General features: G+C 43.9%; 2 pseudogenes; one reads left to right on the top strand and one right to left on the bottom strand.

The window, feature by feature from the left end:
• Positions 1 to 31,296: 31,296 nt before the first annotated feature.
• LOC134759464 (uncharacterized) lies at positions 31,297 to 42,064 on the top strand (annotated as a pseudogene).
• Positions 42,065 to 51,972: 9,908 nt separating this feature from the next.
• On the bottom strand, positions 51,973 to 53,932 carry LOC100457622 (heat shock cognate 71 kDa protein-like; annotated as a pseudogene).
• Positions 53,933 to 72,089: the final 18,157 nt, after the last annotated feature.

Here is a 72,089-nt window from a genome sequence, read left to right as displayed (position 1 = left end):
AAAGGGCTCTTACCTAAGCAAAAGCCAAGTTGAGGGCTTTTCCCTTTCTGTTGAAGGTTAGAATTCTACTCCTGCTACTTTAGCTCTCCTTGCTAGGAAAAATTCCATATGAACCAACCCAACTTTCACTTTATAACCACTTAATTTCCCTATTTGTTAGCTGTGGATGAGTTCTTATAGGAACATGTGTTGTAGAAGAATAGATGGTAGACTAGAACATAGTATATGCTCAGTAAATATTTGTATAGGAAAAGAGGAAAGGAAGGAAAAAGGAGAAAGAGAAAGAAGAGAGGGAAGGAGGGAGGAAGGAAGGAAGAAGAGAAGGAAGAAAGGAAAGAAAGAAAGAGGATAGGAGGGAAAGACTAAGAATAATTTTCTTTTTTTTGGGACGGAGTTTCACTCTTGTTGCCCAGGCTGGAGTGCAGTGGCGCGATCTCTGCTCACTGCAACCTCCGCCTCCCGGGTTCAAGTGATTCTCCTGCCTCAGCCTCCTGAGTAGCTGAGATTATTGGTGTGCGCCACCATGCCCAGCTAATTTTTTGTATTTTTAGTAGAGACGGGGTTTCACCATGTTGGTCAGGCTGGTCTTGAACTCCTGACCTCAGGTGATCCACCCGCCCCCACCTCCCAAAGTGCTAGGATTACAGGCGTGGGCCATTGTGCCTGGCCAAGAGTAAGAATAATTTAAGAAAATAGACAATTGGTTAAGAGTGCCTACTTGACATCTTCAAGTTCAGTCACTCCCAAATGAGAGGCCATGATAGACCTCTGAAGGCTCTCAATGACATATTTGCTGGTCTGAGAAAAAATAAAGACTATGCATGTGGGTGGAAAATGTTTGTTGAAGGATATCTTTATTCTGAGATTATAGTTTGCTTTTTGTTATGAAAATGTCCTTTTGTCTAATATCCAGCATCTACAAGAACTTAAACAAATTTACAAGAGAAAAACAACCCCATCAAAAAATGGGCAAAGGACATGAACAGACATTTTTCAAAAGAAGACATACATGCAGCCAACAAACATATGAAAAAAAAATCTCAACATCACTGATCATTAGAGAAATGCAAATCAAAACCACAATAAGATACCATCTCACACCAGTCAGAATGGCTATTACTAAAAAGTCAGGCCAGGCGCAGTGGCTCATGCTTTTCATCCCATCCCTTTGGGAGGCCAAGGCAGGTGGATCCCTTGATCGGGAGTTCGAGGTCGGGAGTTCGAGACCAGCCTTACCAACATGGAGAAACCCTGTCTCTACTAAAAATACAAGATTAGCCAGGTGTGGTGGTGCATGTCTGTAATCCCAGCTACTTGGAGGCTGAGGCAGGAGAATCATTTGAACCCGGGAGGTGGAGGTTGTAGTGAGCCAAGATCGAGCCATTGCTCTCCAGCCTAGGCAACAAGAGTGAAACTCTGTTTCAAAAAAAAAAAAAAGTCAAAAAATAACAGGTGCTGGTGAGGTTGTGGAGAAAAGGAAACACTTATACACTGTTGGTGGGACTGTAAATTAGTTCAACCATTGTGAAAAGCACTGTGGAGGTTCCTCGAAGAGCTAAAAACAGAACTACCAAATGACCCAGTAATCTCATTACTGGGTATATGCCCAGAGGAATATAAACCATTCCACCATAAAGACACATGCATGTGTATGTTCATTGCAGCACTATTCACAATAGCAAAGACATGGAATCGACCTAAATGCCCGTCAATGACAGATTGGATAAAGAAAACGTGGTACATATACATCATGCAATACTATGCAGCCATAAAAAAGAATGAGATCATGTCCTTTGCAAGAACATGGAGGAGATGAAGGCCATTATCCTTAGCAAACTAATGCAGGAAGAGAAAACCAAATACCGCATGTTCTCACTTGTAAGTGGTAGCTAAATGATGAGAACTCATGAATACAAAGAAGGACACAGATGCTGGGGTCTACTTGAGGGTGGAGGGTGGGAGAAGGGAGAGAAGCAGAAAAAATAATTATTGGATACTAGGTTTAATATCTGGGTGATGAAATAATTTCTACAACAAACCCCTGTGACATGAGGTTACCTATATAACAGACCTTCACATGTACCCCCAAACCTAAAAAGAAGTTAAAAATAAATATATACGGCCGGGTGCGGTGGCTCACGCCTGTAATCCCAGCACTTTGGGAGGCCAAGGCGGGCAGATCACGAGTTCAGGAGATCAAGACCATCCTGGCTAACACGGTGAAACCCCATCTCTACTAAAAATACAAAAAATTAGCCGGGTGTGGTGGCGGGCGCCTGTAGTCCCAGCTACTCAGGAGGCTGAGGCAGGAGAATGGCGTGAACCCCGGGGGGCGGAGCCTGCAGTGAGCTGAGATAGCACCACTGCACTCCAGCCTGGGCGACGGCGAGACTCCGTCACAAAAATTAAAAATAAAATAATAAATAAATATATATATATACATACATAAATAAAACGTCTTTCTTTGTGAAACAACAGTGAAAGCAAACAGTATTTCTTTATCTCTATCTATCCATACATAGATCCTTATTTGGCAAAATACGAAGTTGCCAGCCTTTTTGTTGTGTGTGTCGAGTTTTGCTGATCTAACAAATGGCAAAAGTCTCGAAACCACTGAGTTTCAGGCCATCTCTGATCTTCAAGTAAAATGGTCCCTAAACCATCCTGGAAAAATGGTATCTAATCTATCCCTCAGATCCTGAACTCCTTCAGGGCTTCCCAAGGGGAAATCCTGTCCTTCAATCTTCCAGCCTCAAGGTTAAATCTACATAGGATGTTCTCTCTAAATGTAGTTCTACTTCAGAAAGAAAAGTTACTTTAAATCTTCTTTGAATTTCATGCTTTGGAAGCTCCTTTCCAGTATAACTGAATTTTTTTACCATGTAAATGGGGGAAATTTGGAGGATCAAAACCCAGAGAAGGTTCTGGACCCCTGGGTCTACTGCGGAGCCTCGCTCACTAGCGCCCAGTTCTCTGAGGCTTTCTTTTGCTCTCCCTGGACTGGCTTTATGGGAACTTTACCTTCACAAATGGGAGACCAGGGGACGGGCTGGAGCCGAGGCTCAGGTGCTTCTCAACGTGAACTTGGTCTCTATGGGCCAAGGGCACACACCCAGATTTCTCTCTGTTAAGAGGAACTGAAGCCAGGCCTGGGGTTCTCCCTAATAGGCTGTGGCCCAGGGCACTGGGCTGAGACACTCTGGGCTGGCTGCCAAGATCTGCCACCATCTGTGGGCTCACCCAACTATTCTTGGTGGTAGTGCTGGCAGCAGTAGTTTAATGAGATCACCTCCCTTCTGTAGGCATCTGTGTATTCACCTGCAATGGAAGAGGCTGATCCCATGATCTCTGAGTCTTCTTCCAGCATTAACATCCCCTGGCCCCAGCTTCACCCACGTAGACTGAAGGCTTTCATCCAGGGATGGCCTCTGATAAAAGCACAGGACTTTAAAAATCCAGTTTCAAAGTCTTGCACATGTAGAGAAAGAGAGGGAAATAGACTTCAAATGATTTATTAAGTATAAAAGCAAAGTGCAAAACAATAATATGTTACCATTTGGGGTAAAAGGGTATACAAAAAATATTTATACATATTAGAATGTATATGCAGATCTGGGCAAGGTAGTGTGTGCCTTAGTCCCAGCAGCTTGGGAGGCTGAGGTGGGAGGATTGCTTGAGTCTAGGAGCTTGAGGCTGCAGTGAGCTATGATCGTGACAGAGTGAGACCCCTTCTCTACAAAAATAAAAAGAAAGAATGTATATGTAAAGAATAATTTTTGGAGTAACATGTCTGATGTATCCTGGTAGCCTTGAGGTAAGGTGGCTGTGCTGGGAGACAGGGATGGGAGAGAGGTTTTTCATTGTATAAACTTTTGTACATGAATTTTGAACCAATAAAATTACGAAAATCAACTTACAAAAAGTCCTGGCTCAGCCATTTACTAACTACTCGTGTTTGGGCCAGTGATAGAACTTCTGATTTTAGTTCCTCATCTAGAAAATGAAGATAACTGTCCCATAATGTTGTAAGTGAAAATTAAATGAGGAAATAATATATAAAAAGCTGAGCACAATGCCTGGAGCATAATAAAGATTCACTGAGTAGAAGCTAATTAGTCATGAGACATATAAGATTTCAGCTCCCTGTCTTGAAGAAGCTCAGAAACAAATTGGGAAGACAATGTCAGCAAGGAACAATAACCTTTGTGTAGGGAATGGAAGTTTACAAAGGGATATATTCCTTCTTAGCCCACTTTCTCTGCACAACAGCCTGGTGCAGGGCAGTGGACGCTTTGCCATCCTTGTTTTACAAATGAGGAAACTGGAGCTGACTTGTTTAGGGTCACACCTATGATGGCAGAACGGGTCTAGAATTCAGGTCTTGTAATTTTCTGACTTGACCTCTTTGTGTTCATGCTTGCCTGCCGCGATGGCCATTCTGCATTGGCTGTGGGCTCAGGTTGGCAGAGACGCCTGGAACCTCTCGCATGGGCAGGTGCTTGTGGCAGGCATGGGATTGAGGAAGGTTGACAGACAGCAGCCCGCCGCAGGGGTAGAGAAGCAGTCAGGGCTTCATTCCTTGAACCCCATTCAGGGGCACTCTCCCTTACTCCCGCTCCACTATCATCATTTGCATTTCCTACATGTGCCCCTCTCACTTCCTATTTCCACTCTGGGTGGAACCAACTCTGAGTGTTACATAACCAGTTTTCTCAACTTTAAAAGAGGAGTGTTGGATTAATCAGATTATTTGAATCCTGGGATGCTAGGCTGCAAAAATATGGAACTTCCCCTTCAATGTTACTCCATCTCCAATATTACAGAGAGGAACACGGAGAGCTGGAGAATGAGAGTGATACCATCAAGGGTCAGCACTGCCTAGTACAATGCTGACACTTGAACCCAGAGCTTCTCTCTAGGACAAGTAGCAATAGAGGTTCTCAAGGTTTTTAGCTTCAGCAAACAGCAACGGAATGTTTTGTTTGTGTCTCTGCATACGCATATGCAGAGGGAGTTGGGGTCAACAGACAAGTGTTGGTATTAACTTGCCAGGCAGGGTGCTAAATACAAGTCATCGAAACCTCACTAAGATTCAGAAAGGTAAACATCATTCTCCCCATATAGATGAGGAGATGGACATTCAGAGAGCTTAAGTAAACTGCGCAGGGTCTGACAGCTGACAAGATAAAACCAGAATTTGAACCTACATCCATCTGTTTTCTTCACAATAAAGCTCAGAACTGGAAACAGAACATGAAGTTTCCCATCACACTCTCCTCACAGGCTTTGCACATGAAATCACCGTGTGGGGAGGCGAGTGGAACAGGTACCTTTTTTTGTGTCTGATCGAGACATCACGAGTCAGCCTCTGAGCCTGGGGACTGCCAGCGAAATTCCCCTTGAAGGTGAATGTACAGAGTTCCTGGATTAATGAAAGATGAAACTAAGAGCTGGTTCTCAGAATTGAGTGTGAGCCAGCGTGATCTAGGATGCTCTGAGGACCACAACTCACTTGTCACAGGCAGCGCCTTCCACAGCCAGTGGTCATGTCCTGTGCTATGAGTTCTGCTACTCAGGTTGCAGAAGGCTGGCCAAGGGATTGGCACCCAAGCCAGAAAGAAGTCTGGCTCCTTCAAGGTGGCTTGGCAAAACACTCTGTTCCATAGTGGTCTTCCCCATGAGACAGTGACACAGTGACTCCATCGGACACTTTCTCTTGGAAAGTGTGAGTACAAGATGTACACTGAGAAGTGAGTCACTATCCCTTGGATGAGCGATGGTGGTGGGTTTCTATGCAGGCTAAACTGCAAAGTACTGACTTCAGGGGAACCACTAAGCACAGTTGCTGGGTCTCCCCCAGTGATAGTTTAGTGTCCTCATAAATCCTCATGTAACCCAAGACTCCCCCATTTCTTCAGCCTTCAGGGAGCATGCTTTGTTTTCGTGTCCTAGTAACATCAACTGGCATCCCTTATTCCCTGTAGCTCTAGGGACCCCCAGCGTTTCCAAGGAGCACCCGGGAATGCTCACACATTATGGTGGTCTTGATACCTCTGCCAGCTGCCTTATGCTCCTCGGCTCATATCTTGCTGTGGTAAAGCAAGAAAAGGTAAGGAATTGAGGAGCTGTACAAGGGGGTGATCACAATGACTGGCCGTGAAATTGAAGGTGGGTAGTAAGAAGGCGAGAGGGAGTGATAACATCAATGGATGGCAGGATCTGGTGGGGTCCAAGGCTAAGTGGAATTGAGGTTCTAGAGGGGTCAGCTGGAAAGGCAGGAGGTGGGATTAAAGAGTGGCAGGCCTGGCCAGGTGAGGTGGCTCACGCCTGTAATCCCAGTACTTAGGGAGGCCGAGGCTAGTGGATCACGAGGTCGGGAGTTTGAGACGAGCCTGACCAACATGGTGAAACCCTGTCTCTACTAAAAATACAAAAAAATTAGCTGGGCATGGTGGCGGGCGCCTATAGTCCCAGCTGCTCAGGAGGCTGAGGTAGGAGAATAGCTTGAACCCAGGAGGCAGGGGTTGCAGTGAGCTGAGATCGCACCACTGCACTCCAGCCTGGCAACAGAGCAAAACTCCATCTAAAAAAAAAAAAAAAAAAAAAAAAAAGCCGGAAATTGAGGTTACAGTGGGATTGAAATTATTGATAATAACAAGGTCTAGTGTATGACCATGGGGTAGGTGGATACAGTGTGGCAGGAGAAAAGAGGTGTTCCAAGAAGCGTGCTTACTATATTTTAAAATCTCCAAGACAAAAGATAGGACTGGAGAGAGTGACAGTGGGCTGGGAGCTGAAATAATGGAGAAATGATGGAGCATGAGCCAGGCCAAGAAGAATTCACATATGCCTTAGGGATAACCGTCTATTTTTTTTTGAATTCTGATTTTCAGATAGATTGATACGAAAGGCATGGACTTGCCATGTGCTTATCTCCTGGATGAAATAAGGTGACAACCTGATAGTTCACACTGATAGCTGCTTGCTGTGCTCTCACAGGTCTCTCCTTGAGGCAAGGTCTCTTTTGACTTTTGTAGGAGGAAAGAAGAAGTAAGGTGGTTAAATAGAAATTATCAGCATTCTTGCCCCTGCTCTACACTGTATCTGAACTCAGTGTAGCCCATGGCAGACAAAACACTCCCATTTCCACCATGGAGCTTCGACCTTAGAATAAATATGTGTAAGGCAAGAAGAGCCTTAAGTAAAGAAGAGGCTGCTCTGTACTGATGCCAGGTTTTGTTTATTCCTTTGTTTGAGACCCCAGACTGTTTATACCCGGGATGCAGTAAGATGCAGGATGGGCGAGAGGTGCATTTTTTTCTGTAAAGTGAGAGGAGAACAAATGTGAGGTGGGACGGTAGGCAGATCCAGACAGAAATGAGCACCGTGGAAGCTGAAGTCAGGAAAGGGATGCCTTGAAGCTGCCCGGGCTGGCATGTTTCTTGGGAAGTGTTTGAAGACCACTGGCCTATTTGGCACTGGTTTTCTGGGTCTCAGTTTTCCTTTCTATAAAATTAAGAGGTGTAACTCCGTGATCCCTAAACTGCATTTCAGCTTTCAATATTTAATTCCACACATTAGGCTGGGCTCCTGGCTCATGTGTGCATCTGCTGAGGTCATTCCTGTCTCCTAGGCAAGTGTGAACAGACGGGGCAATGCCCCCACTTCTCAGTGTGTTGGATCCCACCTGTCTCTGTCTCTTTCTCTAGCAGCAGGTGTTTTTTTTTTTTTTTGCTCTCTGTCTCACGATACCACCAAGTGGCACTACCACTTCCTAGCCTAGTGATGTTGGGCGAGTTAACTTAACCTCTCAGAGCTTCAGGTAACAGTGTGCATTCAAGAGGAATTCTGCTGCACAGACTCACTACAATATAGGATTTTTAAAAATGCTAAACTAGTAAAAGAGGCGGCTTTTGGAGGATGAGGTTCTCGAAACTATGTCTTCCATTTCTGTGCTGTTTGAGTTTTTGCTGTGAGCATGTACCTTGCTTTCACAGTAAAATGTGTATCTTAAAATGTTATGATTTTGTGTTTTTGACTTAAAGGGTGCCCACTCAGTATTGCATTATGCTTAATATGCAGCTCGGAGGCTGTGGCCATTATGTATGCCTTTGGTAATTTTTTATTTTTTATTTTATTATTATTATTTGAGATGGAGTCTCGCTCTGTCACCCAGGCTGGAGTGCAATGGTGCTATCTTGGCTCACTGCAACCTCCACCTGCCGGTTCAAGCAATTCTCCTGCCTCAGCCTCCCAAATAGCTGGGATTACAGGTGCCTGCCACCACGCCCAGCTAATTTTTTGTATTTTTAGTAGAGATGGGGTTTTGCCAAGTTGGCCAGGCTGGTCTCGAACTCCTGACCTCAGGTAATCCTCCCGCCTCAGCCTCCCAAAGTGCTGAGATTACAGGTATGAGCCACCACGCCCAGCCATCTTTGACACATTTTTTAAATGAAAGAACTGGTTCTTATTTAATAAACAGAGTGAGGATATGAATAGGAGTCAGGGTCGATAAGAAGGCTGGGGTGTTCACTGTTCTCGAAGGGTGTGCCTCCTTTGCAGTACCCACGGTTTTGACTTCCGCCTGGGCAGTCGGAGAGGGGAGGAACAGAGTCCTTGAGGTGGTGCCAAGGGTGGGGCTCAGGCACGACCATCAGTGGGGTTCAGGGCTTGGGCTGGGAAGGGCGAGGCAGGAGCAAGCCCTAAAGACAGGAGTGGCTTAGCTGCACTCAGCGCTCGAGGGAAGGAAACAGCGGGAAGTGGGTGGTTTTAAGTTTTACTTTCAGTTTTCACTCAAAGTCATTTCAGGATGAAACCCATTTAACGGTCAGATCTCTCAGCCAGATTTCTCAGCAAACCTGTGCTCCACCCCACCCAGGTCCTCCAGGTGGAGCTTGCGGGCGGGCGGGGTAAGGTGAGCAGCAGGAATAGAACGTTCCGCAGTGCCTGGCCTGGACCTGGGAGCTGTCTGTCATCCGCATATTGCAAATTGTCACACCTGGGCTGGGATCAGCTCTCCTGCTAGATTCGGGTGAATATGGGCAAGACATTGCACCTGTCTACCCCAGAAATGTGGCCCGTGCTCTTCCAGGTGTCTCCTCAAGTTATTTCATGTTCTTTACTGTGACCCAAAGGCAATGTTTCTGAAAGGTTGACCTGCAGATCCCCTCCCAGAATCCCTTGAGGTGATTGTCCAAATGCAGACTCCTAGGCCACCCCCTGACCCATTGGACCAGTCTCCAGGAGTGGAGTTGAGCATCTTGCTTTTTGATAAACTCTCACGTACTTCAAAGGCTGAGATCCTCTGTCCTAGGGGGTAGAAATCTTACCTTGGTAGGTTATACTAATAAGCAACCTGAGCTCAATGGCAGAGCAGGTGCTCCCACCTTCATCCCAGCACTTTGGGAGGCCGAGGCAGGAGTATCACTTGAGCCCAGGAGTTTGACACCAGCCTGAGCAGCATGGCAAAACCTCGTCTCTAGAAAATACAAAAAAATTAGCCCGGTGGGGCGGTGTGGGCCCATAGTTCCAGCTACTTAGGAGGCTGAGGTGGGAGGATCACCTGAGCCCAGGGAGGTTGAGGCTGCAGTGAGCTGTGATCACATCACTGTACTACAGCCTGGGTGACAGAGTGAGACCCCATCTCAAAAAGAAAAGAAAAACCTGAGCTCAAGACACAAACTACACTGCTCAGGATCTGCCAAAGAACCAATCGTAGAGACTTGATTCAAACCCAGAGCTAGGGTGATGGCTGTCCCACTTTGCCTGGGAAAATTCTGGTTTATGCCTGTTGGCATACATCATTAACAGTAGCCATTTTCCCCACTTGCAAAAGCATCCTGGATTGGATAATACATTTTATGTCTTCCCTATTCAGAGCCCCTAGCCATGACTGTAGCACACTACTGCCCCTTTAGAAAGCTCAGCTAATGTGGTTCTGGGAACACACAGGATAAAGGGGGCATAACCTGGCTGAGGAGGTAGGTCAGGGGAGACACCTTAGCTATGTATGATTCTCAGATCCCCTCTCTGCCTTTAGGACAGCCTTATGGGCAATGGGTACTCTCAAGAAGGACACTGATGAGTAACTGATTTCCATCTCCACTGAAAGTTGCAACCATAGCAGCAATTATGATAATATCTAACACTTACATAGTGCTCACTATGTGCCAAGCACCATTCTAAGCACTTTGCATATGTCATGTAGATGTGCACAGACCCTCAAAAGCAGCCAGAGGAATTGAGCTGGACAGCAAGAACTCTTGTGTGGGAAACTTGTGATGACAATGTACTATTGACCGAAGGCCCAGGAGTCCAGACAGCCAGCCAAGTCACAGGGCAATTTCGGATGTAGCCTTTGTAAACTGTGACCATTCTGGATGATCTGGAAAAAGTCAACACCAGGATCCTGAGCCTAATGTGCAGTGAAAAGGAGCCTGGTTTTCCTTCTCCAGGGACCTTTAAGAACAGAGCTGCCTGCACATCTTGACTAATTTACATCCAGCCCCACCAGGAAGCAGGAGGATGGAGATGACCTCTGAGGTCCCTCTGAGCCTAAGGGGTCTGTGATCATTACAACCACATGTCAAGACCCGGAGACATTCCCGTTTCCTGCTCTTTCACCTGGGGACCCAGGCTGTGGGGCCCCTTTTGCCTGTGTATTTAGTGGGTCATGACCTTTTCCCTGGGCCTCCCAGTCTCCTCTTTAGCATTCACTCCCACCCACCCACAGGCCCCTGAGCTCTTTCTTTTCTGGGGTCTCCCCTGAGGAGCTTTGGGTAGATGCAGAAAGTAAGCCCTTCATCTTCTCTCTACTTCACCTCTAACACACATCTGGACTTTCCCAGCCATGCCTGGGGCTTTTGCGGCAACCAAACCATTTTAGGGACGTGGAGCAGAACCCGCTCTCCCTAAAAAAGAGTCAAGGCAGCCTCCAAACGTGTCACCTGGAAACACGCATCCTCTTCAGGGCAGCAGAGACAGTAGGCATGATGGCGGAGGGTGTTGCCCAAACTGGCCAGAGGCGCTGCCCCCGCCAAAGGCAGAGATTTCCCATTGTGCTTTTTAACCCAGGAGGCTAGTGAAGGGAGTCCCTGGAAGACACTACCCCCACCCCCACATTTCTTATTTAGATCATCCTACATCAGGCAGCTGGGGGGAAGGCACTGGCCGAGGGCCCAGCTGCTTGGCTGGAGCAAAGCTGACACTTTTCTTTTTCCCGTCTGGTTGGAGAGAGAGGGGGAGAAAGAGAAGAGAGAAGCGAGGAGAGGACAAGGAACAGAGTGAAAGGAGACAGGAAAGGAAAACAGTGTGTAAAGGAAAGGATGAAGATGAGAAAAGTGGGAGAACAGGAGAAAGGGGAGAGTGATGCTGCCAGATCCACCAGCATCAACTTAAGGAAACAGATTTTAGGGTAGGGGTTTCATCATGGGCCTATAGGAGATCAAAGGATGGGGGGAGGGTTGGGGGTGGGGAGGAAGTTACGTTGAACTGTGCTTAGCACAGTTGACTCTTACAGCAGGACCTCAACCCCTCCAAAACCCAGCTCTTTGGGGGACTCTAGACAGTCTCTGTGAGGGAGTTCATTGGGTGAAGAGAGAAAGAAAGTGTTATAGCAACCCACAGGCACTGTGCATTCAATTTAGTTCATACTTTTAAAAGTTACTTATTTATTCTTATAGACAGGGTCTCCCTTTGTGGCCTAGGCTGTAGTGCAGTGGCACCACCATAGCTCACTGCCTTCTTGACTTCTTCAGCTCAGAAGATCCTCCCAGCTCAGCCTCCAAGTAGCTGGGGCCACAGGCATGCGCCATCATGCCCAGCTAATTAAAAAAAAATTTTTTTTTTTGTAGCGACAGGGTCTCACCATCTTGCCCAGGTTGGTCTTGAACCCCTGGGCTCAAGCAATCCTCCAACCTTGACCTCCTAAAGTTCTAGGACTACAGGCATGAGCCCGCATGCTCAGCCTAGCTTATACTATTTATGCACCTACTTTGTACATGCCAAGCTCCATAGTAGGTGCGGGGCATATCACAGGTGAATGAGATGAAATCTCTGGCAACATTCTGGGGAGGATGTGCAGTGTGTTTGGTAGGCTGTGTGTGTGTGCGTATGTGTGATGGGCTGTGGGCACTGAGACTCCTTCCAGAAGGAGAAGAAAATACGTATTCGTTTTTATGTTTGAGTTAGGGGATCTAAGAGCTGGATGATCCTTAGAAAGCCAGCTTGTAGGATGGTCCCTAAAAAACATCCAGATGAAAGATTCCTTCTTATATGCTAGCAGATGCCTCAGAGAGGGCAGTACTCCAGCTGATCCCAGGGACGGGGTAGGAGAGGAGACGTTGGCTCTACTGGTCAGATCAAGAAATCCAAGTAGGAGGAGGCTTAAGAGGCCATCTCCTTCCATCCTCTCTCCAAAGCAGTAATCTCCTACTCAGCTGAAGGTATGCAATATTTGCATGCCACCCCCGGGGCAAGGAAGCTAGCTACCTACCAAAACCCCTTGTTGCAATGGTAAATGCTAATATCCAGAATCTACAAAGAACTTAAACAAATTTACAAGAAAAAATAAAACAACCCCATCAAAAAGTGGGTGAAGGATATGAACAGACACTTTTCAAAAGAAGACATTTATGCAGCCAACAGACGTAGGAAAAAATGCTCATCATCACTGGCCATCAGAGAAATGCAAAACAAAACCACAATGAGATACCATCTCACACAATTTAGAATGGCGATCATTAAAAAGTCAGGAAACAACAGGTGCTGGAGAGGATGTGGAGAAATAGGAACACTTTTACACTGTTGGTGGGACTGTAAACTAGTTCAACAATTGTGGAAGTCAGTGTGGCAATTCCTCAAGGATCTAGAACTAGAAATACCATTTGACCCAGCCATCCCATTACTGGGTATATACCCAAAGGATTATAAATCATGCTGCTATAAAGACACATGCACACATATGTTTATTGTGGCACTATTCACAATAGCAAAGACTTGGAAGCAACCCAAATGTCCAACAATGATAGACTGGATTAAGAAAATCTGGCACCTAGACACCATGGAATACTATGCAGCCATAAAAAAGGATGAGTTCATGTCCTTTGTAGGGACATGGAAGAAGCTGGAAACCATCATTCTGAGCAAACTATCGCAAGGACAGAAAATCAAACACCACATGTTTTCACTCATAGATGGGAATTGAATAATGAGAACACATGGACACAGGGTGGGGAACATCACACACCAAGGCCTGTCATGGGGTGGGGGGACGGGGGAGGGATAGCATTAGGAGATATACCTAATGTAAATGACGAGTTAATGGGTGTAGCAAAGCAACATGGCGCATGTATACACATGTAACAAACCTGCATGCTGTGCACATGTACCCTAGAACTTAAAGTAGAATTAAAAAAAAAAAAAGGCTGCGGATATTGTTTCCCAAAGTGTGTTCCTCAGGGTATTTAGTTCCTGGTGTTGTTAATAGGCATTCCTTAGGATGGGGAAAAAAGAGTGCCCTGGAAAAATAACACTGGGTTAAATAAAGTTTTTTTCCTTATTATTATTATTATTTTTTGGTCGTGGGAGGAGTTTCCTATTTTGGGTATTTTTTTGTTTACTTTTGGTTTTGTCTGCAGGATTTCTCAGAGCTATTAATATGCCCATTCCTAAGACTTGGATAGTATGAGGTAACTCTGAAACTTGCTTTCTCTCATAGCTTTTTTTTTTTTTTGAGATAGGGTCTCACTCTGTCACCCAGGCTGGAGTGCAGTGATGTGATCACAGCTCACTGCAGCCTCGACTTCCCGTTCTCAAGCAATCCACCTGCCTCAGCCTTCTGAGTAGCTGGGACCACAGGCTAAATTTTTAATTTTTTTTTTGTAGAGATGGGGTTCCACTACGTTGCTCAAGCTGGTCTTGAACTGGACTCAAGCAATCCTCCTGCCTCAGCCTCCCAAAGTGCTGGGATTACAGGTGTGAGCCCCTGCGCCTGGCCTCATCAAACTTTTTGAGTTAACAGTATATTGCGCAACTTACTTTGGGATATTCTGCTCCATGATGGAAAGAACTTTCCTATGTTGAAGTGAAGAAAAGACTATGGGTGGGGGACTGGGCGATATGCCCTTCCTGGGAGGTCTGAGCCTCTAGTCTGCCACCCACCTGTTCCTAAAAGCTCTTTGAAAACCCTTCAACTGGATTAAGGCTTTGATTAACTTGCCTTTGTTCTCAGTGATTTGACCTTGGGTGAACTGCTCCATTTCTTTATGGCCCTTCCATTTTCTCCTCATTGAACTGGGATAATGGTCCCCAATGCATTCCTGTCTTCCCGGGCCTTTGGAGTCCCCAAAGTGTTTCTGTAGGATATTTCCCTGAATTGTTCTGTATTATTTCCTCTGCAGCTTCTGTCTCCCCAGCTGGGTTAAAAGCACCTTGAGGGCAGCGGCCCTTCTTTGGATAGTGGTTCCAGGCTCCCCTAACACTGTGATAGGATGTAAACATCTTGGGGGAGCCTCAAGTCTGGGAACTGGATTTGCTTCCCCACTCTGCCACTTAATGGTCATGTGACAAGTCACTCAAGCTCCTGGAGGCTTATTTCCTTCTTCTTTAAAACAATGGGGCTAACTGAGCAGAGGGAAAGTGATTTATAAACTCAGTTTCCATAGAATCCTTGTTATTTTTATTAGTCATTTATCCAACACATGCTAATTGTATTCGAGGCATTGTGTGAGATGTTGGGAATCCGGAGATGAGCTTCTGGGTCATCTACCTCATCTCTCCTTCTGTCTCTAGTCACCCATAGGGTGACGATCCTGGAAAATCATGCTTATGACGTCTGTGAGAAGCTCAGCACTCTGAAGAGATACACAGAGACTGTTCACATGAAGGAGTAACGGGTGACATCACATCAGCTCCGGTCCCCCAACCTTCCCTTCCTCTTAGGGGCAGCCATATACACAGCCAAAAGCAAGCACACGGGACAAACTATGTTTTATTCTAGAAAGAGAAAAAGGGATTTCTGAACTCAGGTAAACTGGAAGTGAGGAATGTTGGGGGGAAGGGAAGGATCGAGGCAGAAAGGAGGGCCTAGGGATGAATGGAACTGCAGGGCCCAGTGGCAGAGCAGAGAGACCCCCAGCACACATGTCAAACCCAAACAAGGGAATGTTTTGAGGCTGTGCGTCCAGCATGCCTCCGTCCCAGCCCCCTTAAGGACCACCCTGGGAAGTTCTCTAGAAAACCCATCCATCACGGACAACAGTCTGCTTTCTTTCCCCCCTGGTTCAACATCCATAGCACAAAAATGTGCTTCACTAATGGAAACCTTGTGCTGGGTTCTTGGAGCATTATGGCAGTGAGCAGCAGAAGAGGAAGTGAGTGTGTTTGAAAGAACACACACACACCACACACACACACACACACACACACGCACACACAGAAACAGGCCCAAGCCCCCTGTCCACAAACTCATGCACACAACCATTCACATAACTGTGGATACACAGAGATGAACAGGGAACGCCTCGCGACACTGGGACTGTGACAGCAACAACAGCTGATGAAGTCATTGCCCTCCAGCTCCCCCATCACCAAGAAGGGATGGGCGCCTCCCTCTTATGTGTTTCTCAATGATTCAGTGTGTCTGGCTGGGGTTTTCACTGGCTCTTTCATACATTGTTGGAGAAAAAAAGAAAGAAAGAAGGAAAAAGATCAAATTTCAGTTCCCCTCAATTGCTCTGGGTTTGTGCAACCAAGTGTCATTGTGAGACTTCTGCCGCCCACGTCCTCAAAGGGCCCAGCACGTGGCTCAGTCTGCACCTAGACCGGGGCAATTAGTAGTTCCTTTTTCCTGTCATGAAGGACAGCCCAACCGTCAAAGGTCCCCATGTTGTTATCCTATCCACTGGTTTAGCCCATGAGGCTGACTGAAGGCAGAGGCAACCAAGAAGCACTTTCGTATGTGAATAAAAAACAAGTATGGAATGTGGGCCGGGCACGGTGGCTCATGCCTGTAATCCCAGCACTTTGGGAGGCCGAGGCGGGCAGATCACGAGGTCAGGAGATCGAGACTATCCTGGCTAACGCGGTGAAACCCCATCTCTACTAAAAATACAAAAAAATTAGCAGGGCATGGTGGTGGGCACCCGTAGTCCCAGCTACTCGGGAGGCTGAGGCAGGAGAATGGCGTGAACCCAGGAGGAGGAGCTTGCAGTGAGCTGAGATCACGCCACTGTACTCCAGCCTGGGCGACAGAGCAAGACTGTCTCAAAAACAAAACAAAACAAAACAAAAAAAACAAGTATGGAATGTGGAAAGAGCAGGGCCCTGGCCCAAACTCAGGAGAACTAAGTTCTAGCCCTGGAGGTGCTAGGAACTGGCTGTGTGACCTTAGTCAGGTTACCCAACCTCTCTGATTCTTAGAGCTGTCTGCTGTAAAATGAACAGGGCAGATAATGACAGTCTCTGAGGCCCTCCATTTCTGACCTTCTGTGATGGAATGTTGTTCACTGGTTGCTATCTACATGAATGAAGATTCGCGGGGCATGGATAATACAAAACAATGGTGACCTAACTTTAATGTTTTCTATTTTACTTTGTTTGCCTTTGGAATGTAACCAGAGCACACATTCAGACACTCACAAACTTCCTTCCTTCCCTGCCCCCTTGCCTTGCTCCTCTGTTTGGCCCTCCTGGCCAGGGGTGGGGGTGGAAGAATGTGAGGTTGCCTGGAAAGGCCGAGAGGATGCAGGAAGGTTTCTGGTTGGGGGCAGGGAGGTTGTGGGGGAGGGGTGCTCCAGGGACCCGAGAATCGATTAGCTATAAGATCATTCTAATCCCTTCCCCTATCCAGAAAGGTGGGAGATTGTGAATAGCACATTCCTCACGTGAAATACCATATATCCTTGCCTATGAGAAGCCCCTGGAAAAATAGTAGTGTGTTTAAATGATGAGCCTCAAGGAAAATCATCAGAGAAGTCCTTCTCCTTCTTGTCGATTGTATATTTCAGTTTTCCTTTCCAGCCAAGATAGGGCCCCTGCAAAATCACGATTCCTAGGGCAATCGTCATGCCTATGGGGGTGGAGACTGGGAAGAGAGACAGGGCCTTCATGGGGAAATAAATGTGCTATTTTGCTATTTTTACTCCACCTTGGCTTGGAAAATAGGATACTTTTCTTTTGCTGCAGCATCTCATATGTGAGCATATACGGTAATGGAGGCATTCCAGAGTCCGGCTGATAGCCAATCAGGAATTGGGGCCTTTCTGCATTTTTCCCTTTAAGAAAAAGTTTTGGGTCCTCTAGGGAGCAGCAAATCAACTGCAATCTGCAGAGTTACCATCCCCTCCCCCACCTCCCACCCACCATCATGGGGATGGGGCGTTCGTGTTAGTTAGGTCAACGTGGGTCCTCTTCCTAGGGACAGCCCCGTGAAACACAAAGTCTTAGGTTTTGAAAGTAGGGTGCTGGGGATGGGAGAGAGAGGCTGGCAGGGGCTGGTGGCTGACCAGCTGGGGCCATTGCTTGGGGTGAGGGTGGTTGGAGGGAGAAAGAAGGAAGAGAGAGAACTCCGTGATTACGTGCAGCTATGGATGCTCGCATGTGTGCGTATACGTGTGTGTGCGTGCGTGTGTCTCCCCACAGGACTGGACCAGTAGCAGGCTGGTGGAAAGCATGAGCAGCTCCATTCAGGAAGGGGAAGCAGCAGCTGTTTCCCCAGGAGACAGTGTCTGGGAGCAGCTGCAAGCTGGGAAGACCCTGATGGCAAGGGAGCTGCCGACTGTAGGATAGACAAGGAGAGCCAGGCTGGGTGCTACCATGTGGCTGGGCTGTGGGGCTCTAGGTCGTAGCTGGCCAGCCTCAGCTTTCTCTCCTGCTTGTGAAACCTGGGCCTTAACTCTCCTGTCCTTCCCTCCTCCTTAGCCTTGACTGGACTCTGCCGCTCTGCCTGTTCTGTCACTATGGCCTCTGCTCGGCTTCCAGGCTTGCTTCTCTTTTCTCTCTTTAAGGTTTCTAATGTTGGTGACTCGCCACTTCCAGTTACCCTCCTGTTTCTTCTTCACTTCTCCTTCATTTCTTAGTTCTCCTTTCGTTCAGGGCTAGGCAGACCTGAAAGGCAGTGAGAAAATCGAATAGCACACTGGAAAGAGGCCGTCTGTCCCCTGTCCTCTGGGCGCACTCCTTGGTCCGAGTACTAGATATACTCAGACTCTTCCCTTAATACTTCCCTTAAACGGTGGACTCTTATCCAGATGAGGAAATTGAGATTACAGGAGGTAAAATAAAGTAGCTCCCAACTCAAGCACTCACCAAACATTCACCAAGCATCTGGCAAGTGTTGGAATCAGAGCTTGTGAAGGTAAGTGTGCTCTGGCCCTAATCTGTGCTACCTCCAGAACTCATGCCCTCAGTGTGATCCCCTACTCGTCAGTAACATTATTTAGGAACTTCTTAGAAATGCAGACTCTCAGGCCCCACCTCAGCCGGCTGAATCAGAGACACTGGGAATGGTGCCCAGAGATCTGCATTCCTCTCACCCCTACCCACAGGTGATCCCCATGCTCACTAACGTTTGAAAGCATGGCCCTAGACAAGTGATCTCACCGGGCCTTCCCCGCTGGAGGACAGCCCTCTGGGCCATGTAAGCTTGAGATCCATTTTCCAGCTCCAGGGTTCCTCTTTCAAAGATGTCATCACAGAAGGCAGTAGAGTATTTACCCGCAGCAGGCCTGGGTGTAACTCCCCTTTTCAGGGGGAGTGACCTGGGCCCTTTTGAGCCTTTGCTTGGCATTTTGAGAATAAGGGTGATCAACGATGGCTCATTTTACTCCCTGTTCCTTCTTTCACTTGATCATTTTCAGCGTTCCCTTTTCTTCCCCCTTTGGCAAAAGTTTTCAGAGTTTTTCTCAGACACGTGGTTTGAAGAATTTCAAGCCTAGAAGACATACCGCAAAGAAGAGAGTTTCTATGCTCTGAACACAGGATAACAGATAATACAGCAGGAGAGACTTGGGTTAGATCATCAGTTCAGTAGTAGAACTGGGGACCCCGCGTCAGGGAGACCCTCTCTGGTCCAGGGGTTTGTTTGACGTGGAGGCACTGACAATTTGATGATGGGCCTTTGTGGGCAAAGAGTCCAGGGATGAGGCTGGGGCTTTAGGCGACTTGCATGTTTTCGTTTTGATTCTTCTCACTAACAGTAGGATGTAGGCAAGTCTCTTACCTTTTCCGTAATTCAGCTTCTCATTTTTAACACAGACGTAGAAGCATCTTTCGTAGGACTTCCATTTGTTTTCATTAGTTTTTTTTAAACTTTTAATTTTGAAGTTATTAGGAGACAATTTTCCATGGGTCTCTCATGTTTCTGCATGTCTTGTGAAGAAAGGCACAGACAGCCTTTCATTCTGGACTATTTAAGGATTTTTACATAGTGAACAGCCTTGGATAATAGAAAATATTATCTTTCAATTTAGATGTATATACCCAGCAAAGCAACCTTTCAAGAATGAGGATAAGGTTAAGATATTTTCAACAAACGAAAGCTAGCTGAGTTTACTACTGGATCCTCAGTAAAGGAATTTCCAGACTGGGGTATATTTCAGAAAGAAAGAATGATTCCAGAAGGAAGAATTGAGATGCAAGAAGGAGAGGTGACAGAGGAAAAGACCAACACATGAGTAAATCTAGACAAAGAACAAAGTGGTAATAATAACGAATAACTCAGGGGAGTTAAGAAACAGAACTGAAGTAGATTTAAGAAGCATAAAATTTGGAGTGGGGTGCCAATATGGATGAAACTTGCTAAGGTCCTTCCATTCGTGAGATGAGTAAAAATGCTAATTTTATGTTTTGAGTTAAATAACCACTTAAATAATAGAAATAGAGTGTATAACCTCCAAAATAGTAGAAGGAAAACTGGAATAAAAATGTTATAAACAAACAAACAAAAGCAAAAAGGAAGGGGAAGAAACAACAATATGGTAGAAATAAATTGTTATATCAGTAACCACTATAAATGTAAATGGACTAAATTTCTATTTATAAGAATGTAGTAATTATTGATAAACCTCTTCTGTGAAAGGGCAAATATGGCTAGACTGGATGTGAAAATCTAATTTATTCTGTTCTCTAGAGTCATACACTAAAACATAAAGACACTGAAATTTTGAAAACAAAAATGGCCAGGTGCAGTGGCCTATAACCCCAGCACTTTGGGAGGCCAAGGCAGGAGGATTGCTTGCATCCAGGAGTTCAAGACCAGTTGGGTAACATAGCAAAACCTGGTTTCTACAAAAAATAAAAAATTAGATCAGCGTGGTGGTCAGCACCTACAGTCCCAGTTACTCGGGAGGCTCAGGTGTGAGGATCACTTGAGACAGGTAGGTTGAGGCTGCAGTAAGCTGTGACCACACCATGGCACTCAGCCTGGGCAGCGGAGAGAGACCTTGTTTCAGAAAAAAGAAAAAGAAAGAAAGTAAAATACAGAAAAAGAGATATCTGATAAAGAGTAATAAAACAGGAAGCTAAATAATCGTATTAATATCAGACAAATTTCACTATAAGGCAAATAGCCTTATTAGACATAAAGATACTACAGAATAATAAAAAGTTCATATCACCAGAAGAATATAATAGTATTAAACTGGTATATAATCAGTAACATAGCTTCAAAATATATAAAATAAAATTGCAAGAACCACGAGGAAAAACTGACAAATCTACATCATAGTGAGAGGCTTTAATATCTTCTCTCATTATTTGATAGATCAAGCAACAGAAAAATCAGAGATTTTAGAAGATTTGAACATGCAGTTAATAAGCTTGATCTAATGGATGTATATTGAATTTTGTACCCAAGAAATAAAGAAGACACATTCTTTTCAAGTACACTTGGAACATTTCAGAAGATTGTCTATATAGTATGCCATAAAGCAAGTCTCAACAAATTTCAACCAGTATCTTACAGTTTACATACTGTGACTCCAAAGAGTTTAAGAAATCAATAACAAAAAGAGGACTAAAAAAAAAAAATCCTGTGTTTGGAAATTTAAAGACACACTTCTAAATAACTTCAGGGTCAAAGATGAAATCATAATGGAAATGAGAAAATAATATTGATTGATAAAGATAATGTTTCATATTTAAATTTAGGGAATAAAGTGTTTTGAGATGGTTAGAGGAAAATATATAGCATGTATGCTAATATATTAGGAAAGAAGAATGTCTGAATAGCAGCAAGGTAAACATCCAAATTAAGAAATTAGAATAAACAAAAGAATAATCTTTTTAAAAATAGAAGGGATAAATTAATAAACAGCAGATTTACTGAAATAGGAGCAAAAAATAAAATAGAATTAACAAAGCTGAAAAATGCTTTTTAAAAAATATGCATGCAATTGAAAACTGCCAGCAAAGGTAACTAAGAGATCAAGAGAAAAGGCAAAAAAACGGCAAGATTAGTAATGAGAAAGAGGATTTCACTACTTATCATGGGCTGAACTGTATCCCCTCAAAAGCTATGTAGGGTTCCTAACTCTCAATACCTGTGAATGTAATCTTATTTAAAGAACAGGGCGTGGAGGCTCATGCCTGTAATCCCAGCACTTTGGGAGGCCAAGGCAGACAGATCACTTGAAGTCTGGAGTTCGAGACCAGCCTGGACAATATGGTGAAACCCTGTCTCTACCAAAAATACAAAAAATTTAGCCAAGTGTGGTGGCGTACAACTGTAGTCCCAGCTACTCAGGAGGCTGAGGCAGGAGAGTCACTTGAACCTGGGAAGCAGAGGTTGCAGTGAGCTGAGATCACATCATTGCACTCCAGCCTGGGCAACAGAGCGAGACTCCATCTAAAAAAAAAAAACGAACAAAAAAACAAAAACAAAAAAACCCAAGGTCTTTGCAGCTGTCATCAAGCTAAGATGAGGTCAATAAGGTGAGCTCTAATCCCTTATAACTGATGTCCTTATAAAAAGAGGAGAAGAGGTTGACGCAGACACAGGGAGAATACCATGTGAAGATAAAGGTGAATATTGGAGTGATGGATGCACAAGCCAAGGAATGCCAAAGACCCCAGCCATCAGCAGAACTGGGAGAGAGGCATGGAACAGAGCAGAACACTCAGAGGGAACCAACTCTTTCAACACCTCCGTCTTGAATTCCTGGCTTCCAGAACTATGAGATAACACATTCTATTGTATTAAGCCACCCAGGTTCTGGTACTTTGTTAAAGCAATCCTAGGAAATTAATACACTACAGATGCAATGGGAATTAAAATACAATGAGAAAATAATATGACATTTATTGCCAATAAATTTGAAAATTAAAAAAAGGGACAAATGGCTAGTAAAATATTAATTGCCAAAAGGTTCAAGAGGAAGTAAAACTCCTGAATATAACTATTTAAAACCATTAAATTGAGGTAATGAACACTTAACAATCTCACTACAAAGAAAATATCAGGGCTGGAGGCCGGGCACGGTGGCTCATGCCTGTAATCCCAGCACTTTTGGAGGCCGAGGCGGGTGGATCACCTCAGGTTGGGAGTTTGAGAACAGCCTGACCAAATGGAGAAGCTCCGTCTCTACTAAAAATACAAAATTAGCTGGGCATGGTGGCACATGCCTGTAATCCCAGTTACTCAGGAGGCTGAGACAGGACAATCAGTGGAATCCGGGAGGCGGAGATTGCAGTGAGCCAAGATCGTGCCCTTGCACTCCAGCCTGGGCAGTAAGAGTGAAACTCTGTCTCAAACAAACAAACAAAAAACAGAAAAGGAAATATCAATCCCAGATGATTTTATAGGCGAGATAGGTCCAACATTAAAGAAAAAGATAATTCCAATATTATTTAAATTATTCTATAGAGTAGAAGAAAAGGAAACATTCCCCTAGTCATTTTTATGAGGCCAGTAGAAGCTTCATACTAAAATTAGATATAGTTGTAGGAAAAAAAATCACTGAACCATTTCACTAACAAACATAGATGCAAAACTCCTTAACGCAATATTAACATATTAACACTAACCATGTATTTAAAAGATAATCAATGAAGACCAAGTTTAATTCATTCCACAAATGCAAAGCAGGTCAGCATTAGAAAATTTCTAAATGTAGTTCACCACTTGACCGTTCATTAAAAGGAGAAAAGCCATATGATCATCTCAATAGAGGCAGAAAGCGTTTAATAACATTCAATATTTCTTTATGATAACCATTCTTGACCAACTAGGAATCAAAGGTGATTTAACCTGTTATGAGTTTTACATGTGTGGATGTATGCTTGCATGTGCACGTGCTTGCATACACACACACACACATACACACACACACGCAGTTGTAGTAACTACATATTCAACAGTAAAATATGTTAAAATTTCTCTTTGGGATCAATAGCAGGCCAAGGCTATTATTTTCATTGCTTTGTTCAATGTTGCTGGAAATTCTGGCCAGTATACTATGAAAGAAAAGGAAACGGAAAGAAATGGAAAGGAAAGAAAGAGATAACCTAAAGTGTTTTTAGGTTAAATTTTAAGTTAAATTAGTAGGATGAGGCTGGGCATGGTAGTTCATACCTGTAATCCCAGCACTTTGGGAGGCTGGGGGGGTAGACTGCCTGAGCTCAGGAGTTCGAGATCAGCCTGGGCAACATAATGATATCTCATCTCTACAAATAATAAAAAAATTAGCCAGGTGCAATGGTGCATACCTGCAGTCCCAGCTATTTTCAGGGCTGAGGTGGGAGGATTGCTTGAGCCCAGGAGGTTGAGGCTGCAGTGAGCCAAGATCCTGCCACTGCACTCCAGCCTGGGTAACAGAGTGAGACCCTGTCTCAAAAAAAAAAAAAAAAAAAAAAATTACTAAGATGAATAGGAGAGTTTATCAAAGCTGTCAGATAAAAGATCACAATACAAAAGTTAATTTGTATGCACCACCAGGGAATTCACTTAAAAAAAAAGATAACATGAGGGTAACAAAAAATAAGACACCAAGGAATATTTTACAGATGTGCCAGTCTTTTATGAGGAAAAATACAAAATGTTCTCAAACCTCATTTGGAATGACTACATAAAATGGAGAGACAAGCTATGGCTTGGGTAGGAAGACTCACTCATGAACCACAGCAAATTCTTCTGATTTTGATTTTTGTTTTTTAGGTTCAGTTAAATTGCAACAAAAATACCAGCAGTTGGGTTGTTTTTTGGTTTTGGTACAATGTGGCAATCTGATTTCAAAATTTAATTGAAGCACAAAAGACCAGAAATAGCTGAGAAACTCCTAAAGAAGTCAAGGTGAGGAAATTATCCTACTCAACATCAAGACTTATTCAAAAGCTATGGTAGTTAAGACAGTTGGTAATGATAAAAGAACAAATAGATCAATGGGACAAGATACAGTTCAGAAACCAATTCATACATATTTAGAAACTTGATATAATATAATACAGAATGGCCATTGAAGATCAGTGGGGAAAATATAGATTATTCGATACATGGGGCTGGGACAGCCGGTTTTCCATGTGAAATTGCATCTATACCTCACACAATATATGCAATTTTTAAAAACTTAAGATGAATTAAAATTTATATATAAAAGTCCAAACTTTAGACCTTTTAGCAGAAAACACTGCCAAGGATCTTTATGAATTTAAGATATGGCAGGATTTTATAAACAGAGCACAATATGTAAAATAACAGAAGAGAATGGATTGATAATTTTGATCATGGTAAAATAAAGAACTTCTGGTCATCAAGTCGCCACTAAAGGAACAAAAAGGTACAGACTGAGAAATGTATTGGTATTCAGAATGTATAAAGAATTCATCTAATCAGTAAGAAAAACACAACTTAATAGAAAAGTGAGCAAAAGACACAAACAGGCGTTTTACATAGAAGGAAAGCTGAGTGGCCAAAGAGTCTAAGAAAGGATGTTTAACCTCTCTAATATCCAGGGATGTGCAAACTGAAACCACAAAGTGTGATTTTTAAGTTAAAAAGTCTACCAGCACCAAGCGTAGATAACGAGGAACACTGAAAACTTTCATGCACGCTACCGGGTGTGAAGATTGGTATGAGACTCTGGAAAATGGTTTGGTCTTCTCTAGCACAGGTGAAGGTTCTTGGCATATGAATCTTGCTACCTGGGGACCCAGTAATTCCATACCTAGGTTCAAACCCTGGAGAAACTTTGAACATGTACACTATTTTTTTGTTGTTGTTGTTGTTTGAGACGGAGTCTTCCTCTGTCGCCCAGGCTGGAGTGCAGTGGCGCGATCTTGGCTCACTGCAAGCTCCGCCTCCCGGGTTCACACCATTCTCCTGCCTCAGCCTCCTGAATAGCTGGGACTACAGGCGCCTGCCACCATGCCAGGCTAATTTTTTTTTGTATTTTTACTAGAGATGGGGTTTCACCGTATTAGCCAGGATGGTCTTGATCTCCTAACCTCGTGATCTGCCCACCTCGGCCTCCCAAAGTGCTGGGATTACAGGCATGAGCCACCACGCCCGGCCAAACGTGTACACTATTAAACACATACACAAATGTTCACACAGCATAGTGTGGGACAGCTGAAATCTATAAGCAATCTACGTGTCAACCAACAGTGGAATGATTCAAAATTATGGTGTACACACACAAAGGAACACTATACAATTATGAAAATGAAGAGATTGGAGGTATGCATCAACTGGATAGATGGATAGATTTATCACCAACGCGGATAGATCTCAAAATTCATGTTGCGAAAAAAGTAAACGAAGAATATGTACACTATGATTCCACTTATATAAACGTCAAAAAATGAACAGTATCGTAATTTCAAGGCTTACTAGAAAGCTACAACAATCAAGACATTGTGGTATTGGTCTATAGTGTAATAGAAACACAGATAAATGGAAAAGAATAGGGAATCCAGAAATCAATCACACATATGTGGTCAACTCAGTTTTGACAAAAGTATCAAGGCAATTTAGTGAGAAAGTACAGACTTTTCAACAAAAATGGTGCTGGAGCATTTAGACACCCAAATGAAAAAAGAATAAACCTTGATTCAGACCTCACACCATATATAAAAATTAACTCAAAATGGATCAGAGACCTAACTGTAAAACCTAAAACTATAAAACTTCTAAAATAAACAGGGGAAAATCTTTGTGACTTTAGGTTATTCAAAGATGTCTTAGAGGACACCGAAAGCATTAACTGTAAAAGAAAAAAAGGAATAAAAAGAAAAAAGGAATAAAATGGACTTCATCAAAACTTCATCAAAACTAAAAACTTCTGCTCTTTGAAAGCTAAGGTTAGGTGACTAGAAAGACAAGTCACAGAATGAGAGAAAATATTTGCTCTATATATATATATATATATATATATATCTGATAAAGCACTGGTATCCAGAATATATAAAGAACACACACAACACGATAATTAGAAAGTAAACAATCCAATAAAAAAGAGGCACAAAGATTCCAACAGAAACTTCCCAAGAGAAGAGATACAAATTACAAAAAAGTGCATGAAAAGGTGTTCAACATCATTGGTCATTAGAATATGCAAATTAAAACATTTATTTATTTATTTATTTATTTATTCTTTTTTTTTTTTTTTTTTTGAGATGGAGTTTTGTTCTTGTCGCCCAGGCTGGAGTGCAATGGTGTGATCTCGGCTCCCTGCAGCCTCTGCCTCCCATGTTCAAGGGGTTCTCCTGCCTCAGCCTCCTGAGTAGTTGGGATTACAGGCTCCTGCCACCACGCCCTGCTAATTTTTGTATTTTAGTAGAGATGGGGTTTCACCTTGTTGGTCAGGCTGGTCTCGAACTCCTGACCTCAGGTGATCTGCCCACCTTGGCCTCCCAAAGTGCTGGGATTACAGGTGTGAGCCACCATGCCCAGCCAAAACTGTTTTTATAAGTAGGTATTTCAGAAATATCTGAGTGAGGGAGTTCAGTAGGATTCTGGAGAGAGACACAGGTGACCTCAATGGTTTGGTAGTGTTCTGTATTTTAAGGTGGAAACTGAATGAAAATCAGTTGTTAAAACAGGATGGTATTATCTGGGAGAAAGGGATGAAGCACTAACCCTGTCCTCTTGGCTTGAAGTCAGGGTCATCAGTCATCCATCTACCTGGAAGCTCCTAGGGGGAAGTGAGGGTGACTGCAGGTGTGGAAGTTTGAGCAACAAAAGGAGGGACAGGCACTGTTCACTGTCCCCCAAACATCATTCTCCACTCCTCCTTGTGGAGCACTTGAGAATGTAGCTGGAGACAGAGGTAGCCCTTAGTGCTGTCCCCATCCTACCCTTGAAAGAGAAGAAAAGAGGCCGGGCACGGTAGTTCATGCCTGTAATCCCAGCACTTTGGGAGGCCGAGGCAGGCGGATCACGAGGTCAGGAGTCCGAGACCAGCCTGACCAACATGGTGAAACCCCGTCTCTGCTAAAAATACAAAAATTAGCCGGGTGTGATGGCACATGCTGAGTAGCTGTAATCCCAGCTACTCAGGAGGCTGAGGGAGGAGAATCGCTTGAACCCAGGAGGCGGAGCTTGCGGTGAGCCGAGATCACGCCACTGCACTCCAGCCTGGGCAACAGAGCGAGACTCCGTCTCAAAAGAAAAAAAAAAAGTGAAGAAGAGATTACAAACTGGGTTCTTAGTCACAGAGGGGAGCTTCAGGCAGGGGACCATTCTCATCCCTCTCCCCCACCTCACCTCCCACACACACTTTCTTACTTAAAGATACACTGGAGAGGAAAGTCCTTGAAGTCAGGGGCCGCATGAAGTAAGGGAAAGAACACAGGCTTTAGAGTCAGGACAAGTTTGGAATCCAGGCTGGTTTATTAAGTTAAGTGCCTTTGGGCAAGTTAATTACCCCTTTGGAATCTCTATTTCCTTGCTTATAAAAATGGACTTAATAATACTTACCTAACAGGCAGGGCTTTGATGTATTCTGATGTGTTTTGAAATCGAGAGGTACAGTCTGACAGTGCCATAGAACGGGAAGGCTGGGAGCTTCCTGGGAAGACCAGCTCATTGTGGTGTGACTTAGGCCAGCCTGCAGCCCTCTGTCCTACTGTTCAAATGCTGGGTCCCAGCAGTGGCCCAGGGTGGACGGGACAGCTGTGGGGGACGCTGACTCACCCTACCAGCCAGCTGTGGCCATCGGAATGGAACTGCCTGCTGAGGGGCTAACACCCATTCTCTCCTTGAGGGCCAAGTACTTGGGAAGCCAGGTTATAGTCACATGGCTGCTCGCTGAGCACAGAGTGAAAACACCGAGGTTAGCTGGAAAATTAAAATGCATAATCTATCAGGTGATGATAATTTGAGTGCCCATCTCCACAAAAAATACACAGACACCTTTAGGACCAAGGTCCTTTTCCTCCAGGTCAGGGCTCTGGGTTTTCTCTAGGACTCTCCCTTTCTGTGTTTTCATTACTGACCTACCTCTCCCTTAGGACTGACCATCTTTTCTGTAGACAGCCTTTCAATTAACTTCCAGGGGGGCTCGATGCCTTGAGAATCATTCTTTCTTGAGTGATTGCAAGCTTGGCTCTGATGCATTGTGTGTTCATTACGTGGTTTCCAAAAGCAGTTTTCTTCCCTTCATTTCCAAATATCTGGGGCACACAGTAGATGGGAAAAGGGTGTATTTCAGTGTACAATGTATGCACCATCTACCCGTATGTACATCCATGGTATGTCTTTGAGAAATATTCTCTTTCTACATATGTTAAGGCTTCATTCATCATGCAAGCTATTTTTTGAGGCTGTGTGTGTGTGTGTGTGTGTGTGTGTGTGTGTGCACCCGCATACGATTGCGCAGGGTTCTAGGAAGATGTTGACTCTCCATTATGCTGCTTGAGGGTTTTCTGTTGGTGGAGAGAAGTCCACTTCACCCCCAGCCAAAACACAATATCACAGAACATGGAGGCATTTTCCTAGGTGATCACTTAAGAATGGAGGGAGAGGGCTGGGCACGGTGGCTCACGCCTGTAATCCCAGCACTTTGGGAGGCCGAGGCAGGTGAATCACGAGGTCAGGAGATCGAGACCACCCTGGCTAACATGGTGAAACCCCGTCTCTACTAAAAAATACAGAAAATTAGCCGGGCATGGTGGCGGGCCCCTGTAGTCCCAGCTATTCGGGAGGCTGAGGCAGGAGAATGGCGTGAACCCAGGAGGCGGAGCTTGCAGTGAGCTGAGATCACGATCGCACCACTGCCCTCCAGCCTGGCGACAGAGCGTGACTCCATCTCAAAAAAGAAAAAAAAAAAAAAAGAATGGAGGGAGAGTGGGCACGGTGGCTCACGCCTGTAATCCCAGCACTTTGGGAGGCGAGCGGATCACCTGAGGTCAGGAGTTTGAGACCAGCCTGGCCAACATGGTGAAACCCCATCTCTACTGAAAATACAAAAATCAGCTGGGCATGGTGGCGGGAGCCTGTAATCCCAACTACTTGGGAGGCTGAGGCAGGAGAATTGGTGGAACCCAGGAGACGCAGGTTGCAGTGAGCCGAGATCACGCCATTGCATTCCAGCCTGGCGATAAGAGCAAAACTGTCTCAAAAAACAAAACAAAACAAAAAGAATGAAGGGAGAGTCTATAAGAATCCAGTCACACTAGTTGCTGGACATTTTCATACTTTTTAACCAATTAATAAACTGGCCAGTCACCCAGACACCAGGACAGGAGGACAATCTGGGCTGATAGTTGCCTATGCAGGAGTGTTTGCTATACCAGGCACTATGTTATTAATACATTCTTGACACCCATATTCATTGAACTCTTACAACAACCTTGTAGAGTAGGTATTAGTAGGCTCATTTTATAGGTAACAGAGAAAGGCTTGGAGGCGTTAAAAAACCTGCTCAAGCTCACCACTACTAGTAACAGTGAGGCTTGGATTCAAACCTAGTTTTGCCAACCCCAGGCTTCTCATCAACTCTCTATCGTACCCAGAAACAATGGCATCTGCAGTCTCAAGGGGGCTGCAGCCACAGGACAGCCATTAAGCCCACCCTCCTTCCTCTGCTCTTCCAGAGATGACCTCCTGACACACAATACGAAGCGTGACCTCTCCATGGCATGCAGGAGTAAAGCCAGCCACTCACAGCCACTTGGGGCCCCACCCAGCAAGACCCCGACACTCCTTTATAATCTCCTCTCTGCCTATAAACCACAGCTTCTCCTGCACACGGTCTGTCTTTCTCAGTGTCTCTTGGATTTACTGCTCCTTCAACTGGCATCAAACATTTGCTCCTATGCTTTTGGCTGAAGAGGGTCAGCAGCCATCACTCAAGGTTCTGCTGGAGCCCCACCTCTGCAGCAAGGCCAGAGAGCCCCTAGACCTTGTCTTTCTCTGAACAACCACCACATCACATCCGTCACTCTTGAGGCTTACCGGGTATTCATCTTTCAAAGCCACAGGGCAAACTGGGAGGCAGAGAGGCGAGAAGAGGTCAGAGCTGATGAGGTGATCCCTCTTGCTCTCAGGTCTGGTAATATTAACTCTCTCCACAGTGTCATTGATCGTGCTTCCCAAATGATCACATCTCTAGTAGAAGAATGGAGTTTAAAATATTTTGTTCTTTCTCAATGTTTAGCAAACACATGGTAGATAGTAAGTCTTTTACTTGGTATATGAATGAGTGATTGAAGTGAATGAATGAAGGAAGAAGAGGACAGCTGAATGAGACCAGTAGTTATGAGATGGTGCTTAAATCCTGTTGTGCCTATCTGGGAGACAAAGGATTGAGGAGGCATCAGAAAGACAGTTTGTTGTCGATGCTGAGAGCCTGAAATTTGGAATTTGATAAGATTTCAACCCAAGCTCTGCCACTCGAGTTGTATGAACTTGGCCAAATTACTAACTTCTCTGTGCTTCGACTCCACCTGTAAGAAGAGAATGAATACCCACCCTGTAGGGCCATTATGATGATTAAACAAGATAATTTGTTTAAGTGCCTGGTATGGAGGGAATATTCCATAAAAAATAGTTCATTATGATTAGTGAGGGAAGGAAGAAGAGGATGTTTGGAGGAAGACTTCTTTTATGCAGTTTTGGAAGTATGTGCAGAGCTGTCCCCCCAGTCCCACCCCCCCCCCCACTGGCCCTCTGGCCCTGTGACCATCAGTACCTCCATTGTCTTGACAGAGACATTCTGGAGCCTCACTTTGGTCATGGATCTCTCTAGTTTCTGGAACTGGCAGCAGCAGCTGTCTGCTGGGTGGTGGCACAGTGCAGGCTGTTGCTGGGAGGATGGCTGATATTAAGGTGGGGTGAGGAAGACAGGATGGTGGGTGGGGAGGATGGCAGCTGAACCGTTGGTTTATTTCAAGGTTCCAAGACCTCCAACCATCTCTTCCTACAAGCCCCCCGACACAGGGAGGAGGTGCGGAACCCAGACCAGATGTTTCCTCTCTTTCACTATCGATGGATGGTTTGAGGACACAGGGGAAGAGAGGGGGAAGGAAATGAAGGCAGTGAGAGAGAATCCTTATTTGGGAGCCCATCCTTCTCCACCTGGGGTCTGCAGCCTCCGTGTCCACTCCTTGAAGTTCTAGGAAGCGCCCAACGGATGTTAATCACATGGCCAAAGCAAGGGTCAAGACAAACCAAGGGCATGGTTGTGGGATGGCCCATTACCTGGCGGTACCTGCTGCACAGCAGCCTCCTTGTAGCTTGGAAATTACGTCACTAGCCATAGGCACAGCCTGCCAGAGGCATGATGTGGTCCACTGAGGTGGGATCTAACTGGGTAACAGTGAATTTTTCCCCCGTGGGTCAGCCTTGACCGGGATGATCTCCCAACCCACCCTTGACCCGGATGATCTCCCAACCCACCCTTGACCCGGATGATCTCCCACCCAGAAATGACTTCACCTCCCTAAGTTCCTTGGTAGGGAACTTGAGGGGTGGTTAGAAACTTCCACTGGACTCACTGCATAATAACTCGGGACAGGAGAGGATAAGAACCGCTTTTGTGTCACCGGCACCACTTGGAGAAACAGCCTAAAAGGCAGGGATAGTAGCCTGGAGAATTCCAGCAGCTTCAAACTCCACCACGAGGATCTCTGTGGGTCTCAGTTTCCATGTCTGTAAAATAGGGAGAATAATAAATGTCAAGTGACTATCCTCCCTCAGCAAGAGAACTTTGTGAGTAATAATTGTCATGACAGTGCTTTCCAAATGTGCAGGATCAGCGAGAAAGAGATTTCACAGGGCATCAACAGCTCAGGGGATGTTGGCTACAGGCGGGGAAAGCACCTATATGCCCTTCTACCTGCCGCACCCACAGAGGAGGCTCAGCTGGAAGGACAGGTGCACTCCTTCCAGATTACTCTGAAATCATTGTGGGTGCCCAGTAAGCACTTCTTGGTCAGAATCTGAGAGTAACAACTGAAAGTACTGAGGGCTCAAAATCACCTGCTCCAGTTAATCATTTCGAGGGCTTTGGTGTCATATCCTTCCCTGAGTTACGTCTTCTTTCTCAGGCACATGTCCGTGAGGCCCCTGTGAATCTGGGTAGGTCAAACTGCACTGGGTGCGTACTTTTTCTTGGTCAGCATCTTGGTTTCTATTTCTAAAGGCAAAGGAAGTGCCTCGATTCCTCCCAAGACTTGAAAAGCCCAGCAGGGTTGGTGGCTTCTTTGCTGTGTTGCTGAAAATGGAACAGGCTGCCCTGGAGGTGGTGAGCCCCCTGCCCGGAGGTGTTCAGCAAGATCAGCTATGACTACATGCTGTGCTAAGAACCTTGTGTGCATCAGCTTCATCGCTGCAACAACCCATGAGGATCCCATATCATAATCACCTCCATCTCACAGATAACAGGGGAGAGTACCTGCCACACAGCAGCCTTCTAGTAACTTGGGAATCATGCCACTAGCCATAGGCACAACCTGCCAGAAGCACCATGTGGTCCACTGAGGTGGGAGCTAACTGGGTAACAGTGAATTTTTTCCCTGTGGGTCAGCCAAGATGGCTCCCCCACCCCGCCTTTGACAGGGATGATCTCCCACCCAGAGATGACTTCACCTCCCTAAGCCAGACAGGACTGGATGGGAGAACAGCTGGGGAGGTGCATGCAGCACAACCTGGAAAGTGTGTGTGTGTGTGAGTGTGAGTGTGTGAGAGAGTGCGTGTGTGAGAGAGAGAGAAAGAGAGAGAAACAGAGAGAGAGGGTGAAAGAGAGAGAGAATTGCTTTTGTATGAATCTCTCTTTCTTTTTCTTTCTTTTTTTCAGCAAACCACAGATCGGCTACACATTCTTGGGCAGTTTCCTGAAGATGAACTTAAGATTTTGAGAGAGAGAGAGAAAAAAGAAAAGAGTAGGGGTGGAGGAAGAAGTGAGGCAGAAAGTAATCAAGCTCACGTGCATGCGCGTGCGCGCGCACGCACACACACACACACTCTTCACACACAACTCCTGGCAATAAGGAAGTGAGACTAGATCTTTTTCATGAATGGGCTTAACTCAGCCTTGCTGAACTTCCGCTCTCCCATTCACCAGCATTCAAATTTCACCTTCTGACCATCCAAGGCAGCTGGCTGCTGGCCCAGGAACTAAGAGCACTTTGAGATCATCCCTCTGACCACAGGCAACTGTGTGCTTGCAAGGAATCTTCTTTCCTGAGCTGGTAAATTCAAAATGACCAGGGTGTTCACAGGGTACCAGGTTTGAGGGCTACTGACCCTTGGACCCCCAACCCTACCTACTGCCCTGTTCCCGCAGGATCACAGCTTACACTCTGGAAAAGCTGAGAAATGACAGCAGGCAATGCACACGGAGGAAACATTTCTGCACAGCAACTGCACAGGAGCACAGCCCAGGTGAACTCTCTCGGGAAGGTTCATGCCTGCCTTAAATTAGGCTGGGGGAAATGACAGTCACCGTTTTGGAAAGGACACTTTATGGCTTTTCCCATAGGAGCTAGGGAGCAATTAACTGGGGCGTGTGACCTATAAGTGTGCCATTCTTTCGTATTGGGTGGGAGCCAGGCGAGGCACAGGCAGCAGTGGAAGTTTCTGTTCCCTTGAAAATCAGCCTCGAGATGCCTGGAGGGGTGTGTCCAGGCAGTGGAAGGACCGGCGAAGGGTCTCGAGCAAAAGTCATTTCATGTTGCTGTGCTGCAGCTTCCTCATTTGTCAAGAGGTGGCAATAAGACCTCCCTGGGACAACCGATGGGGTGACCCAGTGAGCTAAGGCCAAAGACCTGACTCCCCAGTGTGAATAACCCAGGCTCATCGGCAACCCAGTTAGGGAAACCCCTACCACCTAGAACTGAGAAAGCAGCTGCCACTATTCCGAAAGAATAAGGATATAGCTTTATCTCTGAACTTCCAGAAATGGTGGCTGCGACAGACTAGCGGCCCAGAAGCGAGGAAAGCGATGGGAGGCAGACACGGCTGGCCTGCCCCAAGACCAAAGGAGGAGCAGGAGAGAAGTTGGGGTAGAGATACCACGGAGGCTCAGCTTTTCTTTTCCTGATTTCTTTCCCCTCTCCTGCAACTGTGTCTAATGGAAGCTCAAGGAGGCAACGGAGAAAGGGACATCCTTTTCCTGACTCCACCTTGTATCCTTAGAATCCTCACGCAGGCTCCCTGGTCCCCACACTTGGGCTACAGGGGGTTTCCAAGCCCCGTGTCTTACAATGTTTGGGCCCAGAGGTAGGAGCATAGACGAGATGACCTTCAGAGCACCTTCCCCGCTTGGGGCAAGGAGTCTTTCCCCAAGGCTGAATCTAGGGCAGCATGCTGGAGAATTGCATTCCATTCCTTGCAGCTGCTGAGCTACTGGGTCCAGCTCTGGGCACTGGAAATGGACTCGGAAATACCAGTGGGCTTTGTTTGGGCCGATTACTCACAGTACAGGAATGATATCCATTCCACTGGACTTTCTAGGAACTTGCCTGCAGCTGGAGCGGTCCCTGTCCCTAGGTTTCCTCTAGCACAGAGAGGCTGCGAGCAGAGGCCTGGCTGGAGAGGGAGTGTGCAGCTTACAGGGGATGCCAGTGGGCCCCAGGAAGCATTGATGCAATGCTCTTTTTATTAAGTTGGGCTCTGAGCCCTTCTGCCCTGTGATAACTTCCGGGAGTAGCTGTCCCCATTTCCCTGGTCTCCTGTCCCTCTCCTGCTTCAAGAGCCAAATTCCTGCATGACAGCAGCACCCGAGGAATCCAAATTCACACAATAGTAATGCAGGTGGATAGAGGAAATGCCTGTTGGTCTAAGGAGCTTGGGTAATAAAGGTTGCCGTCCGCCCGAAGCCTCACATGCCAGGTGTGTGCCCAGCCCTGCAGGCTCTGCCTCCCTCAATCCTTCCAGCACCCTGGTTGTGCAGGTGCTGTCCTTGTGACCTTTTTGCAGATGAGGAAGTGTAGCCTTAGGTCAGGAAATGCTTTCAAGATCACATAGTTAGCAAATGGCAGAGCTGGGAATTAAGTCCATTTCTGCTCAATTACAAAACATGCGAGTTTAGCCACTGGACTCCGATTTTTGTGTGTACTGTAGTAGCTCAGCTTTTGTGAGAACCGGAGATTAAGCTCCCTGAGGGTAAAGGCTATGTCTTTTTTTTTTTTTTTGCCCCATTTGTCTCTATAAGATGCCAGGAACTTATTTTAAAATGCACCTGCCAAAACATGCTGAGATGGTGGGCGGCGGCTGCCCATGGATGATATGGAGGCCACTGCAGCCAAAGGGACCAAAAGCAACCCTGGAACTGTCCATGCTGCAGACACTTTTCAGTTTGCTCTCGCCCTGCTTCTTCTGTGGCTGTGGTATTTTTCTCCTGTCTGCCTCCTGGTTTCTGCCCACTGGAGGCTTTTCCAGCCTCATGACCTCTATTACTGCCCCCTCTCTGCAAATGCCTGCACCTACTCATCGCCCTGTCTTCAAGCCACTACTGCATGACTGAGGTTCCTCTACTCTTCTTCTCTGTGCCACATCTGTTTCCTAACGGCTTCTCTGGCTCCCTCTCTGTGTCTCTAAGCACCTGGGCCAACTCACTCTCCATTCCTGCTGAGGATGTCTGAGAGAGTCCCTGATGGCTTAGTAGCAACCCAAATCTGGAGATACCCGTTGGTCCCAGCCTCACCAGCTTAGCTTTTAGGCTGTCCACATTCTGTAAGGCAGTGGTCTGCAACCTTTTTGGCACCAGAGATGGGTTTCGTGGGCGACAATTTTTCCCTGAATGGGGCAGGGGAGGAAAGGGTGGTTTCAGGATGACTCAAGCATATGACATTTGTTGTGCACTTTATTTCTATTATTACTACATTGTAATATATTATGAAATAATTATACAACTCACCCTAATGTAGAATCAGTGGAAGCCCTGAGCTTGTTTTCCTGCAACTAGACAGTCCCATATGAGGGTGATGGGAGACAGTGAGAGATCATCAGGCATTAGGGTTTCACAAGGAGCGTGCAACCTAGATCCCTGGCATAGTAGGGTTTGTGCTCTTATGAGAATCTTATGCAGTCGCTAATCTGACAGGGGGTGGAGCTCAGGTGGTGATGCGAGCAATGGGGAGTGGCTATAAATACAGATGAAGCTTCACTCTCTTGCCCACCGTTCATGTCCTGCATATGGCCAGGATCCCCCCGATAGCAGTGGCTCACCTCAGGTCCTCCAATTTAAAGAGGAGGCACCTGAAGCTCAGAGACATTAAACAATTTGCCTGAGGTCACACATTTAGAAGGTGATAGAATCCAGATCAGAACACACATCAGTCGGGGAAGATGAAAAAAAAATCTGGAGATGAACGGTGGTGATGGTTGCACAACAATGTGAATGGACTTAATGCCACTGAATCCTTTAAAATGGTGAAAATGGTAAATTTTGTCGTGTATGTTTTACCATAAAAGCAAGTGGCTAAAATGGCAAAAAGAAACAATGAACAAAATAACCTCATGGGATTTTAAATTGGATTAAATGAGGTATTGTACCTAAACCCTTATCTTCATGCCTGGCACCTAGGAGCTAATACGATGATTAATTATGTTAATATTACTTTTTTAGTTTCCTCATCTATAAAGTGGGGATAAGAAAGATACCTCTTAGGGCTTTTTTTTTTTTTTTTTTTTGAGACAGAGTCTCGCTGTGTCATCCAGGCTGGAGTGCAGTGGCATAATCTCGGCTCACTGCAACCTTCACCTCCCAGGTTCAAGCGATTCTCCTGCCTCCGCTTCCCAAGTAGCTGGGACTACAGGCGCATGCCACCTCACCCAGCTAATTTGTTGTATTTTTAGTAGAGATGGGATTTCAGCATGTTGGCCAGGATGGTCTTGATCTCTTGATTTCGTGATCCGCCTGCCTCGGCCTCCCAAAGTGCTGGGATTACAGACATGAGCCGTCACGCCCGGCCAGGGCTTTTTTTTCTTATTTCTTAGAAATTTATTGTGGCAGATTTATGCATATATAAGCTGCATTCATTTTTTTTAAATGGAGGCATCACATACTTGAAGAGCGTAAGTACTAAGTATACAGCTGGATGGATTTTCCGTATGTATTTATCAATGTACTCACCACCCACGCCAAGGTAGACATATTTTCCATGCCCTGAGAACTTCCTTGTGTCCCTCCAGGTTAGGACCAACTTCCTTCCCACTCTTAGGGGTTTTGATTGGATTAAACACAACTGCTAGCACCTTGTCTGACATAGACTTGCTTGATCAATGTTAATACTCAATACTATTATTAATAACACACTAATTACTGCTGTTTGACAAAGGGTAAAAACAATAGAACTGCTAATGATGACAATATTCCAAACGCAATTTAGAACAAAACTCGTACAAGACCACCCGCCATAGAGCTAAGAGGTTGGCCCTTTGGCTGCCATCCACCAGCCATGCAGCTTGGGCCAAGAGGATGCCCCTCTGAGCTTCAGGGTCCTCATCCCTCAAGTGAGGCCTCAGTCTATGTATCTAGAGTCTAGATCTCTATGGCGCCTTCTAGTTCTAACATTCGACAGGTCTAGGAATTCGGCTTTGTAACCTGGCAAGGGGCTGAAGAAAGTGTGGAAACTGAGGGTTACAGCAAAGTCAAGCCCATAGACCTCTTGCACCCCAGCAGCTGGAGTGGTGTTCATGGTGCCTGGCTACAGGGACAATAGAGAAAGGCTCTTGCTACAACTTTTGAAGACTCCTAGGTCAAACCATACTAATGGGTTGACCTGTAGAGATGAAAAACCTTTCTCCACATTAGGGTTGACACGCACAGGTCATACCAGTGGCCAAGTCCACCCACTCTATTCTCAGCTGTTGGATTCTCTGGGTGGCAGAATTTCCATCTGCTCACACAGCTGTGCTGAGAGCTGAAGGGTCTGGGGTGGTCTCTGTTCACTGGCCAGCTGTTTAAGCAGCAGGCAGGGGGAGCTTCCCCCGGCTTCTTCAGGACAGCAGCTGTTCAGAGCATCATGGGAACAAAGGCTGACTTCTATGACAAGAATGTGTCAAAACCAATTTTTCTTAAGGCAGGAAATTATTTCAAGTTGACTTATAAGCTAGTCCAAACATGTTCTCTGCAACATAAAACACAGTAATAAAGTGCCTAAAAGGGTGTCTCACATAGAACAGGTACTCAGTAAATGTCAGTTCCTGGACACCTCAGCCTATATTAATCTCTGTCATTCATTCATTCATTCATTCATTCATTCATTCATTCATTCATTCACTCAGCAAACACTTTTCAGTGCTGTGGCTTCCAGATATTGAAGACACCATAATGAACAACACAGACAAAATCCTTGCCCTTGAATTTTATAGTCTGGTGGGTAGAGACTGACAATTGACAATTACAATTAAAAAAAAAAAGACAACAGGCATTCAGTTGATCAAATATTTACTGAGCACCTAGTAGTGCCAGACACAGTTTTAGGTATTAGGGATACAGCGTTAAACAGGGCACATGTAGTTTCTCAACTTAAAAAGCTTTATTTCTAGTGGAGAACCAGACAGTAACCATATGAACAATGAGTAAAAGAGTTTCGTGATGGTGTTTGAGGGAAATGAATGTAGCAGGGGTGAAGCACAGCGGGAGAATGTGCTGCTTTGACAGAGGGAGCCAGGCTTCAATCATTTCTAGAGAATACAAAGCACAAAGAAAACTTCCATTGACCGCATGGTTATGTCACTGGTTTTCCTGTTGCAGGCTGTTAAACACTTTTCCTGTGTAAATGTTTCTGGAGCACTGGTTTGCCTCCTTTCTTGGATGGCACGAGGGTAAGCTCCTTGAGGTCAGGAACTGTATCTCAATTTGAGTGCTCCAGAAACCCAAATATACCAGCCAACTACTATAGGTTGAGTATCGCTCGTCCAAAATGCTTGGGAACAGCAGTGCTCTGGATTTTTTATATTTTCAGACTTTGGAATATTTTGTACATAATGAATATCTTGGGGATGGGATCCAAGTCTAAACACAAAACTAATTTATTTTTCATATACACCTTATACACATAGCCTGAAGGTAATTTTATAAAATATTTTAAATAATTTTGTGCATGAAACAAGGTTTGTGTTAAGTACTTAATGTGTAAAAATTTTCACTTGTGGCATCATGTCCACACTCAAAAATTTGGATTTGAAGCATTTCAGATTTTGGATTTTTGGATTAGGGATGCTTAACTTGTATATTTGAGGGATTTCTTGACTGAATTTAGCAGAGGATGGGTAAGGGTCCTCTCTGACTTGATTGAAGATGCGTCTGCCGTGTCTCCCTCACAAAGATCTTAAGAATTGGGGGCTTATGGAACAGGGACAGGTAGGGATTGCTAGTGCAAAAAACACTTTGAGGAGGAGCCCTGCGACTCTAAAGAAGTTCTAGAACACAGAGTATTTAATTCCAATGAAAAGCATGGAATGATACGATGGACAGTTGGAAGCCAAAGTTGGCTCTTTCCCACCGCTGCCATCTGATAACAGTCCTGGCAACACCACGACCTCACTTCTCTATCAAGATTTTAACTATCCAAACACTCTTCCTTCCAGCTTGAGTTTGAACTATAAAAGTGACGCCGGCTATTAACTCTGTTCGAGAGTGAGGAAACTGAGAGAAAAAAGAAGTTGGGGCAGAAACCAGGAATAGACAGAGCTCTCCTAATTCAGGGTTGGTAGCATAATTTGCCAGATCTACAAGAACTGCATTCATCCTTAACTCTTTTGTGCATTAGAATAAATATCTGGGTTAGAATTTTTATTCAAAAAATGTCTGAACCTTCCTTCTCTTTGACTTCCTAGCCACTGCCTAGCCTTCTTTTTCTTCACTTTCAGCTTCCTACATCTTCTCCTTGGGTGGCAGGGAAGGAACCATAAGCACGGGCAGTGTGGGAGGCGAACACTCGGGGTTGCAGCTGTCACTGATTATGGAAGGGTGTATAAGATCCCCAAGCACACGCTGCTTTGCCTCAGTTGCTGAATGCAGATTTGGAAACCACAGCAAGAGTGAAGACCAGAAAGGACAGTTGCTGGGTGGGTCAGGCGGGTGGAGATCTACCCCAGCTCCCAAGCCTAGCTTCTACTTTCTTCACCTGGGTTTTCTTCCCTTCAAGAAGATGTGCAGGGCCAGTGTGGATGGGCAGTGCCACACGAACCACTCAAAAGAAGGCAATTTCCTATTCTGTACCAACCTCCACAGGGATCTCCTTGCAATGACTCCCCTGAGTTCCACCCTCTTCAGTTGCAGGCACCATACCGCAATCACAGCAGTTGTTGAAGACATAGATCTCGTGTCTCTACCCTGCTTAAAATAATTCAAAACCCCACCCTCTCTCTAAGAATAGTCTCAACATGGCTTCTAACCCCTGCTTAATTCTCTAGCAGCAGCCCAGGTCAGCTCCTCTTGCCTGACTCTGCCACACTTCCTTCTGATCCTCAAAGAGCCAAAGTCTCCTCCCACAGGCTTTTTTTTTTTGAATCAAGATTTCACTCTGCTGCCCAGGCTGGAGTGCAGTGACATGATCACAGCTCACTGCAGCCTTGAACTTCTGGGCTCAAGCGATGCTCCCATCTCAGCATCCCAAGAAGCTGGGGCTACAGGCACATGCCACCATGCCTGGGTAATTTTTTTTAGAAAAAATTTTTGTAGAGACGGGGGCCCCTCTATTTTGCTCAGGCTGGTTTCAAACTCCTGGCCTCAAGCAATCCTCCCCTCCCACTTGGCCTCCCAAAGTGCTAGGATTATAGGCGTGAGCCATGCTCCCAGCATCCATGGGGCTTTTATAAAGCTGTTTCCTGGACTTATTTGCTTAGGTATCTCTTATTCAGCTTTCAGGTCTCAGCTTAAATGTCATTTCCCTTCTGGACCTGGCAGAGCAGAAGATGCCATCGAGGGAGTTGATGTTTGCCATGACAAGGACCAAAAGGTTCGGCGTCAGAAGCCCAAGAGCCAGGACATCCACCAAAGGCTGTTGGTCAAGCTGTTCAGGTTTCCGGCCAGATGAACCAACTCCACCTTCAACCAGGTTGCTCTGAAGACGTTGTTAATGAGTCACAGAAACTGGCCACCTCTGTCTCTTTCCCATATGATGGGGAAGATGAAGCTTTCTGGCTGGAAGAACAAAACAGCTGTGGTTGTGGGGATCATAATGGATGTTGTGCCCGTGCTGGAGGTGCCCAAACTCAAGGTGTGTGCATTGCATGTGAGCAGCAGACCCACAGCTGCATCCTCAAGCCTGGGGGCAAAATCCTCACCTTTGCCCAGCTGGCCCTGGCATCCCCAAGGCCTGTGGCTTCAGCCTGCTCTCCCATCCTTACAAGGGCCAAGGTGTACAGGCATTTCGGCCAGGCCTGGGGAACCCCACACAGCCACACCAAACCCTATGTCCGCCCCAAGGCCCAGCCACAGCTAAAAAAAAAAAAAAAAACTAACCCTAGGTCATACCCTCTTTAATTTAAAGATTTTAGGACCAGAGGCAATGGTTCATTCCAGTAATCTCAGCACTTTGGTATGCTGGGGTGAGAGTATCACTTGAGGTCAGAAGTTTGAGATCAGCCTGGGCAACATAGCAAGACCTCGTCTCTATGTCTCTACTAAAAATTAAAAAAAAAAAAATTGGATGCTGAAAAAAAAAGAAAAATGTCACTTCCCTTCTAGTTTGAAGAAAGTTTCCTGGGTTCTTCAGATTAGGTTATATGCCCCACTATACTTTTTTCATAGCATTTTTTTCACTTCTGTAAAGTAGCCCCTATTATATTAATAGTGATGTGAATTTTTTTAAAAAATGGTTTTAAAAAATTTTTAGTTGCTGTTCCTATTCTCCTCCTCTTCCTCCTACTTTCTCTCTTCCCCCTTTCTTTCCTCTCTCCTCCTCTGTGCCCTTCTCTTCCTCCTCCTTCTTTCGATAACATCATCTTCTTAGTTCCCAGGACACAGCCTGGCACTCTGTGCATATTTGCTGAATGAGTGTGTGGATCTGTATGCCCTAGGGGGTGGGAGGACCTTTAAGATGATTGAATCCCATGAGTCTCCTTTGCAGCACCCCGGCCAGATGTCCCTAGCCTCTGCTCCAATGCCGCTGTACTGTGAACTTGTAGACCCCCAGGGCAGCCCGTTCTGTCCAAGGAGGCAGCCTCGCGGCATGGTTAAATGCTCAGGGTCATACTGAATATGTTATTTAATTCTTCTCAGCCTGTTTCCTCGTCTGTAAAAAGGTGGTCATAATAATACCCACTCCACAGCAATGTTGCAATTGTTAAATGAAATCAGCCATGTGGAACACAGCGCCTAGCCACAAGTGATGGTTAAATAAATGTGATTTATTGTCATGATGATTATTATTTTACCGTAACCATCATCAGTCTGTCCTCAGATGGTGACGGCAGAAGGTAAAATTGTTCTTACATTGCATCGTGATCAATTTCTCTCTAACTTCTGATTCTCCCTTTGCGTTTGCCGGTGCCACGTGACAACCATTGGTGTCAGAGGCCAGCGCCTTGATGAATATGTGTCTTCTCTTCTCTAGTTTACCACGGGACAGATAGCTACTGCACCAGTTTCAGGTCTTCTCACCATCTTGGCCTCTTTCTGAATAACTCCTCTTTTGTGATGTCCCCTTACTTCTCAGGCCATCCTAGGGATGAAGAAAGTACTGGGCCAAACAGATCCATGGGCATCCGTGTAGAGAGTGCCGAGAAATTAGGATTATCCTGCTTCTGTGCCCAGCCAAGGTTAGCAAGCTTTATGGTCTGTTCAGCAAACCTGTGGGGACCTGGTCCTCCATTGTGGAATGGGAGCTGAAGGAAACAGTGTTCAGGTCTGGCCCAAGCCAAAACCCATCTATAGCGACCTACCATTTCTTTTCTGCCTACTTCTTCTATTTCCTTTTTCTGTTGTTGTTGAGACCAGGTCTTGCTCTGTTGTCCAGGCTGGAGTGCAGTGGCACAATCATAGCTCACTGCAGCCTCAATCTCCTGGGTTCAAGTGATCCTCCTGCCTCAGCCTCCTGAGTAGCTTGGGACCACAGGCACATGCCACCACACCCAGCTAATTTATTTTCTTTTTGTAGAGACAGGGTCTTGCTATGTTACCCGGGCTGGTCTGGAACTCCTGGGCTCAAGCAATCCTCCTGCCTTGGCCTCCCAGAGTGTTGGGATTACAGGCATGAGCCACTGTACCCAGGCACCTTCTTTTTTTTTTTTTTAAAGAAGGCTATTAAGTGCCCAATGCCTGGAAAGTTCCTTTCTTTCGTGAATTAATATACCAAATTAGTTCCTGCTAAAGTGTTAATGACTAACCCCAGTTTCCCTTCTTGTCAGAAATTTGCCCTCCTCCATAAAGGGTTGAATAAATACGACTTTTAGACATAAGTGGCCGAGTCTGTGAGGGAGTAAATTCTGAGCAGGGGGAGCTCTCACGCAGGGCTCTCCAATTTACACTGCGGAGGTAGCTTCCTTTTCCACCTCTGCAATAAGCCAACCAACCCTACAAATATCTGGTAGAAAGAAGGGCTGTTCCAGTGAAGAGTCAATTAGTATGAAGACCGCCATCTACTGGCAGATGATATCTACTGGCCCCATTGGTGCGCTAGACAAGTTTTGTCATTGCAGGGGGTTTCCTGATTGGATTGCTTGAATGCTGAGAACCAGTCCTCTCCCCCATTCCTTTTGCCTAATTTCCCTTTTTCATTATTCCTTTGTTACTTTGATTCCTCAACATATAGAATATTTCACAGAGCCTTTATGTTACAAGGGATCTTTGTAGGGTATAACTGTTGTGTGTCATTAACACTTTAGTATAAATTAACTCATTTGACTACCACTAGTCCAGAAGTTGAGAAATTCCAATTTGTCCCCTTTTTTCTCCCTTTCTTCCTCTCTTCCTCATATCACTGAATATAGAAGTCAGGCTCAAAAACACGTCTTAGCTCTGGAAAGGAAAGGACTTCAGGACATTTTCATTTACCAGAAGACAGCTGTGGACGTTTTAAAACGGTATCAGTACACTGGCCTTCCTTACTCCATCAAATCTCATTTGTGCCCCTCTCGGAGTCTGTAAAACAAATGCAACTCCAGGAAGTCTCCCCAGTCTCTGAGATCCCATATTTCCAGTTCCTTCACCTTCTCTAGCTGTCTGCCCCATCTTTTTTAACAAGAAGCATAAATATCTTCACTGTATTCTTGTGCACATTTCATGTGTGGTGCATCTGTTTCATGTGTGGTCTGTCTGGCCTCTTGTCATGAGCTGTTTACTTCCTGGAGACACTTTGGTTTTTCTTTCTCAGTATTTCACCATTGCACCAAGTCTAAGTTGTGGCACTGATCACGGTATGTGCTGCCTGCACATTGTGAGATGTTCCATGGTCAGGTTTCGAGCAGTGGGGAAACGGTGGCTCAGAAGGTCTTGGTGAAGCTCATGAGATGTTCTAGGTCTCTACACACCTATTTCTAGGTGTGGTTTGCAAGGAGGGGGTATTAGAATCACCGTTTACAATCTGGAGTGTGAGCGTCCCTGAAGAGACAGGAAGACTTCCCAGGGGGTATTTGGGCAAGAATTGTTTTAAGGCACTCCATTTCCAGACCCTGAATGCCATATCTGCCCTTCCCTGAACTGATCTAGCAGACAGTGCACCTGCAGCTGGGGGGTCGGGCTGGTTCTCTGGTCCTGCCTGCCCTTTCTCAATAGCCCTTTCCCCACTTTACAAAAAAGAAAAAAAACTGTTAGCTCTCTCTCATCCCAAATCTTACTTACTATGGTGCATTAGGCCAAGTGTACAAACTTCCATGGCATCCAAAAAAGGACAACTGAAAATATTAATGAAGGCAATATAAATCTCTAAGGTTTTGTGTCTCTCTCTCTGTCTTATACATATGTCTGCGACGGGCAAAGCATGGAATTAGACACAGGGCAAGATAGGTTGTGTGGTAAGGCAAAAATATGATACCAATATTTGTCTAATGACTCCCCTCATCCTTCCCCCAAGGATTATCAAAGAACATATTGCCATCATGCAAATCTCATGAAAATAAAATAAAGTTAGTGAAGGTAGGAAGTGTTGAGGGTGGTGGCACATTATTTCATCCAGGTGATAAATTCATGGTACAGCTTCATGTTCTATCAATATCTATCTATCTATCTATCTATCTATCTATCTATCTATCTATCTATCTATCTAATATATCTACTATCTTAGAATTAGAATGCAGAATGTTTGTCTTGGGGACATATATTAACTCATTGATTTGGCTTGAAAAATGAAAACTGGCCGGGCACGGTGATTCATGCCTGTAATCCCAGCACTTTGGGAGGCTGAGGCGGGCAGATCACGAGATCAAGAGATCAAGACCATCCTGGCCAACATGGTGAAACCCCGTCTCTACTAAAAATACAAAAATTAGCTGGGTGTGGTGGCGCATGCCTGTAGTCCCAGCTACTTAGGAGGTTGAGGCAGAAGACTTGCTTGAACCCGGGAGGCAGAGGTTGCAGTGAGCCGAGATAGCGCCATTGCACTCCAGCCTGGCAACAGAGAGAGACTCCGTCTCAAAAAAAAAAGAAAAGACAAAAAAAGAAAAATGAAAACTAAGTGTTTTGGTGGGGGACAAAGAGTAAGTCTACTCTGGGTGATTAACTTTATGACCCACTTCAACAATTACCTTAAAGTGCCATAAATTGAATGTGCTAAATTTTCAGCTCTTAAAATTTCCACAATAAAAATAAAGTATATGATAATATAAAATCAATGTACAAATAGTTTTGGTAAACTTATATTGAAATGAAAAATATTTCAATTTCTCCAACCCTTTTTAAGTATATCAAATTAGAAGGTGCCATTATGAGAAAGAATAACAAGCATAATTAACAATCATTTAATAAGTCTTGATAAAGTATTTTAGGTGATTTCCCAGAAAAAGAGGACTTAATGACCACAAAGACTAGGAAATAAATATTTGCAAGTCAGATGTTTTCCAATTCTTTGCTTTCAACAATATCAGAAGAGGACCTAATGGAGTTGTCAGCTGATAGATTATTAAAAATAATTCTTGATGATAGAGCAGTATGTTATTTTGGCTTAGAACTTGGAAAGAGTTCAGAGAGCTAAATCATATTGCTATAATAAAACTCCATCCAAACTTATTTACGTGAACAAGGTTTCCCAGCATTACTTCTACAAAAATGAAAAGTACAAATAGAATGGATGCTATTCCTTGTCTAACTCTAATAACAAGTAATATCATGCATGAGTGCATGAATTAATTAAAGATAAAAGCCTTATTCGGCTGGGCGCGGTGGCTCACACCTGTAATCCCAGCACTTTGGGAGGCCGAGGCAGGCGGATCACAAGGTCAGGAGCTCGAGGCCATCCTGGCTAACACGGTGAAAACCTGTCTCTACTAAAAATACAAAAAATTAGCCAGGTGTGGTGGCGGGCACCTGTAGTCCCAGCCACTCGGGAGGCTGAGGAAGGAGAATGGCGTGAACCCGGGAGGCGGAGATTGCAGTGAGTCGAGATCACGCCACTGCACTCCAGCCTGGGCGACAGAATGAGACTCCGTCTCAATAAATAAATAAATAAATAAATAAGCCTTATTCATTTCATTAAAAGATATGAGACGGGCGGATCGCCTGAGGTCGGGAGTTCAAAAGCAGCCTGACCAACATGGAGAAACCCCGTCTCTACTAAAAATACAAAATTAGCTGGGCATGGTGGTGCATGCCTGTGATCCCACCTACTCCAGAGGCTGAGGCAGGAGAATCGCTTGAACCCGGGAGGCGGGGGTTTCTGTGAGCCGAGATCGCGCCATTGCACTCCAGCCTGGGCAACAAAGAGTGAAACTCGGTCTCAAATAAAATAAAAGAGATACATTACTATTTTTTTTTTGAGACAGGGTCTTGCACTGTTGGGCAAACCAGGATATTGATATTGATACAGTCAAGATACAAAACATTTCTATCACCACCAGAATTCCTGAAGTTGGCTTCTTATAATCACAACTACTTTCCTCTCATTCTCTCAAACTTAATCTCTGGCAACCACTCATTTCATCTTCATTTCTATGATTTTGTCATTTCAAGAATGTTAAATAAATGGGCCATACATATATAACCTTCTGACATTGCTTTTTCTTCTCAGCATAAGTCTCTGGAGAGCCATCCATGTTGTGGAGTATATGAATAGCTCCTTCCTTTTTCCTGCTGAGTAGTACTCCCTGCTGTGAATACATCACAGTTTGTTTAACCATTCATACATTAAAGCACAGCTAGGTTGTTTCCAGCATGGGACTATTGCACATAAAGCTTCTATAAACATTCATGTGCAAGTTTTTTGAGAGCATAGGTTTTCATTTCTCTGGGATAAATATCCAGAAATGCAATTGTCGGGTGGTGTGGTAATTGTGTGTTTAAAATGTTAAAGAAATTGCCAAACTCTTCCAGAGTGTTGGTACCATTTTACATTCCCTCCACATTGTATTAGTGATCTAGTTTCTCTACATCCTCACCAGCATTTGATCTGTCACTATTTTTTCCCACATTATTTTAAATCAAACTTTAATTTTAAGATAGTTCTAGATTTCCAGAAAAGTTGCGAAGATTGTACAGACTTCTCATACACCCCTCACCCAGTTTCCCCTACTGTTAACATCTGTATGGAACCTTTGTCACAACTAAGGAGCCGGCACTGGCACACTTGTACTAACTAAACTCTGCAGTTTATTCGCATGTTACTAGTTTGCCCCACTGTCCTTCTGACTCTGGATACCACATTACTTTTCTTTGTCATGTCTCCTTAGCCTTTTCTTGTCTGTGAGAATTTCTCAGACTTTCCTTGTTTTGGATGACCTTGACAGTTTTGAGGAATGCTGGCCGGGTACTGTGTAGAATATCCCTCAATTTGGGCTTGTTTGATGTTTTTCTCATGGCAAGACTGGGGTAATGGATTTTGGGAGGATTACCACAAAGAGGCAGTGCCATTCTCACCACATATTATTAAAGGGACATACATGCAATTGACATGACTGATGACGTCAACCTTATCACCTGGGTAAGGGCGTTTGCCAGTCTCTCTCCTCTAACGTTAACCTTTTCCTCCCTTTCCACACTTTACGGTCCAAAGGCAAGTTACTGAGTGCTGACCAGTACTCAAATGGTTAAGAGTTAAGCCCCCATCTCCTTGAGGGAGAAATATCTGCATAAATTATTTAGAATTATTAGAATTCTCCTTTCTGGGCCGGGCTCACACCTGTAATTCCAAAACTTTGGGAGGCCGAGTCGGGTGGATCACGAGGTCAGGAGTTCAAGACCAGCCTAGCCAAGATGGTGAAACCCCGTCTCTACTAAAAATACAAAAAATTAGCCGGGCGTGGTGACAGGTGCCTGTAATCCCAGCTACTCGGAGACCAAGGCAGGAGAATCGCTTGAACCCAGGACGCAGAGCTTGTAGTGAGCCGAGATCGTGCCACTGCACTCCAGCCTGGGCAACAGAGTGAGATTCCATCTCAAAAAAAAACACATTTCTCCTTTATGGAAGATTTAACTATTTTTAAGAGTTAATAGATGTATTTTTGAGCAGTTATATTTTTTCGGACAAATTGAACAGAGTGCAGAGTCCCCACAGACTTCCTCTCCCTCTCTTCCCCTGCCACCTCAGCAGTTTCCATTAGCAACATCTCCCATTAATGTAGTACATTTGTTACAATAAATAAATCAATATTGATATATTATTCACTAAATTATTAGTTATAGTTTTCATTAACTAATTTGATACGTTATTAACTTAATTATAATCTAGATATTCATATATTATTAACTGAAGTCCACAGTTTACACTAGGGTTCTCTTCCTGTTATATAGTTCTCTGGATTTTATCAAATGCATAATGTGTCATGCATCCCCATACAATATCAAAATATGTACACAGTACCCAAATACACTCTACAAAATAGTTTCACTGACCTAAAAATCCTCTGTGCTCTGCCTATTCATCCTTCCATCCCCCTCACCCTTTGGCAACTACTATCTTTACTGTGTCTATAATTTCACCTTTTCTAGAATCTCATATAGTTAAAATCATACGGCACGTGATTTTTTTTAGATCGATATTCTTCACATAGCCATAAGCTTTTAAGGTTCCTCTATGTCTTTTCATGGCTTGATAGCTCACTTCTTTTCACCCTGAATAATACTTCATTGAATCCATGTATCACAGTTTATCTGTTCATCTACTGAAGGACATCTTGGTTGCTTCCCAGTTGTGGCAATTAAGAATAAATCCTCTATAACATTTGTGTGCAGATTTTTGTGTGGATATGTTTTCAACTACTTGGGTAAATACCAAGGAGTGCAGCTGCTGGGTCATGTGGTAAGACGACATTAAGAAACAGACATTCAGGTGAGGGACAAAATCCTACACATTGGGTACAGTGTACACCACTCGGGTGATGGGTGCACCAGGATCTCAGAAATCACCATTAAAGTACTTATCCATGTAACTAAACACCACTTGTTCCCCCAAAAACTATTTACAGAAAAAAACAGACATTCTTCCAAGTGGCTATATCATTTTGCATTCCCACCATCAATGAATGAGAGTTGCTATTGTTCTACCTCCTCCTCACCATTTGATGTGTCAGTATTATGAATTTTCACTATTATTTTGATGAATATGCCGTGGTATTTTACTATTTTAATGTGCATTCCCTAATCATGTGTGATATTAGCATATTTTCATATGCTTATTTGTCATGTGTATATCTCCTTTGGTGAGACGTCTGTTCAGATCTTTTGCCCACTTTTTTTTTTGTTTGAGATGGAGTCTCACTCTATCGCCCAGGCTGGAGTGCAGCGGCATGATCTCGGCTCACTGCAGGCTCCACCTCCCGGGTTCACACCATTCTCCTGTCTCAGCCTCCGGAGTAGCTGGGACCACAGGCGCCTGCCACCACGCCCGGCTTATTTTTTGTATTTTCAGTAGAGACGGGGTTTCACCGCGTTAGCCAGGATGGTCTCGATCTTCTGACCTCATGATCCACCCGCCTCAGCCTCCCAAAGTGCTGGGATTACAGGCATGAGCCACCGCGCCCGGCCGCTTGCCCACTTTTTAATTGGACTGTTTGTTTTCTTATTGTTGAGTGTTAAGAGCTCTTTGTATATTTTGTGTACAAATTCTTTATCGGATATGTGTTTTGCAAAGATTTTCTCCCAGTCTGTGGCTTGTCTTTTCATTCCCTTAACAATATCTTTCACAGAAGTTTTCATTTTAATAAAATATAAGTTATTACATTTTTCTTTCATAGGTTGTATTTTTAGTGTTGTATCTAAAAAGTCATCACCAAACCCAAGATCATCTAGATTTTCTCTTATATTATCTTCTAAAAGTTTTACAGTTTAGTATTTTACATTTAGGTTCATGATCCACTATTAATTTTTTTTTGTGAAAAGGGTAAGGTCTGCATCTTTTTTTTTTTTTTTTTTTTTTATTTGTATGTACGACTGTTCTCAGCAATGTTTGTTGGAAACACTGTCCTTTCTCCATTGGATTGCTTTTGGTCCTTTGTCAAAGATCATTTGACTATATTTATATGGGTCTATTTCTGGGCTCTCTCTTCTGTTCCATGGATCTATTTGTCTATTCTTTCACTAGCACCACAGTCTTGATTACTGTAGCTTTATAGCATGTCTTGAAGTTGGGTAGTGTCAGTTCTCCAACTTTGTGCTTTATCTACTTCAATATTTGTTGGGTATCCTGGGTCTTTTGCCTTCCCATATATACTTTAGAATCAGTTTGTTAATATCCACAAAATAACTTGCTGGGATTTTGACTGTGATTGCATGGAACTGACGGATTATTTGGAAAGAACTGACATCTTAACCATATTGAGTCTTCCTGTTCGTGAACGTAGACTTTCTCTTCACTTACTTAGATTGTTGATTTCTTTCATCAGAGTTTTATAGTTTTTCTCATGTAGTTTCCTTGCACACATTTTGTTAGATTTATACCTAAGTATTTCATTTTTGGGGGTGCTAATGTAAATGGTGATACATTTTTAATTATAAATTCCAATTGTTCACTGCCGGTATATAGGAAAGCAACTGACTTGTATATTAACCTTGTATCCTGCAACCTCGTATAATCATTTATTAGATCAAGTTTTTGTGTATGTGAATTTTTTGAATTTTCTACATAGACAATCATGTAATCTGCAAATAAAGTTTTCTTTCTTCTCAATTTCTATACCCTTTATTTCCTTTTCTTTTCTTAATGTACTAGCTAGGACTTACAGTATAATGACAAATTGGAGTGGTGAGAAGAAACATTCTTGCATTATTAATTCAAATATTTTTATGGTGCCAATTTTAAATAGTTGTATTTAAGACATTGAATTTTTCACTTACAATACAGTGTTTATGAAGTGCAATGTTATTTCCTTCCCCTGTGCATATATTCCATATTCAAGTATTGAGAATGCCCCGTAACTTACTATAGCAGCTGAACTTTTTTAAACTGCCACAGAATTTGCTACAAATTTAGATCCTTCAATGTTTTATATGTGTGGAACAATGCTACATCTATACTTGGGTTGGCTTAATCAACCTCTTCAATGGTGGGCCCTGAGGAAGCACCACCAGAGGGAGGAGCTACACCACCAGGGAATCCCCCAGGCATTCGTCCTGGCACGCCTCCTGCACTCTGGTACGGCTTGGTGATGATGGGGTTGCAGACTTCCTCCAGCTCTTTCTGCTAATGTTCAAATTCTTCCTTCTCAGCAGTCTCATTCACATTGAGCCAGTCGATAATTTCATTACACTTGTCCAGAATCTTCTCTTTGTCCTCATTGTTAATCTTGCCTTGAAGTTTCTCATCTTTGATAGTTGCTTTCCTGTTGAATGCATAGGACTCAAGTGAATTCTTGGATGACACTTTGTCCCTCTGCTTTTCATCTTCAGCTTTGTACTTCTCAGCTTCCTGGACCATACGTTCAATGTCTTCCTTGCTCAAACAGCCCTCGTCATTAGTGATAGTAATCTTGTTCTCTTTTCCTGTACTTTTGTCCACAGCAGAGACATTGAGGATGCCATTGGCATCAATGTCAAAAATGACTTCAATCTGAGGAACACCTCGGGGTGCAGGAGGTATGCCTGTGAGTTCAAACTTGCCAAGCAGGTTGTTATCCTTGGTCATGGCACGCTCACCTTCATAAGCCTGAATAAGCACACCAGGCTGGTTGTCAGAATAGGTAGTGAGGATCTGTGTCTGCTTGGTAAGAATGGTAGTATTACACTTGATGAGGACGGCCATGTGACTCCATCAGCAGTTTCAATACCAAGAAAAAGAGGAGTAACATCAAAGAGCAGCAAATCTTGAACATTTTCAGACTTGTCTCCAGACAGAAAGGCTGCCTGGACAGCTATACCATATGCAATAGCTTCATCAGGGTTGATGCCCTTATTCAGTTCTTTCCCATTGAAGAAGTCTTGGAGAAGCTTCTGAATCTTGGGGATACGAGTAGAACCACCAGCCAGGACAATATCATGAATCTGTGACTTGTCTGGTTTGGCATCTTGAAGGGCTTTCTCTACAGGGTCCAGGGTGCCATGGAACAGGTCAGCATTCAATTCTTCAAATCGGGCAGGGATAATGGAGGTATAGAAGTTGATTCCTTCATAGAGACAATCGATCTCAATATGGCCTGGGTGCTGGAAGACAGAGTATGCTTAGCATGTTCACAAGCAGTGCAGAGGCATCTTACAGCTCTCTTATTCTCACTGATGTCCTTCTTATGCTTGTGCTTGAACTCAGCAATAAAATGGCTGACGATTCGGTTGTCAAAATCTTTTCCACCCAAGTGGGTGTCTCTGGCTGTAGATTTGACCTCAAAGATTCCATCCTCAAAATGGCACGCTCACCTTCATAAACCTGAATAAGCACACCAGGCTGGTTGTCAAAATAGGTAGTGAGGATCTATGTCTGCTTGGTAAGAATGGTAGTACTATACTTGATGAGGATGGTCATGACTCCACCAGCCGTTTCAATACCAAGGGATTGACACATCAAAAGTGCCACCTCCCAGGTCAAAGATCAGCACATTTCTTTCTGTTCCAACCTTTTGTCTAAGCCATAAGCAGCAGCAGTTGGCTCATTAATAATTCTAAGTACATTGAGACCAACAATAGTTCCAGCATCTTTGGTAGCCTGATGTGGAGAGTCATTAAAGTAAGCTGGTACTGTGACCACAGCATGGGTAACAGTCTTCCCAAGGTAGGCTTCTGCCATTTCCTTCATATTTGCCAGAACCATAGAGGATACCTTCTCTGGATAGAAGCTTTTGGTCTCTCCCTTGTATTCCACTTGGACCTTGGGCCTGCCAGCATCATTCACCACCATGAAGGGCCAATGCTTCATCTCAGACTGGACAACAGCATCATCAAATCTGTGTGCAATCAGACGTTTGGCATCAAAAACCATGTTGGTGGGGTTCATTGCAACTTGATTCTTTGTGGCATCACCAATCAATCATTCAGTGTCCGTAAAGGCATCATAGGTAGGAGTGGTTCGGTTTCCCTGATCATTGGCAATTATCTCTACTTTTCCTTGCTGGAAAACACCCACACAAGACTAGCTGGGCAGGGATCAATACCAACTGCAGGTCCCTTCGACATGGTTGCTGGCATGTAGGCCTGGCTCCGACAACGAAGAAAGACACAGGAACTCCGAGAGCTGCAGGTGAGTTCAATGAGCTAATTCAAATATTTTTATTTCAGCTATTCTGATAGGCATGTAATTCTGTCTTATGATTTTTTGCATTTCCCTAATGACTAATGATATTGAATATTTTTTCATGTACTTATTTGCTATCTGTAGATTCTCTTTAATGAATTTTTTCATGTCTTTTGCTTATTTTCTAATTGGATTGACTTTTTTCCTTCTGAGTTTTGAGAGTTCCGTATATAATCCAAATATGAGTATCTTATCAGATATGTGGCTTGTAAATATTTTCTCTCTGTCTGTAGCTTGACTTCTCATCCTCTTAACAGAGTCTTTTGCAGAGTAAAAGCTTTTGGTGTCAAGGCTAAGAACTCTTTGCTTATGCCTAAGTCCTGATGATTTTCTCTCTTTTCTTTTTTTTTTTTTTTTGAGACGGAGTCTTGCTCTATCGCCCCAGCTGGAGCGCAGTGGCCCGATCTTGGCTCACTGCAACCTCCACCTCCCGGGTTCAAGTGATTCTCCTGCCTCAGCCTCCCACGTAGCTGGGACTACAGGCACAGGCCACCACGTCCGGCTAATTTTTGTATTTTTAGTAGAGATGGGGTTTCACCGTGTTAGCCAGGATGGTCTCAATCTCCTGACCTCAAGATCTGCCCGCACCGTCCTCCCAAAGTGCTGGAATTACAGGTGTGGGCCACCGTGCCCAGCCCTGATGATTTTCTTCTAAAAATTTTATAGCTTTACCTTTTACATTTAAATCTTGACCCATTTTGAGTTAACTTTTGCATAAGGTATGAGACTTGAGGGTTTTTAAAAAAATTCTTCTGTATTTTGTTTGTCTGTGGATGTCTAATTACTTCAAAACCATTTATAGAAAAGGCTATCTTTCGGCCGGGTGCAGTGGCTCACGCTTGTAATCCCAGCACTTTGGAAGGCCGAGGTGGGCAGATCACCTGAGGTCGGGAGTTCGAGACCAGCTTGATCAACATGAAGAAGCCCTATCTCTACTAAAAATACAAAATTAGCCAGGCGTGGTGGCACGTACCCATAATCCTAGCTACTCGGGAGGGTGAGGCAGGAGAATCGCTTGAACCCGGGAGGCGGAGGTTGAGGTGAGATGAGATCATGTCACTGCACTCCAGCCTGGGCAACAAGAGCGAAACTCTGTCTCAAAAGAAAGAAAGAAAGAAGGAAGGAAGGAAGGAAGGAAGGAAGGAAAAGGCTATCTTTCCTCCACTGAATTCCTTTGGCACCTTTGTCAAGAAGCAGTTGGGGTCATTTGTGTGGAGCTATTTCCAGGTTCTCTATTCTGTTTTATTGGTCCCTATGTCTTTTCTTCCACTACACAATCTTCTTTTATTGTAGCTGTAAGATAAGTCTTGAAATCATGTAAACTAATTTCTCCCAATTTATCTTTCAAATTGTTGTGGCAGTTCTAGCTCCTCTGCCTTAAAATATAAGATTTAAAATACTCTGGTGTATATTTACCAAAAAACTTGCTGCGATTTTTAATAAGAACTGTGCTGTATATCAATTTAGGGAGAATTGACATATTTATTATGTAAAATCTTTTTTTTTTTTTTTTTTTTCTCTTGAGAAGGAGTCTCCCTCTGTCGCCCAGGCTGGAGTGCAGTGGTGCAATCTCGGCTCACTGCAAGCTCCACCTCCCACGTTTACACCATTCTCCTGCCTCAGCCTCCTGAGTAGCTGGGACTACAGGCGCCCGCCACCACGCCCAGCTAATTTTTTGTGTTTTTAGTAGAGATGGGATTTCACCGTGTTAGCCAGGGTGGTCTCGATCTCCTGACCTCGTGATCTGCCCACCTCAGCCTCCCAAAGTGCTGAGATTACAGGCGTGAGCCACCGTGCCTAGCCTATGTTAAATATTTTTTGTTTATTTTTACAATTTAGAGACATGGTCTCATTCTGTTGCCCAGGCTGGAATGCAATGATGCAATCAATCATAGCTCACTGCAGCTTCAAACCTCTTGGGCTTAAGCGATCCTCCCACCTCAGGCTCCTAAGTAGCTAGTGCTACAGGTGCATAAGAGAGGGTCTCACTGTTGCCCCAGCTGGTCTCCAACTCCTGACTTCAAGCAATCCCCCAACCTCAGTCTCCCAAGGTGCTAGGATTACAGGAGTGAGGAAAGATTAACATCAGTTAAATCTTTCAATACATAAACACAGTATATCTCTTCGTTTATACAGATCTGATTGATTTCTTTCATCAGCATTGTGTGGTTTTTGGTGTAAAAAAAATCCTATACATGCTTTGTTAGATTTAAGTATTTTTTTGAACAATTGTACATGGTATTGTAATTAATTTTAGTGTCCACATACTTGGTGCCAGAATATAGGAATACAATTGATTGACTTTTGTATGTTTACCTCATATCCTTCAAATTTGCTAAACTTACTTATTAGATCTAGAAGTTTTTTTGAAGATTCCTTGGAATTTTCTTCATAGAGAATCATGACGTCTGCAATATAGTTTTTTTTTTTTTTTCTAATCTGTATGCTTTTTATTTCCTTTTTTACCTTTTTTGCCCTAGCTAGAACTTCCAGCACTATGTTGACTAAGAGTATTGAGAACAGACATCCTTGTCAGGTTCCCAAACTTAGAGGGAAAACATTTGGTCTTTTACCTGTAAGTATAATGTTAGCTACAGATTTTTGTAGATATTCATCAAGTTGAGGAAGTTCCTCTCTATTCCTGTTTTTTTCTGAGAGTTTTTTTTTTTATCATAAACGGATGGTGAATTTTGTCAAATGCTTTTTTTTCCCATTGGTTGATATGCTTATGTAATTTTTCTTTTTTAGGTTGATAATATGATTGATTACATTGAGAGATTTTAAAATATTGAGCCATCCTTGCTTCCCTGAAATAAATCCCATTGGCATGGTGTATAATTCTTTTTACACATTGCTGAATTCTATTTGCTAATATTTTATCAATGATTTTTGTGTCTACATTTATGAGATTTATTGGTCTGCAGCTTCCTTTTCTTTCTTTTCTTCCCTTTCCCCCTCCCTCTCTCCCTCCTTCCCTCCCTCCCTCCTTCCCTTCCTTCCTTCCTTCCTTCCTTTTTTATAGTGTCTCTTTCTGGTTTTAATATCAGGGTAACATGAAGCTTCATAAAATCTGCCAAACTCTTCCTCTTCAGTTTTCTGCAAGAGATTGTATAAAATTGGCATTAATTTCTCTCTAAAGGGTGGTAGAGTTCTCCAGTGAAACTCATCTAGACTGCAGATTTGTGTTTTGGTAGTTTTAAAATTGTGGATTTAATTTTATAAATGGTTATAGAGTTATTCTGATGATCTATTTCATTTTGAGTGAACTGTGATAGTGTGTGTTTTTTCAGGAATTGGTCCATCTCATCTAAGTTGTTAAATGTATGAGAGTAGAGTTTTTTGTAGTATTCGTTTATCATCATTTAGACACCTTCAGGGTCTGTAGTGATATCTCCTGTTTCATTCCTGATATTGGTCATTTGTGTCTTTTCTCTTTGTCAGTCTTGCTGGAGGTATGCCGATTTTATTGATCTTCTCAAATAACCAGCTCTCTTTGTTTCAAATTTTTATCTATTGCTTTTCTGTTTTTAAATTTTATTGATTTCTGTTCTTATCTTTAGTATTTCTTTCCTTCTGCTTGCCTTTGGGTTAATTTTGCCCTTTATTTTCCAGGTTCTTGAGGTGGGATATTTGGTTTTTGATTTGAGACTGTTACTCTTTTCTAATGTAAGTATTTGTGGCTACATACTTTCCTTTCAGCACTGCCCAGCGCTGTTCCATAACATTTGATATGCAGTACTTTCATTTTTTTTTTCCAGTTCAATGTATTTTTGGATTTCCCTTGAGACTTCCTCTCTTCCCATGGATTATTTAGAAGTGTTTTTATATTTTTCTGTTATCTTTCTGTTATTTATTTCTCTTTGATTCCACTGTGGTTGGAGAACACGCTGTATTATTCCAATTCTTTTAAATTCATTTAGGTTGTTTTATGAACCAAGATATTGTCTATATTGGTCCTTTTTTTTTAAGTGGTATCAGAATGTGTGATATATTTTTATCAATTATATACTAAAAATAACTGTCATTATAACCTAATACAGAGCAATCTCAACAACTAGAACATAATAGTTACAGGAACTTGAAAATATTGTTTTTGAACACATTTTTGTTGAAGAAAATTTTGGCAGGTGAAGTGAAATAGAAGTATAATTTTAAAATGAAAAGGAAACAATAAAAGAATTCTAACTACACAGAAGACATTGGGCTGGGCATGGTGGCTCACGCCTGCAATCCCAACACTTTGGGAGACTGAGGTGGACAGATGGCTCAAGCCCAGGAGTTCAAAACTAGGCTGGACAACTGGTGAAACCTCATCTCTACTAAAAGTACAAAAATTAGCCAGGCATGGTGGTGCACACCTGTAGTCTCAGCTACTCGGGAGGCTGAGATGGGAGGATCACCTAAGGCCAGAAAGGTTGAGGCTGCAGTGAGCCATAATCACATCACTGCACTCCAGCCTGGGTGATAGAGCGGGACCCTGTCTCAAACAACAACAACAAACAGAAGAATATATTTTGTTTATAATTTTTTTACTGTGAGATATTACATATCAAATATTTATGGCAACTATTTACCATTGGCTATAGGATGTAAACATGTGACTGAATAATTTTATTTTAAAATTTTAATATTTATAATAATCTGAAAAGTGTTTCTATTTTAACTACATAGTTAAACTTTTTATGTAAGCTTTTGGATGTTGACTTACAAAAAAATAAATGAGGGAATACATGATTTGTCACATTTTGGGGGGAGGGAGTCAAGTCAGCACCACTATGGGAAGCTCCCTGTTCTGGACACAAAGCCAAGATCAGAAAGGAGGTGAAGATTAAGGTGACTATGAAGTCATGATGAAGATGCTCTCCCTCCTTGGGTATTTCTTCATTCATTCACTCACCCACTCAACCACCTGTATTTATTAAGTACCATTTAGTATCATGTGCCACTTCCTTTGCTGAGGGCTAGGACTATATAGGTGACTAATGGAAGGTCCCAGCCCTCCAGGAGAGCATCTCTTGCCAAGAAACCATGAGCAATATCACCATTCTGTGGAGTGCCTGGGTCTATTCCTGCCCTGCGGCCTTGATGGCTGCAATGGGTAGGTGCATGAGGATGTGCGGAGGTGACATTCTTTAGACCTAGATCAAGGTCTGTATGGCCCCACCCTGCACCTCACCTTCTCTAGTTACTCTAATCCACAGCACATCGTTGTCCGTGTGAATTTGTTCACACAGTAAGAGGAATAACAGGGCACAAGCTATACTGACTTAAGCAAATTATAGGCAACCAGCTTTGGCACAGAAGTTCGGCTGGATCTGGTTTACCACAAAAGAAGTCTGGCTTCTCGGCTCGGAACTTCTTCACCTCAGGCCCGTCAGACTTCTCCCTGCGGCAGCCACTGGTTCTTGAGGAAGAAAGACGTGCAGTGTGGTAGAGTGGGAAGGGCTTTGTGTGAACCAGGTGAACTAGGCTCTTGTACTAGCTGCAGCCCTGTGTCACATTTTATTTTATTTATTTTTTTGAGACAGGGTCTCACTCTGGCACCCAGGCTGGAGTGCAGTGGCAGGATCATAGCTCACTGCAGCCTTGACCACCTGAGCTCAAGACATCCTACTTCCTCAGCCTCCTGAGCAGCTGGGATTACAGATGTCAGCCACCATGCCCAGTCCTATGTCACTTTAAATGAGACTTCTCTTTTCTGAGCCGCAGTATCTTCATCTGCAGAACAGAGGGGTGGGATAGATTGTTTATAAGAGCTCTTCCTGCTGAGGACTCTATGCTGCTAAGTCCCTTCTGGCTGAGTTCCACAGATAATTCTCAAGTCCCAAGCACTCTTTCTGTGCTTTGCTAGGGTTTCTCACTCTGAATCAAGTTCCTTGCATACAGCCTGTCTAACTAGTCTCTTCCTCAGTCCAGGTTCTGCCAACTTATTGCCTCCTCCAGTTCCCTCCTTCTGAGAGTAGCTGCATTTCTCCAGGTTCTCTACCCCATAATTTCTCAAGCTACCTCCCTCAGCAGGCAAGACCTGCACCAGGTTCTTCCTTGACTGCTTCATGCTTCCTGTCTCTGGGAACCCCCCTCTGGAGGGAGTCCGCCAGGCGCTTTCTAATTTCTGGACATGAATATGGACCACACCCACAGGATACTATTTAAAGGAAAAATTGCCTACACTTATAAATGGGTGACAGCTCTTCTACCACATCTTAGATGAGACTCTTCTCTCCTAAGCAAAGAAGGCTTTAGGCAAAGGCTGCAGCCCCACTAAAGCTGCAAAACTGTGATTTTTAAATGTAACTCAGAGCAGCCTTCAAACCTGGCATCCAAGGGAATATGGTAGACAGTCCAGATAATCTAAGATAATGTGGAATTTAAATGTTCTATCTTTTGTCTCTGTGAGCCATCAAAATACCTGGAAACCAATCTAAACACATTAACCTTTCTCTGCACTAAAATTGGGACAGCCAGGTAGTATATGCCTCCTGAATGATGCAATATGAAGTACCCTGTACCATCTATGTGGTATTCTTGCTGAAAAGTGAACCTCATCAAGCCTTTAGATCTATACCTTTGCAGAAAATACAGGCGATAGAAGAACAAGTTAAATACCACCATGGGGAAGCAATCCAACCAAATCCAGAATGTGGCATATTCTGCAGGACAATGGGCACAGTTTCTTTAGCAATCAATGACACAGAAAAGGGAAAAAACAGATAAAATTTTAATTAAAAGGCTTAGGAGATATAACCAAATGCAATATATGAATTTTCTGGGCCCTTATTTGAGCAAGGCAAATATAAAACAGCAGTTTTTAAGACACTAGGAGAAATTTGAATTGAACTGGGTATTAGGTGGTAAGAAATTATTATTCGTTTTAGGTATTTTGTTTTGCAGTTATATAAGAAGCCTCTCCTTCCTACCTCCCTTCTCCCCTCTTTTTAGGCTACATATGGAAGTATTTAGGAGCAAAATGACACACAATGTCAGGAATTTTCTTTAAAGTACTGCAGGAAAAAAAGAAAAAGGAGAAATGGATAGATGCACACTGGTATAATTGCCAGACCTGGGGGATGGGGGTTCATTTCCTATTCCTATAACTTTCCTGAATGTTTGAAAACTTTCATTATAAAAAGCTTTTAAAAGAAGGTCTGGGAAATACCAGTGTTTTGGTGTCAAAATGATATGTGACTCTTTACAAAGCCCAGACTTACATCTCGGAGCTGAGTGTTATGGTAAAGTGTATGAGCTGTGGAGTCAGACGGGACGGGGTTGCAATCCTTGCTTTGCTATTTACTAGCTAGACGGTCTTGGATGAAACCTCTCTGAACTCACTTCTTTATGTGGTTGGTATGGGATTAAATGAAATAATGCATGTAAAATGCCCAGCAAAGTAGACATCTGTCAAATCATTTAAATGGAGGCTACTGTCATCATTAACCTTAAACCCCAAAGTATCAGAGAAATCCTTTGTCAGGCCATGTGTCCTAAGTTAGGTTCAGAAAATAGAAACTCACAGAAGTAAAACTCAGGACAAGATGTGAAACAAATGGCCCACGTTCTCAAAGCTGTATAAGACTCTGAAGTCCCCAAGGATAAAGCTGGGACTCTGTGCAGAGACAGCCTCATTAACCTCAACCGACCATGCCAGGCAGGGAGGGGGCCCAGGCCTTGGGCAGGGAAGTCACCCAGTCAAGGGCCTTGCGGGGGTGGGAGGGTAGGGGATCCAGGAGGAGGAGTCAAACTTCCTGCCTCCCAGCTTGGTCTGCATCCGCCAGGAGGCTTTGTTGCTAGGAAGAATCTAAATATATAGTGTGTGGCTGCAATGCTTCCTTCTGACAGCGCGCTGAGCATTTTCTCTCATGGAGCTCAGATTCCCCAAACTGGAAAGTGAAATCTTTGCAGACTCCCAAGGGACCCAAGAGCCCCGGATTCATTTTTCCCTAGAGAAAGCATGTTTGCTGGAAATTAGAGAAGGTAATTGGAGAGGCCTAGGGCAGAAAGGGACTTGCAGGGGTCATTTAGTCCATCCTCCGGCCTCCTGGCAGGAGTGAAACTAACCCTTTCCAGATGGCGACTGTCCCCCTGTCTGCTGAAGATCTCTAGGAGAAACCCTTGAAGCCTGACTCAGCAGCTCATTCCAGAGGAGACTGTACTCATGGACTTCAGGTCTAATTTCGGCCCGGCCACTGACCCACTGTGGGGATTGAACAAGTTATTTATCTTGGCCCGTTTTCCAATCTATAGAATGCAGAAGGTTGGTACCTGCCTTGCTGCTCTGAGGTTAAGGCATAATACACAACGGAAAAGAGGTGTGTGCCCAAGAAGGGGCCGTGCACAAAAGGCCGGACAGCATTCTCCCATCAGGTTGTTGAAGAGGTTTAAGATTTTTTAAACCTTTTACTCATTGCAACAACGGCCTATTCTCACTGCACCTTCTTTCCTTATAGACTACAGTGGGAAGTGGCAATATATCCCAAAACAGAAAATCCCCACTGGTTTCACAAAAATATTGCGTTGGTATCATTCACTCAGAAAAAATCGAGGCTTCTGACAGCAATGAAGAAATACACAGAGGTAACAACATCATGTTAGAGAATAACTCAGCAGCAACGCGCTTGAGCCAGGTTTATCATTCGCGTTATGTCAGCAGAGCTAAGGAAGACAACTGAGTGAAGATCTGAAGCTGAGGCATTGAGGCCCAGAGAGGTTCAATCACTTGCTCCAGGCAGTACAGCAATTAAGGGGTGCAAGAGGACTAGGACCAGTGTGCTTTTTATTTACTGGGTTCCTGCTCTGTCCTTAGCAGTTAGTGGAGATGGTTATGAAAAAGAACGGCCAGGAGTGGTGGCTCACGCCTGTAATCCCAGCACTTCGGGAGGCTGAGGCGGTCAGATCACCTGAGGTCAGGAGTTTGAGACCAGCCTGATCAACATGGAGAAACGCTGTCTTTACTAAAAATACAAGATTAGCCGGGCGTAGTGGCACATGCCTGTAATCCCAGCTACTCAGGAGGCTGAGGCAGGAGAATCCCTTGAACCCGGGAGGTGGAAGTTGCAGTGAGCTGAGATTGCGCCATTACACTCCAGCCTGGGCAACAGGAGCAAAACTTAGGTCTCAAAAAAAAAAAAAGAAAAAAAGAAAAAGAACGGCCAGCCCTCAGGAAGCTAAGAGGCTAACGGTGAAGACAGACAACCAACAGCTAGTCACACATGCAGAAGCAACTGTAGGAAGGGTTCCAAAGGAGAATGCCAGGGGACCCTGACAGCACGTCAGAGGCAAGCATGGCCCAGCCAACCTCTTTATTTCTCAGTCCACAGGGGAAGCCAGTTAGTAAACCAAAGTCAGTGCAACCTTTCCGGTGGGTGCCCTGCACGTGGTCCTTAGCCCTAATCACACCTGGGCTCTTATCATCTCTTCTACAGTTATTTGACTCTGGTATTTTCTTTTAAGACGTTATTTTTTTTTAAGAGCAGTTGTAGGTTCACAGCAAAATTAACTAGTATCTTTTTAACATTTTCTAAATTGAACTGAAATTTACATGACATAGAATTAGCCATTTTAAAGTGAACAATTCAGTGGCATTTAGTACATTCACAATGTTGTACAATTCCACCTCTATCTAGTTCCAAAACATGTTCATCACTCCAAAACAAAACCCATGAAGCAGTTATTCCCCATTCCTCCCTGTTCTCAGCGCTTGCCAAACACCAGTCACCTTTCTGTTCCTATGGAACTGCATATTCTGGATTTTTCATACAAATGGAATCACGTAATATGTGACCTTGTGTGTCTGACTTCTTTCACTTGGCAAAACGTTTTCAAGGATCATACATGTAGCGTGAACTGATACTTCACTCCTTTTTTATGGCTGACTTATAACTCTGACATTTTTATAAAGGTTAACAAATGGACGTTCTAGAAACATCACTGAATTTAATATGGAGAAAACTGACTCTACCAAATGCAAGTTACTCTGAACCTCAGTTTTCTTTTTTTTTGAGATGGAGTCTCGCTCTGTTGCCCAGTTTGAAGTGCAGTGGTGCGATCTCGGCTCACTGCAAGCTCTGCCTCCTAGAAGAACCTCAGTTTTCTAGCCCATAAAGTAGGTAGTGATAATACTAATCCAATTCACCTCAAAGAAAGTTTAAGAGATAAAAGGAGTTGTAATTATAAATAATAATATATTTAAAAATATAACTATTTGAAACTACTAACAATAACAATTAATAAATGTCTCATGTATATATCTTTTTTCTACAACTATGTTTTAAGTTCTTTGGAGGCAGTGACTATGTCGTACCCGTTTCTACCTTCATGGTACTTCGAATTATGTCTGTCACTTACTAGTTATTCAATACATGCCCCTTGGATAGATAACTACTTGAAAGTGAATGAATGAAGTGTTACCTGACCTGTGAGGAAAGTGCCTTCTTCCAGGTCACTCAATCAGTATTCACTGAATGACTGGAGTGGTAGAAAGGAAGCAGTAACATCTGGTCTGGAATTATAGGACTCTGCCTTCCCTCTCTCCAGCTGTGCAGCACTAGGCCCAGCCTTGCAGTGAGGCCTGAAAGGGATAACTATGAAAACCAGAAATTGCACTATTGCTTTTTTCAGACTTTCAGTCTGGAAACAATGTCCTAGGCAAAGAACAATGGGAGTTCAGAGACTGCTCTTGGCGTGAAGTCTTCCCCAACTGTTCAAGCCCCAAAGAGAATCGAGTATGAACAAGGACTGGAGGGACAAGCTCAGATGCCTTGCTTGAAAAATAATCCAACATAACTTGATCCTCCCTGAGGTGGGCTAGGAATAAAGGGGCATGTGGAGGAACAACACTTGTCATCTGAAAATTCATTGTCCCAAACTTTCAGTTATGAAATAAACCAGGGGAGGAAATGTCATACCAACACAAAAATACTAGTTAATGAACTGACCTACAACTAGTACACCTTCAACTATCCCTTTTTAGCACAGGTGTATCCTTGCAAAATAAAATTGCAAATCTTGCAGAAGATATCGAATCTTATCAGGCTGATTAAAGAGATGTTGGGGAATTCCTCAAATCACATGCAGAGCCATGAACTGAGTTAGCAAGGGAATGGACGCCAAAGGGGGAATTAACAAAGAGGGTGTTGGGCTTCAAAGAGACAGATTTTAGCGTCAAAGAATTAAGGAAGAGCCCTTAGCATAATGGATAAAGTGATCCTCTCCATAACTGCACTTCAAAAGGCAAAAATTAACTGAAAGATGCCTTATGGGTGCCATCATAAAACTGTACGAGAAAATTTACACCCAAACACATCAGTTCTTAATTACTTATTTTGCACATAGCAGAAACTATAACCCACATTTTATTTTCTCAAGCACATATTCTCATAATTTGTAGTATAATTTCTCATGCTTTTCACTGTTTACCATAAAATTGCAGAATGTATTTTTAGTATTTTTAGTGGCCCTTTTCCTCTTCTTACCGTGCTTTGAGATGAAGAGTATTTTATTTAGAGATGGTGACTGTTATAATTTGAAGTTTACTGCAATTTATGCATGAGGCGCTATGTCAGGAGCAGAGAGGCCTGACTTGTGTTTCGGTTCCCCTCTCAGCTTACTGTGTGATTTTGGCAAAGTTGATTAACGTCTTTATATATCCATTTGCAAGTCTGCAAGAATCAGGATAACAGTCCCTGCCTTCCTTTTACTCCACGCGGGTCTCGGTGAACAATATTATAATCCTTATGAAGTAAATGGTGGTCTTCAGAGAAAGGATGGTGCCACTACCTGATCAATTCCTGATGCCTCATGCTACAGGAATGGAAAACTTCAGAGAGTAGATGCTCTAAATATGATTTCTATTTAGCTTTGATAGCCTTATAATAAATGAACTCTAAGTTTCCTTTCTGGACTGAAATCCTGTATGTCTTCACAGCAGATTGGTCTTCCTGATTATGGTTAAATCAGAGTAACTTTATAATTCCATTTCCTAAGCACACTTCCTCTGATGGAGGGAGAAGTGCAGGGGATGTTGGGCTGTTTAGGAAGGCTCTGCATGTTGGCACTCACGGGTTCAGGAAACTCAAGGAAGTATTACCATTACCCTATCATTTCCTTCACCTGTAACATGCCCTGAGAAGCTAGAGACGCCGAGCTTTTCTTCCTGTTTTACAGCTATGGAAGTTGAGACGCCCACAGACTCTGAAATCTGTGAAACCATCCACTCACTCCAGCTTAAATCTGCCTGATTTTCTGGATCTCCAATTTTCCCCAACTAATTCTACTGCCTCCTTTGCAAAATTACAGGAAAAGAAGCCAAAATCAGCCAGAGTCCTGACCGGTGACCCACAGCATTTTGGCACTGCACTGGAGAGCCCGGGAGGCACTACTGGGGCAGGGGCGCACTGTGGGGCAGAGAAAGGAGGTCAACCCCGGCCTTGGACAGCTCCTCCAGAGCTCTGCACTGGACTCCACCCCAACACCGTGGTGCCAAGCCCTTTCCTCCTAATTGTTGTAGCCCTACGAGTATTCAGAGGAAAATGTCATCCAGCTGGTCTGGATTTCTCAGCGCGTGAGGGATCCAGAGAGTGTTTTGTAAGCCCTCTTGGATGACCATTCTGGGTCTCTGCTAGAAGTCAGTGGAGGCCCTTTTTAATTAATTGAAGGAAGTCCCATTTCACCAGCTGTCCCAGCCTGGAGGTAGAAGGGACTGCCTAGAAGAGGTGAAAGAGGGACACAGGGAAGGAAGAGCTCTGTGACAGAGCCAGAATGGGGCTCATTACAGCTCCCTCTACTATTGGACATTCTTCTCGTTGCAAGATTCATAGACCAAGAGTCATTCCTATGTATGGCAGAAGGGCCTCCACAGATTTGGGAAACTGAAGCAGAAGAAGGAGACTCACTGAGATGTGGCAAGCTGGAGTTGTGCTCTAGAACAAGCACCGGCTGGCGGTCGATTGTCTGCCTATGGGTTGTTTCCCACAAGCTTCCGTCAGATAGACCTGGGTTCAAATTCTGGTTCTGTGTGACATTGGGAAGTTACTAAATTATCATGAAACAATTTTGCTCATCTGTTAAGGGGTGATAATCAATACCTCTCCAAAGCCTGGGAAGGTAGAATGAAAGCAGATATACAAAACACCCAGCACACTGACAGACAGGTGGTAGCTTCCTGAGTTAGGAAAATAAGTATCAAGAGGCAAATGTTTCAGGCACTATGGGGGACATCCCAAGTGATAAGACACATTTGGTGCTTCCAAAGACCCTGCACTGGAGTTACTAAGGAAAGGGGGAGTGGGCAGCGGGCAGGTGGTGTGCTTGGGGCAAGATGGCTAACACCATGTATCACGAGACTTCACCTACAGAACAAACATGAGTGAAACAGACAAGGAGTATTCCAGATTTAAACAGGAGAGTTCACTGCTCCTGACTGGGCAGATCAGGGAGGACTCCTTCAAAGAGGCAGAAAGGGACACTCTTGTCCTGCCTGCTGCAGAAACCTCAAGTTGGTTATAGAGCGCCCCTGCTGAGAGCAGGTAGTGCTGGACTCCTCCAGGAACCGGTTGTTCATCTTCTGACACTTGCACACCTCTCTGGGGTGAAAAGGAGCAGAATGGATGGTGGCTTTGCTCAACTCTGCTAGAATCCAGGGGCTCTGGGAAGCCAGCCAGGTGAGCTCACTCTAGCCAGGCTAAGAGGAGGTTGAGGAAACCAAATCTGCTGCCCATGGTGCTGCTGACAATTGGGCTAGAAGTTAAGAATTTTCACCGAGTTCTCAGGTATCTGGGTCAAACTTCAAAGCAAGCCTACCTCAATATTTATCCTTTCCTGGAAATGCTTGTGAGCAAGGTTTGGGGCCCTTGTCCATTTGGAGGGGCAGTGGGGCCTGGGGATGCCAAATCAAGACGGTAACCAAGACAGTGGTCCCTGAGAGGAACGCTTTGCAGAAAGCAAATCCCTGTAGAAGGCAGTTCATTTTACCATGTGGTGTCTTCAAATGCATGAGTGTGTGTGTGACGGGGGGAGCGAGGGGAAAAGCAAGCAGTAATACCAAGCATAACACTGGAAAGTTTGTTTTCCACACAGCCCCTTTATCTTGTGTCAAATATATCTCCTGGGAAAAGAAAACATTTCTCTGGGCAATCCCTCGGGAACATTTTTTTCTTCTTTCATGTGATTTACGTTGAGGCTGCTGGGGGAACCCTGGGGTCCCATCGGGGAGTGTGCAGTGGTTTATGGCCTTGCAGGGGAGGTGGGGAGGGGAGAGAGGCAACCTCCCACCCGGCCCTCCCAGACGCTCTGAGCCCAGACAGCCTCTGTCCTGTGTCTGCTCTGGAGTGGCCCCAGGAGGCCCACTGCCACACTGAGTGTGAACATGTGAGAAGGGCCTCCTCATGAGGTACACCCATTATTTTGAAGGGCTCATCTCAGTAGAAAGGGCCTTGCTATGATTTTAAAGTGCTGGGTTCAAGTCCTGGTCCTGTTAATTAATCACTGTTAAAAACTACCACTGTAGTTTCCACAGCTATAAAATGGTATTGTTGAGAACAGTTCTGCCTGCCTCACATGGCTATTATGAGGATCAAATGAAATGGGAGAGACAAATGTGTTTATCACATTAGAAAACGGATATGGGGCCAGGCATGGTGGCTCGCGCCTGTAATCCTAACACTTTGGGAGGCCGAAGTGGGAGACTTGCTTGAGCCCAGAAGCTTGACCAGCCTGGGCAACGGTGCAAGACACCGTCTCTACAAAAATTTAAAAATTAGCTGGACTTGGTGGCTCATGCCTGTAGTCCCAGCTACCGGGGAGGCTGAGGTGGGAGACTTGCTTGAGCCCAGGAGCTTGACCAGCCTGGGCAACGGTGCAAGACACTGTCTCTACAAAAATTTTAAAATTAGCTGGACTTGGTGGCTCATGCCTGTAGTCCCAGCTACTGGGGAGGCTGAGGAGGGAGGATCTCTTGAGCCCTGGAGGTCAAGGTTTCAGTGAGTTCTGACCACACCACTGCACTCCAGCCTGAGTGACAGAGTGAGACCCTGTCTATTAAAAAAGAAATGAGAGCAGTCTGGGCAACATAATGAAACCCTATCTCTACAAAAAAGACAAAAAATTAGTGGGGCATGGTGGCATGCCCTTGTAGTCCCAGCTATGTGGGGGGCTAAGGTGAGAGGATCCGTTGAGCCTAGGAAGTTGAAGTTGCAGTGAGCAGAGATAGTGCCACTGCATTCCAGCCTGGAAAACAAAGTAAGACCCTGTCTCAAAATAAATAAATAAATAAATGAATAAGAATGAAAACATACATGGATATACATTATTATTAGACAGATAGTGTCAAGGAAGGACTTTGGGGTTGGAGTCAGATGATCTAAAGTCCCAGCCATACCACAGGGTGACCATGGGCCAGTCATTTTAACTGAGTCTCATCTTTTTCACCTGAAAAATGGGGATGATACTGTTCATCCCACCTCACTCAGGTGCAAAGAGGAGTAAACGGTGCCATGACTATGCTAGTGCTTGTATGGTAGACTGCTATACAACGTATATAAGCTAATTACTACTATAAATTATTTTTAGAGTTGAACCAGCTCAGAAGACAGATGGGAACTTGTGAAGAAACATTTCCTGCCCTTCAATTCAGCCACTTGAATCCCAGGACTTTCCCTGTTGCTTGCCATCTTGAGAACCTTCTTGCTTTGAATGAAATAATTTGATCATGGATATGAGCCCTTACTCCCAAATTTGTAAATATTGGAAATCCCTAATTATAGGGAAAAAAGTATAAGTTAATTTATAGTATTTTTATAGCAAAGTCTTAATTGCCTACCAAATATGCATTTTTCCCTTCTTGCTTTGAATGAAATAATTTGATCATGGATAGAAGCCCTTACTCTCAGATTTGTCAATACTGGAAATCCCTAATTATAGCAAAAAAAAAAAAAGTATAAGTTAATTTATAGTATTTTTGTAGCAAAGTCTTAATTGACCACCAAATATCCATTTTTCCCTTCTTCCTTACTAACAGAATCCTATTTGAGTATGGAAGTGGCAGTGGGCTCTAGCAAAACAAATGCCATTTCCCATCCTCATCTGCAAATAGGGCAGGTGACATGGCCAACTTTGGACCAATGAGACGTGAGTAGAGTTTCTTGGTTAGGCTTGAGGAAAGTTCCTACAGAGGAGGGACTAACTGAGCTAGATGCCTAGGGCTTCTACTCTTCTTAATGTTGGGAATGCAAAATTGGTGGCTGGAGTTCCAATACCCATTTTGTGACCATGAGAGAATATATCAAGGATAGCGAAGCAGAATGACAAAGGTGCCTGATTATATTAATGATGTTATTGAATTGCCAATCTGACCTTAGACTGTCTATTGCTAGGCTCCTTTATCTAAGAAAAAATAAACCTATTTATTCAAGTTGCTTTTTTCCCAAGATATCTATTACAATGAAATGCAATTTCTAACTGGATACAATCTTACTCTATACTATTATCTTTATATGTTAGGTCCACATGATTATTATCTTGGGGCTAAGTGCATTTTACCAATAATGACTGTCTTATTCCTGCAAGATAGTTCCTAGAACACAAGAGTTACCAATAGGCAAGCTGAGGCCTAAGGAATAGTGTGAGCTGAAGAAAGTCAAAAGAAAGTATGTGTTTTAATTTCTGGGTCAACTCTACATCCTCAACCAAAGCGAACACCTTTATAAATCCTCCTAGGACTATTTTTTGAGTGGGGCAAGGCTACGAGGCACTAGTTACCACTTTGCAGTCTGAAACAGTAAATCAGAGCAACTAGGTTTCTAGATTAGATTTTGCCACTTTCTCAAGGAAGAAGATCACACCCAGAGAAAGGCCTAATAATCTGAAGGCCCTCAAATGTCTTCCCTTTTCATTAAGCAGCAGAGAGAGGAAGAGTGGAAAGAGAGACCGCAGAGAGGTGAGCTGGAAGCCAAGGAGCCCTGTGGAGTACCCAGCCAAACACACACTTTCACACACCCTGATTAAAGCCACACCCCACATTACACCAACAGTGCACACATTCCTTTATCCTTCAAAGCTCTGTAAGACTGAGGCTGCACTGAGCCCAATGCCAGCACACCTGAGTAAAAATGCAAAATCCTAGACCTCTGGGTGTCAAGAGGAAATCAAATATTCTTTTGGAAACACCCAGAAGACTGGTGAATTTTTCTTTCTTAAAATAGGTATCTTTACATACCTAGAGTTTGGCATTATATCCTTAGAGCCTCAGTCCACATGGGAATACTAGACTTGTAATGGATCATTTATGGAATATGGCTCACTATGATTTTAATCTCTAAACAAACCTACTAAATGAATTGACAGAATTGAGTACAGTGGTGATATCATCGAAATAAGGCCAGATAAAAAGAACAAAATAGCTCATATAATTATCAGTTAATTTTTCAAACCACCAGTCTTATTCAAAATGCTCAGTGTTGAATCAAGAGTACTTTTTTGACTGCCCAAATCAAAACGTCTTACAATATACATGGACATGCAGATGTTGCCCTGTCTTTCTTCTCTTAATCCCTGCTGTCCTGATCTTCTGATGCTGCAAAATTTAGCCCTAAATTAAATTATGCTTTATATTGATCTCTAGTTTATGTGTGTTACTTGTGTCCCTCTCAATTTAACTGTAAACTGCTTAAATGTAAGGGATCCTAAGAAATATCAATTAAGTTACTTATAAGTGAAAAGTTTGACTTCTGCTTCCAGAAAGATGGAGTGTATGTACGTTTCTCTATTTCTACCACTAAGTGTAATGAAAAGACCTGGACATTATATATAAAACAAACATAAGAAGACTGAAAGGTGAAGAGAAGAAAACAGACCTGCTAGGGACCTCAGACCCCAGGAAAAACACAGTTCCCTGGGTTGTCATTATT

This window comes from Pongo abelii, chromosome 10, assembly GCF_028885655.2.
Source record: "Pongo abelii isolate AG06213 chromosome 10, NHGRI_mPonAbe1-v2.0_pri, whole genome shotgun sequence".
In the NCBI taxonomy this organism is placed as follows: Eukaryota; Metazoa; Chordata; class Mammalia; order Primates; family Hominidae; genus Pongo; species Pongo abelii.
Note: the sequence above shows the minus strand (reverse complement) of the source record. Positions and strands in the feature narration are given on the sequence as shown.